General features: G+C 35.3%; 7 protein-coding genes across 7 annotated transcripts; 4 read left to right on the forward strand and 3 right to left on the reverse strand.

Annotated features, from left to right (window-relative positions):
• Positions 1–16,486: 16,486 nt before the first annotated feature.
• LOC142554768 (uncharacterized) lies at positions 16,487–20,362 on the reverse strand. The gene is made up of 4 exons (XM_075665447.1): positions 18,235–20,362; positions 17,944–18,147; positions 16,877–17,201; positions 16,487–16,766 (listed from the first exon to the last, which is right to left on the reverse strand). The coding sequence occupies exons 1-4, from the start codon at positions 20,360–20,362 to the stop codon at positions 16,487–16,489; spliced, it is 2,937 nt and encodes a 978-aa protein (XP_075521562.1).
• An 8,906-nt stretch (positions 20,363–29,268) lies between these two features.
• LOC142554093 (uncharacterized) lies at positions 29,269–31,660 on the reverse strand. Its single transcript, XM_075664724.1, is given in 2 exon segments — positions 29,269–31,149; positions 31,152–31,660. Coding segments are annotated over 2 exon segments (1,584 nt in total). The 5' UTR covers positions 31,426–31,660; the 3' UTR covers positions 29,269–29,839.
• Positions 31,661–33,077: 1,417 nt separating this feature from the next.
• Positions 33,078–33,820, forward strand: LOC142552536 (LYR motif-containing protein At3g19508). Its single transcript, XM_075662222.1, has 2 exons — positions 33,078–33,414; positions 33,554–33,820. Exons 1-2 carry the CDS (start codon positions 33,205–33,207, stop codon positions 33,611–33,613), a joined length of 270 nt encoding a protein of 89 aa, XP_075518337.1. The 5' UTR covers positions 33,078–33,204; the 3' UTR covers positions 33,614–33,820.
• A 270-nt stretch (positions 33,821–34,090) lies between these two features.
• LOC142552537 (mogroside I-E synthase-like) lies at positions 34,091–36,097 on the reverse strand. The gene is made up of 2 exons (XM_075662223.1): positions 35,343–36,097; positions 34,091–34,919 (listed from the first exon to the last, which is right to left on the reverse strand). Exons 1-2 carry the CDS (start codon positions 35,988–35,990, stop codon positions 34,203–34,205), a joined length of 1,365 nt encoding a protein of 454 aa, XP_075518338.1. The 5' UTR covers positions 35,991–36,097; the 3' UTR covers positions 34,091–34,202.
• Positions 36,098–39,225: 3,128 nt separating this feature from the next.
• Positions 39,226–45,887, forward strand: LOC142554094 (phosphatidylinositol 3,4,5-trisphosphate 3-phosphatase and protein-tyrosine-phosphatase PTEN2A-like). The gene is given in 16 exon segments (XM_075664725.1): positions 39,226–39,370; positions 41,035–41,079; positions 41,168–41,282; positions 41,401–41,664; positions 41,666–41,872; positions 42,237–42,338; positions 42,422–42,478; positions 42,660–42,725; positions 43,239–43,415; positions 43,536–43,622; positions 43,709–43,773; positions 43,949–44,025; positions 44,222–44,268; positions 44,570–44,700; positions 44,845–44,914; positions 45,180–45,887. Coding segments are annotated over 13 exon segments (1,851 nt in total). The 5' UTR covers positions 39,226–39,370; positions 41,035–41,079; positions 41,168–41,282; positions 41,401–41,442; the 3' UTR covers positions 45,723–45,887.
• An 870-nt stretch (positions 45,888–46,757) lies between these two features.
• LOC142554095 (uncharacterized) lies at positions 46,758–49,423 on the forward strand. Its single transcript, XM_075664726.1, has 8 exons — positions 46,758–46,875; positions 46,972–47,068; positions 47,145–47,249; positions 47,372–47,498; positions 47,576–47,647; positions 48,461–48,506; positions 48,585–48,996; positions 49,093–49,423. The coding sequence occupies exons 2-8, from the start codon at positions 47,026–47,028 to the stop codon at positions 49,131–49,133; spliced, it is 846 nt and encodes a 281-aa protein (XP_075520841.1). The 5' UTR covers positions 46,758–46,875; positions 46,972–47,025; the 3' UTR covers positions 49,134–49,423.
• Positions 49,424–51,365: 1,942 nt separating this feature from the next.
• On the forward strand, positions 51,366–53,152 carry LOC142552538 (cyclin-D3-3-like). Its single transcript, XM_075662224.1, has 4 exons — positions 51,366–52,037; positions 52,144–52,351; positions 52,425–52,558; positions 52,653–53,152. Exons 1-4 carry the CDS (start codon positions 51,543–51,545, stop codon positions 52,899–52,901), a joined length of 1,086 nt encoding a protein of 361 aa, XP_075518339.1. The 5' UTR covers positions 51,366–51,542; the 3' UTR covers positions 52,902–53,152.
• The last annotated feature ends 18,937 nt before the right edge of the window (positions 53,153–72,089 follow it).

Below are 72,089 nucleotides of genomic sequence, written 5' to 3' on the forward strand. Positions count from 1 at the left end.
AAATGTCTTAAATGGTTGTATTTGGGTTGTATAGGTTATTGTTAGATGTTAATAAGCTATGGTTCAAGTTTGGTTAAATTTTGAGTCGATTCGTGTTAAAACCAGGACGTAGGTTTAAGTTTTAAAAAACAAATTGCGAAATTAGTCGAGGAGCTTAAGTTTACGTCTAATAAATATTTATGAGTGTATTTTAAGGTTTTATGTTAAGTTTGGATGGCTTTGGGTAATCGTTTTAAGGTTTAAGGATAAATTGAGAAAGTTAAGGTTTCAGGGCAAAAACAGTCATTTTACACTTGAAAATGTTAGACGTCTTGGTAGTGTCCTTAATGCTATAATGAATGTTAAAATGTTTATTTCAAATATTATTGAATTTTATGATGAAAAGTTAATATTAGAAGACGTGTTGCGTGTTTGGTTTAAACGAAAAATGATTTATATATGCATGAATTGTTATAAGTGATGAAAATATGAAAGGTTGAAAGAGGTGAATTGATTGTGACTAATACAATGATAAGATGATATGATGATACAATGATATGTAATGTTAAGGCTCAGCTGACGGGTGAGAGTGTCGCTAATGTCCCCCTCCCCCCCGCCTGGTACCATGATTATACGTAGATGGATCCATCGACCTACAGCTAATACGAAAGCCACAATTAACGATCTTAATTCAATAAAAAGGAAAACATATATGTATATGATAAAAGAAAATGTTTATGATAAAAGGAAAAATATATGATGAAAGAAAATATTTAAGTTATGCATGTTCATGTTAAAGCTATTTTACTAAAAGTATTTTTCACGGTTGCATGTTGATGTATATGTATTATTTATTACGTATGATTAGAACGTGTTGAGTCATTAGACTCACTAGGTTTGGATGGTTGCAACGAGGATGATTTTGAGGGAGGCGCTGATGCTTGAGTGGATCGAGTCCGGTAGTACACTCCCAAGGGACATTTATTTTCCGCATTTACTTAGTATTTATAGTTTTAACGTAAAGATTTTGAGGATTATTTCATTAAAGATTTTATGTTTTATTTTGAAGTCTAGTTTTGGATTATTTTAAAAGTTGACGTATGATTTTGGTGGTTGGCGATTTATGGATTTTTATGCATTTATGATTTTTAAATGCTGTTAAATAAAAAAAAATAGTAGTATTTTAAAGTTAAAAAATAAGTAATATTTCAATATTATTCGTCATTTCATAAATATGTACTGAGTATTTAGTAGGTGTAAAATCTAGAATTATATTGCCGGTCCGTACTATATGTATTGACCCAAAAAAATATAATTTGATATTGATTATACTATATTATTAACCATATATCAACCTTTTAAATTAACTAATTTTGGTCTTCTTTCTTAGGAAAAAATTGTCGCAAAAATTTATTTAGGTAAATTTTTAATCCATCAATAGCTAACATATTTTATATTCTCTTTTCCAAATTCTCATATTATCTATAATTTTTGAATATATTATAAAATAGGATAAATTCACATAAATAAACTTGTGTGGCTATAGGAGATTTGTAATGATGGATTTGTGCAAATTTATGTTTAGAGCAGCCTATCCTTGCAAAATAAATTTGGGCGAAACTCATTTTTTAAAACTTACCCGTGTGGACATTTACCCAGTCAAATGTCACATAAATATGTATACAGTATACACAACCGAGACTTGGACAGAGAGATTGAAAGAATTAATTTTATTTGGGAAGACGTGATGAAGATGAAGAACAGAAACCGAGCAGATTATTCTCCTGTTGTTCATTCATCCACAGGAAACATGGTCGTCGGATTTGATGATGATCTGAATGCTGGAGTATCATTTTTTCGATTCAAATCCATAGGATATTTAGTATATTTTACTTTTGCGTTCTAAAACACTTTACACCAAACTTTTCCGGGATAAACGGAAATATCGACTACTAGAAGTAACTTTGTTCTTCAATTTTCTAATTATGTCCACGATTGAAGACTAGATTCATTTCTAATATGCATGAGAGAATATACAATAAATTTGCGTTAAGATCGGACACCAGAATACGACGACGGTGTGGTGGCTTGGCGTTGACGCATGGTGGTTGTGGTGGTGGTGATCATGACCGAGAGGTGTGTTGTCAAACAAGGAGGTGGTCGAAAACTTTGAGTGTTGAAAGAAGAGAGAAAAAATCTAGTATGCAAATATAACATGTATTGTCATATTTGTAGTTTTCATGGATTGATTTAGAATCCTACTAAGATTTTAAGTTGGAATCCTCTTAGTATTCTAAGTTGTGAGGTTTCACTTTGTCAAAAAATCTACTAGGTTTTATTGGCTAACTAGAACTCCTACTAGTTAGAGTTGTATTAAGATTCTTCAATCCAAATAATCTATATTGAGTCGTGATCTTATTTAGTATTTTCAACTTTAGACAATACATGACATAATTAAATAAATATTAATTAATTCTAGACTCGTCTACAATATTTCATTAGAATTTCACACGATAGTCAAAACTACTTAATTAATATTTAATTAGCATATTTGAAATATACTAATTAAATAACTGTGACTACATTATATTCCCGATCAGCGATCAGATAACGCCGATGCAGCGAGATTACAAATCTCATAATGAAAATTGAAAATTTATAAGATCAAAATTTTCCATTTACTCATTTTTTGCAGCTGTCTATTTTGAAACTCCTTCACTAAATCAAGCGATTGCACTTTTCGCCACCAAAATTAGGAGTCAATTTAATTTCCACAACTTTCAAATATGTAATACACTTACAAACTCTTTTATAAACTATTTGTTTAAACTTCTGTCGCTCTGCATACATTGTATAATTCTGGATCAATCGGAGAAATTCAGGAACACGGAAAATAATTGACCCAAAAAACATTCTTTTTGGGAAATCACATAGCAACTTCATGTTGGTGCACCATGAGAGCGTCGGAGCAAAATAAATTACCAACAACCATATCTTGAAAAGTTCAATCATGCAAGTATGTCAAATGGTGTAACTGTTTAGCAGAGTCTAATTTATCGATGTTTAATAACCATAAATTCAACTCATAAACCTCTAATTTTTGTAGGACTATATGGACATATTACTGTTACACAAAATGTATGCACAAACAGAAAGGTACACAAAAAACAGCGAGCTAGTATCACGAACTAAACAGGAGCACAATGCAAAAGTAAAGCAAACCGAGGCCTGTATGTAATACAGTGTCCTTAAAACAGATTCGTCCCCTCCGGCGTGCTTCGAGGATGAACTTGGACGTCTGTTTCCCAGGATACAATGGAACAACCAGCAGTACCTTAGCACGAGATACCACAAAGGCGAACTGAAATGTACCTAAACTTTATCACGAGACAGAACGAGAAAAGGAGCAGCAGCCGGTGGAAGGAGCAGCAACCGAGACAACAGAACAAGCAAAGCGTCGAAATAACAGAAAGTAGGAGAGTGTGTTGGTATTTCTGAAAGACTCGAGGCTGCCTCTATTTATAGGCACTCATATGGACAGTTACGGCTGGCCATCTGAAAGGCCAAAGGTCAACAGCTGGAGCACCAAAAGTCAGCAGCTGGAGCACCAAAGGTCATTTCAGTTACACCACCAAGGGTCAGCTGAAATACCAAAGGTCTTGGTCCATAATTCCAATTTTCGAAAATAAAAATAGCAAAAGCCAGGTGAACCTTGGAGGGAGATTTTGCCTTGATCGGTCCGACATTCGACGCATCCAGGTCGCGCTCGTACGCTTGCACACAAGTCAAGCCTTTTTCCACTGCAAATCGGGCCCATGATTTGCACCCCCATGCGCATGTGCGCGCGAGAGAGAGCCTCTTGACCAATCATTGTTACACCTCCATAAAGTGTAACACTATATAAACTCATCAATGCTATGTTCATTTTCCAATGTGGGACATTTCCCACTTGTCATCTACTAGGCCTTGTCCAATTTCTCATTCAAAGAACAAGCCCAATAAGCCTTTATAAGTCCAACAATCCCCCACATGAATGAAAATTGAAAGATATTCAACGATTTTCGTGATAAAGTTCAACAGTTGAATTTTGCATAGGATAGGTAGGTATTACCCTTTGAACCTTCCCTTGTGAAAGCATAATACTTCACTGGTTGACAGTAGACATGATGTCTTTGAACTGTACAGCCGTTTGTGTGAGTTAAGATATACTTCACACAAGACTCTTCCTAATACTATTCAGTTCTCATGATTGTGTTCGTTTTGGCCATGAACACATTCCTGGTTCTGCAAGAGGGTCTAGAATTGAGCCCTGCAATTCTTTCGAAGCGGCCCCACTTCTCTCTCACATAGGTGATTCTATATTGCTTCTCGTCAGAATCATTAAAAGCCGTAAGCTTATCCTCAAAATTCACTGTTTCATAGTAGGAATGGACTAGGGATAACCCCCACAGTGATTCTCCAAATTAGTGCGATTAGGTTGTCCCATTGAACCTAGTTCTTGGGATCTCCAGTCAGCGTAGGTTGGGTTTTCCTTCACACCAATTTATTCTATAGGCTTGAGCCCCATTCCCCTTGACATTTTCGCAACTAACTCTCTGTTTAACCCTTTGGTTAGCGGATCCGCTATATTATCCTTTGACTTTACATAGTCAACAGAGATAACTCCAGTTGAGAGTAGTTGTCTAATGGTATTATGTCTACGACGTATATGCCTAGACTTACCATTATACATATTATTTTGTGCCCTACCAATCGCAGATTGGTTGTCACGATGTATGCATATAGTCGGCACAGGTTTTTCCCATCCTGGAACATCTTCTAAAAAATGACGCAGCCATTCAGCCTCTTCACCACACTTGTCAAGGGCTATGAACTCAGATTCCATCGTGGATCTGGCTATTACAGTTTGTTTAGAAGACTTCCACGCAATTGCTGCACCTCCTAAAGTGAATATAAATCCACTTGTAGATTTTGAATATTTCATATCAGATATCCAATTCGCATCACTGTATCCTTCAATAACAGCAGGATATCTTGTATAGTACAGCCCATGATCACGAGTGTACCTTAAGTATCTTAGCAATCTGATAATTGCTTTCCAGTGTTCAACTCCTGGATTACTCGTGAATCTACTCAATTTGCTTACTGCATAGGCTATGCCTGGTCTTGTACAACTCATTAAGTACATCAGACTTCCAATGACTCGAGAGTATTCTAATTGAGACATACTTTCACCTCGATTCTTTGATAGATGCTGACTGATATCTATCGGGGTTCTAGCTAATGCAGAGTCATTGTTATTGAATTTCTCAAGTATTTTGTCAACATAATGTGACTGACTTAGGATTAGCCCTTCTGATGTTCTATGGATTTTAATTCCAAGGATTACATCGGCTAAGCCCAAATCTTTCATGTCAAATCTTGAGTTCAATAACTTCTTGGTGGATTTGATCATCTTATCATTACTTCCAATGATAAGTATGTCATCTACGTAAAGACATAAAATGACATATCCCATTTCAGTGTTCTTTATGTATACACATTTGTCACATTCACCGAATTTAAATCCACTTTCCATCATGGCCTTATCAAATTTTTCGTGCCATTGCTTTGGTGCTTGTTTTAAGCCATACAGAGACTTAACCAATTTACATACCTTATTTTCTTGCCCAGTCGCAGAAAATCCCTCAGGTTGTTCCATGTAAATTTCCTCTTCTAAATCTCCATTTAGAAAGGCTGTCTTTACGTCCATTTGGTGTACTTCAAGATTCCGCAATGCGGCAATCGCAAGTATCACACGAATAGAGGTTATTCTCGATACAGGAGAATATGTGTCAAAGTAATCAAGCCCTTCACGTTGATGGTAACCTTTAATTACCAATCTGGCTTTATACTTATCTATGGTTCCATTTGATTTCATTTTCCTTTTGAAAACCCATTTACAGCCTAGTGGTTTGCTTCCCGGAGGAAGATCTACTAATTCCCACGTATGGTTTTGTAAAATGGATTCCATTTCGGAATTGATAGCCTCTTTCCATAGAGGTCTTTCAGATGAACTAATTGCTTCCTTGAAGCTTTGAGGTTCACTTTCCATCATGAAAGTGATGAAATCCGGACCAAAGGATTTCTCAGTCCTAGCTCTCTTGCTACGTCTAGGTTCAATGTCTTGATCAAGCTCTTGTTCTTCATCCATTGTTTCATATAATCTTTTGGATGAACTTGGTTCTTCCTTAGATTTGCATGGAAACATGTGTTCAAAGAACGAAGCATTTCTTGATTCCATTATCGTATTCTTGGGAATATCAGGTATTTGAGATTCTTGTACAAGAAAACGATAAGCGCTACTGTTTTGAGTATATCCAATGAAAATGCAATCAACAGTTTTTTGTCCTATCTTTACCTTCTTTGGAATGGGTACTGCTACTTTGGCAAGACACGCCCACACTCGCAGATATTGGTAGGAAGGACTTCTACCTTTCCATAACTCATATGAACTTTTATCTAACTTCTTTCGGGGTACCTTATTTAAAAGGTAATTAGCTGTTAGAACAGCTTCCCCCCACAAGTTCTGTGGTAAACCAGAACTTAATAACAACGCATTCATCATTTCCTTCAATGTGCGATTCTTTCTCTCTGCAATGCCATTTTGCTGAGGAGAATAAGGTGCAGTTCTTTCGTATTTGATACCATGTTGAGCACAAAACTCAGCAAACGGTGATTCATATTCACCTCCACGATCACTTCTTAACACCTTAATTTTCTTGCTAAGTTGATTCTCAACTTCACTCTTATATTGGATAAATTTGTCAATAGCTTCATCCTTACTTTTGAGGAGATACACATAACAAAATTTTGTGCTATCGTCAACAAAAGTAATGAAGTATTTATTTCCACCACGAGTTTGTACACCTTTTAAATCACATACATCACTGTGAATTATATCAAGTGGTTCACTATTTCGTTCAATAGTTCGAAAAGATGATCTTGTTAGTTTTGCCTCAACACAAGTTTCACATTTGTGTTGTTTATCAATTTGGAATGCAGGAATGCTTTTCATGTTAATTAGTCTACGAATTGTATCGTAATTAACGTGTCCAAGTCTACCATGTCATAAACAAGAAGACTCAAGCAAATAAGCAAAAGTATTAACTTTATTCATCACGGGCTTAATAGCCATTACATTTAGTTTGAACAAACCATTACAAACATAACCTTTGCCAACAAACATTCCACTTTTAGACAAAACCACCTTATCTGACTCAAACACAATGCGGAAACCATGCTTGTTAAGAAGCGACCCGGACACCAAGTTCTTGCGGATGTCAGGTACATACAACACATTGTTCAAAGTCAGTTCTTTTCCCGATGTCATATTTAGGACAACTTTTCCTTGACCCTTGATTTCAGAAGTGGCGGAATTTCCCATGAACAGCTTTTCCCCATTCTCAGATTCCTCAAGAGTTGCAAACATCTCCTTATCCGAGCAAACATGGCGAGTGGCACCCGTGTCGATCCACCACTCCCTTGGATTCGAACCCACCAGATTAACCTCTGATATTACAGCACAGAGATTCATATTTGAAACCTCTTGAGATATGTTCTCTACCACATTCGCCTCTCGGTTTCTCTTCGGCTTCTTACAATCAGATGCCTTGTGACCCATGCCATCACAATTATAGCATTTTCCCGATAACTTCTTCTTTGACACGCCTCCTTTGGGTCCCATGTTCAACTTTCTATTGGAGGAGGAGAATGGTCTCTTTTTCGAGCTTTGACCATGCTCGACAACATTTGCCTTAGCAGCAACAGGAGAGAATAATCTTCTTTCCGAACTCTTGTTGTCTTCCTCAATACGAAGTCGAACAATGAGCTCTTCAACATTCATCTCCTTTCGTTTGTGCTTCAAGTAATTCTTGAAATCCTTCCAAGCTGGTGGTAGTTTCTCAACAATAGCAGCCACTTGGAATGATTCGCTCAAAGTCATCCCCTCACCGTGAATCTCGTGAAGAATCACTTGTAGTTCTTGAACTTGACTGATAACCGGCTTTGAATCCACCATTTTAAAGTCCAGAAAGCGACCAACAAGAAACTTCTTGGCCCCGGCATCCTCGGTTTTGTACTTTCTGTCTAGGGATTCCCACAGCTCTTTAGCCGTTTTCTTTTCGCAAAACACGTTGTAGAGCGAATCTGCCAATCCGTTTAGTACATATTTTCGGCATAAGAAATCAGAATGATTCCATGCCTCAACCGCACTAACAGATTCAACATCTCCCTCACCCTCGTTGAGTTTAGTAGCATCCTCAGTGAGGAATCTGGCCGAGTTCAGCATCGTCAAATAAAACAGCATCTTCTGCTGCCACCTTTTGAAGTCCACACCAGTAAACTTCTCGGGTTTTTCACCGTGACTTGCTGGAACAGCGACCGCAGCAGCACGTGGGGTACCATGAGGGACAACTTGAGGAGGGACAACATGAACAGTTTCCCTTTGCAAGTTAGTTTCAGTAGCCATATCTGAAACAAAACTCGTTATAAGTAATCTGTTTTAAGATTGTTACACAAAATGTATGCACAAACAGAAAGGTACACAAAAAACAGCGAGCTAGTATCACGAACTAAACAGGAGCACAATGCAAAAGTAAAGCGAACCGAGGCCTGTATGTAATACAGTGTCCTTAAAACAGATTCGTCCCCTCCGGCGTGCTTCGAGGATGAACTTGGACGTCTGTTTTCCAGGATACAACGGAACAACCAGCAGTACCTAAGCACGAGATACCACAAAGGCGAACTGAAGTGTACCTGAACTTTATCACGAGACAGAACGAGAAAAGGAGCAGCAGCCGAGACAATAGAACAAGCAAAGCGTCGAAATAACAGAAAGGAGGAGAGTGTGTTGGTATTTGTGAAAGACTCGAGGCTGCCTCTATTTATAGGCACTCGTATGGACAGTTACGGCTGGCCATCTGAAAGGCCAAAGGTCAGCAGCTGGAGCACCAAAAGTCAGCAGCTGGAGCACCAAAGGTCATTTCAGTTACACCACCAAGGGTCAGCTGAAATACCAAAGGTCTTGGTCCATAATTTCAATTTTCGAAAATAAAAATAGAAAAAGCCAGGTGAACCTTGGTGGGAAATTTTGCCTTGATCGGTCCGACATTCGACGCACCCAGGTCGCGCTCGTACGCTTGCACACAAGTCAAGCTTTTTTCCACTGCAAATCGGGCCCATGATTTGCACCCCCCCCTGCGCCTGTGCGCGCGAGAGAGAGCCTCTTGACCAATCATTGTTACACCTCCATAAAGTGTAACACTATATAAACTCACCAATGCTATGTTCATTTTCCAATGTGGGACATTTCTCACTTGCCATCTACTAGGCCTTGTCCAATTTCTCATTCAAAGAACAAGCCCAATAAGCCTTTATAAGTCCAACAATTATAACATCAGCAAGTGCTGAAAATTATCACATTGTACACAAAAACGAACAAGACTCTTTCTAACGTTCTGAAACCATATTATTATGGAGTAGGTCTCTTGTGAGACGGTCTCACGAATCTTTATTTGTGAGATGGGTCAACCCTACCGATATTCACATAAAAAGAAATATTTTTTCATGGATGACCTAAATAAGAGACCAGTATCACAAAATACGACCCGTGAGACCGGCTCACACAAATTTTTGTCATTATTATGGTAGCATTTGAAAGAGTGAATTTTATGAATTTTTATTTAATTTGTTTGGATAGAAAATTATTGCACCACGATAAACTAGAAGATGAAATTTTCACGCCCCGAGCTCGGGCCCGTGCCTGCACAATGGGCCCCTATAGCAACTACTTTTTATTCGTCATCGCTTTTTACCAAAATGATTAACCTAAGTTGCTATAGAAGTCCATTGTAAGCCCATTATAAACTCATTTTAAATCTTTAATTTTTATGATGTGGGACAAGGGGTATCACAATCACCCCTCATTCAGAATGCGACATCCTCATCGCAGCCCGACCTCTCGATCCACCAGCGCCGAGAATCTAGAGGTGACTCATACAGGTTCAAGAGGTGGCTCCCGTCATGTAGCAATTTGTCCCGCAGGTTCAAGAGGTGGCTCCCATGCAACATAGCACTTTGCCCTGCATAGCACTTATTTTTCAGTGTTCCTTGCTGGTGACCGGCTCTAATACCATTCTGTCACGCCTCGAGCTCTAGCCCGCGCCTACGTGACTACACAATGGGGCCTTATAGCAACTATTTCATATTCTTCCTCTCTTTTTACGAAAATGATTAACCTAAGTTGTTATAGAAGTCCATTGTAAACTCATTATAAATTTATTTTAAATCTTTAATTTTTAAGATGTGGGACAAAGGGTATCACAGAAATTATGTATCTTAGAACTTTTTGAATTTCTTGGAATCAAATTCGTCCGTTATGATTTATGTATTTTTATAATCGAAATCGAACCAATGGCGCATTTAAACTTTGATCAGATCAAGTCGAAAGTTGTTATTCGGGTTCGGTTTAAAATGCAAAATTTTGCTTGTTTGCCTTTTTTTAAAAAAAACGGAAATATCAATTTTAAAGTTTACAATAACATAGTAATTCTCGCTCTCCAATAGTATAACACAACAAAAGGAAAGATTTTGTATTAATGTAAAATTCATATATAGTTATGAGGCTGGACTTGTAGCTCATTTGATCTCACCCTCTGCTAACCTGACATTAGACTGGAGTTCGAGTCTCAACTCCCCGTATGTGATTAAAAAAAAAAATCTTATATAGATATGAATAGAAGCGATATATATGTTTAATTTAGAGAAAAGGCATCTGACTTGATTTGCATGTATTTAAATCACGAGTTAAAATTTTAGATCGTAAATGAAACCACTTGTAGCATTTTATGTTTTGCAATTTTGAATTTTCCCTTGGTTTCGTGTTGAATTTGGAGGTCACATGTATGCATATCCCAACTGTATAAACTATATTCGTGTTTTATCATTTATGTATTTTATGATATATTCCAAGTTTCTACAAAATTATTGTATTTCTTGTGGAATTTATTACCTTACATCATGTATCATTGTTATAGAAAATGAATTTTGAGATTTGGTGTCAATTTGAAAGAACTACATTATTTCTCCAATAAAACATTTGATTGAGGCTAATTTTTGTCTTGAATAAATCACTAAAAACATAAAATTCTTGTTGGGACACTGTTTCCTTGCACTCAATACGCAGTGGAAGTTTTAACTTTTTGTTTCTGAAAGTTCCGTTTCCACAGGGTGAATGTGACGAGGGTGAGTGTTGTGTGTATCAGAATGTAGGTGTTGTGCGTAGGTGTTGTAACACCCACGACAACATGCAGCGAAAATTATAGTTTAACACATTAACACACAACTGGAATGACAATAATACGAGATACGAGAGATAAATTATGCACAAGTATAAAATACTTGTGCGGTGCCTCAGGGCAAAATAATTCACTAGAAAAACTTGTAAGTTTATAAAAACCAATACTAGTGAAAGAATAAAACAACTCCCTTATTAAGGCGAGTAACAAATTTCATCCTAAACCTCTAACAACCGTATAACCAAAATACATAGGATGCATCAACTGAGAAGTGAAAAAGTCTTCAAAAATCAGCGCACTAATCAAAACAGTGATTAGGTGTTGTCTTCAGATGTAGTCAGCACTTCACAGCAACACTTTATCAACGACGCGAGATTGCTTCAATCAGAAAATATTTTCTTCGTACAAATGCATCTCTGTCTCTCCGAAAGTTTTATGCTCTATATCGTCCCCCTCTTTTTGTTTCTTCTCCTTTGAGTCCTATTTAACATAGAAAAACCAATTTCATTAGGAAACAAACTCTTTTTAAAACAAGGATAATGTCTTAAAGATATTGTGATATCATACCTTAAAGATATTAAGAGTCATATCAAATATAGTCTTATATCACATATTGAATTTATACGAGATCATATCATCAATTTCGAGATTATCCTCGTGTCTAGAAAGACAAAATATTAAAGATAAAAAAGAAAAATATATCAAGGAATAAAATTCCTTTCAATCTCCTCCTTTTTGCCTTTCTGGACAAAACAACCCAAAAATGGTTGTACATCTCAGCTCCCCCTGAGTTAGCAAATCAGTGACTCAGCCAACTTTAGTTGACTCCCCCTGAATTCTACCGTTAAGCCTTCCCCTGATGAAAAATACAGTTCACTCAGGTGTTGTATGTTAGATGTTGTAACATTCAGATCATAACACCGAAATAGTTCATTAATCAGGAGGGACAAAGATCAGAGAGAATAAAAGGACAACTAAAATACTAAAACCATCAAGAGAGAAAAAAAAAACTCAAAATCTCATTATCCTTCATTACTGCCATCATCATCAGCCATTTTTGCTCCACTGGTTCCAGCTATCTCTGTATCTACTCCCCCTTTTTGTCCAGAATGGACACTTTCACCCAGCAGAAGCTCATAGTCAGCCACTTGATTTTCATAATGTTCAATGGTTTTCTTGGCATTTTCAATCTGTTGTCGACCATAGGCAATCTGAGCTTGAATGTAGGAGATAGACAGTGTGACATAACCAGTAGGAGGAACATCTGTAGGTGGCTGTTCAGCTGTCTCAGGCACATGTTCAGATGTTGTATCATCAGTGTTGCCAACATCCGGAGCAACATTTGAATGCAGCCAAGGCAGATCGATCTTTCTGTTGCCTTTGAAATAAGCAGGAGAAATCTTCAGAGGATCTTTGACAGGACAATGATCTTCATCAATATCCTTAATGAAACCTTGAGATTCCAAGATTCCATAAATCAGTGAAGGGTAGGGCAGCTTTGTTTCATTGAAGTCTCCTTCAGCATATTGCAATGCTGTCCTGAACACCAGATTTCCAAAGTTAAAGGCCCTTTCAGTACCAATAGCAAACAACACCAGGGCCTGAGATCTAGTCACAGTAGTAGAATTGGTTGACGGTGTCCAATTCCAGATTGATGTCTTGTGCAGCACGGAGAAAAAAGAAGTGAGATTAGCAGCACTCAACTTCTTGGGATAATCAGGGAATACTTTGATCAGGCCTCCAGTGAGCACATAGGTTACAACATTTATGTCCAGATCCTCTTCAACTTCCTCAATATCCTGAGTGTTGTAGAATGCATTGATCACAGAAGGTGAGAACTTGTAGATACGATCACGAACAAACACTCTCCCATACTTCACCGATTCCTCATCTCCAACACTGCCCAGGAGATTGCAGTAGAATTCTAACACTACACGGCGACAGTAGGGCATAACAGTAGTGACTGTGGATAGCAACCTTCGGTTCTTGAGAAACTCAATCAAATTGTATTTCCCATATGCATTAACATCAATATTTTTCTCCTCAATCAGCTCTCTCTGAACAAACAGCGGCCATAATGCCAAGGCATCCTCAGAATAAAATTTGGGGGAAAAAGACTTACTTAAATCATAGTCAGTCGAGTCAATGTGGCGCTCGGTGTTGTCAACATCCACCTCAACATCGGCAGCAGTAGCAGCAACATCATCAGAAGACTCACTAGCTTCAGAGCCAATATCCTCAGAATCAGCATCACCCTGTTCCTAAGATTCAAAGTCAGATACAGACGATGAAGAGGAAGAAGCTCCAGGTCGGTTTTGCTCAAACTCCTTCATCATTTCTGAATCAGGTTCATCATCCTTAGAAATTTGTTTCTTGGCAGCCTTTTCTTCCTTAAGGTGAGCGAGAAACTCGGCCAGAGATTGTTCATCTTCTAAAGGCTCATCAGGAACTCTTTCTTCTGCAACATTTTGAGTATCTGTGATGGGGTTTTGTTTTTGAATACCAGAAGTAGAACCAGGTTCCTTTGCAGCAACAGTTGGTTTGGGGCGAGCCACCAACTCAAAATCATCATCATTGGAGTCGTCCCCAGATGAGAAATCAGGGTCCAGAAGATTTGAGGAGGTAGATGCCCGTGGTTTCTTGGTTGGAACAAAGTCAGGATCGAACCCTGCTTGTCTCTTTGACCTTCGGCGCATAAGAGCAGTGGGAAAAGGACAAAAGAAGTAGATCGGTTCGACATTGATCTCTTTGACCCGTGGATTCTCGACATTGATCTCGTTCCCAGGTTCACCAGGAGCGATCATTTCCAGCGGAGTTGGTTCTTCTGACACGCCCACAATTTCCATCCCCTCAACATTGGTTTCGGCTGTGGGTGTTGTGTCAGGTGATTTTCCACCCATGCTCGCAGCCATTTCACTCCTAATGTCGTGAGGATCGAAGCCAGCCATCTGCGAAATCAAGAACAAAAGAAGTAGATCGGTTCGAATGACACAGAAAATCGCGAAGAACAGAGATATTTTAAGCAAAAACAATGAATAGTGAGGGCAGGAGAAATTTTAGAATGTGAGGGAAAATACTAAACAGTAAAGTTATTCTTCGTCCATTCCTAATTATTTAACCACAACTCTCCAACGGTAACATTCTGTTGAGCCGCAACTTCAGCACCTTTTCAACTCAATTTTTACTCTCACCCAACGGTAACTTTCTGAAACAGTGCCATCATTATTTCAAGAAATCAGGCAGGATAAAACACCACGTCGAATTAACCCCACAAACAGTTAGAAATCAAGAAATTTCAAAATTAAGTCGGTTAGGGTTTTCTTCGTATTTCATGAATTAAAAACTGATAGCCCACTGGTCATGATGAATTCACATAACAGCAGTATGAATGACTTAAATTTATGCCTAAAGTATGATCAAAAATGAAATGCACACGCATGTGATCAAACTGTGATCAGTCTGTACTTAGGTGTTGGCAACACCTCTTGGCAACACTCACAAGTTGGACTCAAACTTTCTTGAACATTTTTAATTCAGACATGGTAGCTCCCACTCTAGAAGAACGGTCTTCATAGGACTCCTCTAGGTAGCTTTTTCCATCTGTATTTTGAATTAGAAGTGGTAGCTCCCACACTAGAAGAACGGTCTTCATTTGACTCCTCTAGGTAGCTTTTTCCATTTTCTTCTAAACAACAATTTTTTTTTTATATTTTTCACCTTATTGCTCAAGAATTTTCTAAGTCATTTTCTACATTGGACAAGATCATGTGGTACACGAACATCCTCACAGCTTAATGACTTAGATTCAGCACACTCCATACTTTAGAAAATTTTGATAGAAAGTTTGATTCACAACTGAGAGCACACCATTCAGTATCCTTCACTTGTACAGGCTTCACACAAAACAGGATGTATGCAATATGTCTAGCATCCTAAAAGTAAAATGCACATGCATGCTGAGTGTTGTCCACATGTGTTGTAACACCGAGGACAACATCCGTGAGTGATCATTGTGCACACAAGCTGAGAGACTTCCTAAGATTGGAAAATCTCTCAAAATCCAATGGTTTTGTAAAAATATCAGCCTAGTTGGTTCTCAATTCTAACAAATTCCATTCGAATTGTACCCTTATCAACCAAATCTCGAATAAAATGATGTCTAATGTCTATGTGTTTCGTTCGAGAGTGTTGTACTGGATTTTTTGAAATATCAATTGCACTTGAATTGTCACAGTATACAATTAAGGTGTCACTGTTGAAACCATAGTCTTTAATCATTTGATTCATCCACAAAAGTTGTGAACAACAGCTAGCAGCTGCAACATATTCAGATTCAGCAGTGGACAGAGATACACAATTTTGCTTTTTACTATACCATGACACCAAATTGTTACCTAGATAAAAACATCCTCCAGTGGTACTCTTCCTATCATCTAGATTTCCAGCCCAGTCAGCATCACTAAACCCCACTAGATTTGTGTTTGTTTCTTTGGTGTACCACAAACCTAAGTTAACTGTCCCGGCTATATATCTCAAAATTCTTTTGACAGCTTTTAAATGAGTGACTTTAGGATCAGCCTGGTACCTGGCGCACAAACATACACTAAACATGATGTCGGGACGACTTGCACTTAAGTAAAGAAAACTGCCTATGATTCTGCGATACTGGGTGTTGTCAACACCTGCAGCAACATCGTCTTTGGACAATTTTTCAGTCGACCCCATTGGTGTTTTCATGTGTTTAGTGTTCTCGGTAGAAAATTTCTTCACCAAATTCTTGGCATACTTGGATTGACACAGAAAGATACCATCATGCATTTGTTTAATTTGCAATCCAAGAAAGAAACTTAATTCTCCTACCATGCTCATTTCAAATGTGGTAGACATGCATTTAACAAATTCATCAACATGCTTTTGAGAAGAAGCACCAAAAATGATGTCATCCACATAAATTTGACACACAAGAATATCATGCTTCGATTTTTGAATAAAAAGGGTTTTATCAACCTCACCTCGTTTGAAGCCTAAGTCAAGCAGATATTCAGTAAGCCTACCATACCATGCTCGTGGAGCTTGTTTAAGTCCATAAAGTGCCTTCTTCAACTTGTAGACATGGTTCGGGTGGTTTGGATCTTCGAACCCTTTAGGTTGGCTTACATAAGCTTCTTCATTCAAATATCGTTCAAAAAGACACTTTTCACATCCATTTGATATAGTTTTATGTCCATGTGACAAGCGATAGCAAGTAAAAGTCGGACTGACTCAATCCGGGCAACAGGGGCAAATGTCTCATCAAAATCAATTCCTTCAATTTGAGTATACCCTTGAGCAACTAACCTAGCTTTATTTCTCACAACAATCCCAGATTCATCAGTTTTGTTTTTAAAAATCCATTTGGTTCCAATAACATTCACATTATCAGGTCTGGGAACCAAATCCCACACATCATTCCTAACAAATTGTTCAAGTTCCTCATGCATCGCATCAACCCAAAATTCATCTTTTAAGGCTTCATTTATATTTTTGGGTTCAATGAGCGAAACAAAACAAGAATGGCTTACTTGAGAGTATACGAAGTCATGCATACTAGACCCATCATTTTCCGATAATCTACCTTCTCCTTTCTTCTAGTTTGCATTCCTCCAAATGCTTCTCCAATGATCTGAGATGATGGATGATTTTTCTGAATCTTACTGGGAATATCAATCCATTCATTGGTTACAACATCATCATTTTCAGTATATTCTCCTGGTTCATCATTTGATTCTGCCAGTGCAGGTGTTGTCTCAGGTGTTACAACACCAGGTGCAACATCTGTGTTAGGCAGTGTCTCACTTATGTTCAATAGCCCATCAATATCGTCCTCGATTGTTTTTCCCGTTAGATCTGCAAGATCGTCAAAAACAACGTTAATAGATTCCATAGTCGTTCTTGTTCTGAGATTATACACGCGATATGCACGACTATTGGATGAATAACCAAGAAATAAACACTTGTCACTTTTAGAGTCAAACTTTGCAAGATGGTCTCGGTCATTCAAAACATAACATACACACCCAAAAACATGAAAGTACTTCAGGTTTGGCCTCTTTCCCATGATGATTTCATAGGATGTCATAGTAGAACCACTCCTTAAGTACACACGGTTTGAAATATGACATGATGTGTTTAAGGCCTCGGCCCAAAATCGTTTTGAAATATTCTTTGAACTCAACATGACCCTAGCCATTTCTTGCAGTGTCCTATTCTTCCTTTCGGCTATTCCATTTTGTGGAGGAGTCTTAGGGGCCGAAAATTCATGAGTTATCCCTCTCTTTTCACAGAATGATATAAAGTGTGAGTTTTCAAATTCTTTACCATGATCGGTCCTTATCTTACCAACCCTCAAATCATGTAGATTAGTAATCTTAGCGTGTAATTTCTTAAAAACAGCAAATGTGTCGGATTTTTTTCTAAGAAAACTTACCCATGTAAAGCGAGAGAAATCATCCACACAAACACATGAATACTTCTTACCTGCAAGGCTTTCCACTTCCATTGGACCCATAAGATCCATGTGCAAGAGTTCAAGACACCGTGTTGTTCCAAAGTGTTGCAACACTTGATGGGGAACACTGTGTTTACTTACCCTTTTGACATGCACCACAAACATAAGGAATTCCAGAGGATAAATTAGGCATACCTCTCACAGCATCGTACTTACCAAGGTTCTTTAATGTCTTGAAGTTTGCATGATCCAATTTTTGATGCCACAAGTTTAGTTCACTTACTTTTGAATGATTGCACACAGGGTCCTCTCCAAGTTGATAACAATTGTCAGCCGACCTTGTACCTATCAAAATACATGTATCAGTATTATCAAAAACTTCACAATTGTCTTTATCAAACTTAACATGTAAACCATCATCACAAAGTTGACTTATGCTTATTAAATTTGAGTTAAGTCCTTCGACATAAAGCACATTGTGTAGACTAGGCAGTCCATCAACATTCAAGGTCCCTTTGCCAGCTATTCTTCCTTTAGCACCTCCACCATATGTCACATGACCATTCCTTAGTTCAACATAGTCAGTCAAATAGTCTTTAGAACCTGTCATGTGGCGTGAACAGCCACTGTCAAAGTACCATATTCCTGCAATGTTAGTTTTTAACGAAGTATAAATAACAGAACATTGAATATTAGCCTTTGGCACCCAAACCCTTTTTACCGATGGTTTCCTATTGGCAGTGTTACACCGGATGTTGTACAATACCTGTGGCAACACCTGTTCAGATTCCCATCTTTTGTAGTCATCTCTCAGTTTAAAACAGTAGGGTTTGATATGACCAGGTCTAAAGCAATAGTGGCTGATAAAGTGACGTTTTCTGGACTTGGACTTCTTTGTAGCTATTTGCCTCTTTGATGAAACACCTTTTTCAGTGTATGTAGCATTCGAGATTTCAGCACTTCCTTTGACAAAGACAGTTGGTTTTCTTTCGGTGTTGGAAGACTCTCCTATTTCAAATTGGTGATTCGTATAACCAAGTCCAGCTTTGTCATTCTTTCCAATCATCAAGAGTGAATCAAGTTTGGATGAACTTGAATTAAGCTTCGCAAGAATTTGAGTTGCTTCTCCAAGCTCTTCCTTGACTTTGCATAATTCCAGATCTTTCTTACTTAAGATTACTTCAAGTCGTGATACTTGTGACTTCAGCTCAGTGTTCTCTTTGGAGAGAATTGCATTCACTTTATTTCTTTTGATCCAGCCTTCATACAATTCTTCATACATTTTCTGCACACTTTCCAGAGTGACTTCATCATCATCTACTTCTTGGTTTTCAGACTGACTTGATTCACCAAGGGTTGTAGAATTAAGACACACTGAATTTGAAGAGATGTTGCGACCAGGTATTGTAACACCTGTGGCAATACCCAAAGGATTGATTTGCATTGAACGCTTCTCCTTGATCACAGCAGACAACGATGTGTGATTTTCAGATTCATTTGATCCTTGATCATCATCAGACTCTTCATCACTCAAAGTGACAGCCATGCCTTTGTTTCTCCGAAGTCGATTGGCACACTCATTGGCATAGTGTCCAAATCCAGAACACTCTCTGCATTGTACTGAGTCCAAATTTCTGACATTTGATTGGATTTGCAATTCAGTTTTTGGTCGAAATTGTCCTTTCATAGGAGTAAACTTTTGAGCTTTTGCAGAAGTGGTGATATTGGGCAACACAGATTTTTGTCCAATTTTCTTCTTCTCTCTCATTTTCTTCAAGTAATCACCGAATTTTTTAGTAATTAGAGAGATAGAATCTTCACCTAAATCAGATTCATTCACTTCTTTAGATATTTGAAGGATTTCATCATAAGAGTCAGTTGAAACTTCAAGGGCTATTGTCTTCCCTTTATCCTTCTTTTGTAAATCAAGATTCATCTCAAAAGTTCTGAGGGAACTCATTAATTCATCCATGTTGATTGTTGAAGTATCTTTAGATTCTTCAATTGCACAAACTTTGACATTAAATTTCTCAGGTAGAGATCTTAAAACTTTGTTCACCAATCTTTCATTGGACATGGGATCTCCAAGACTGTGAGCTTCATTAGAAAGTTGTCTCAACCGGCTATCATACTCAAGAATAGACTCCCTGTCCTCCATTCTCAGGCTTTCAAATTTTGATGCCACCATCCTTAGCCTAGTTTTACGCACACTTTCGGATCCTTCACAATGTTTATGAAGTATATCCCAAGCTTCTTTGGCACAAACACAATTGGTGATTAAATTAAACATCCTTGTGTCAACAGACGAGAATATAGCATTGAGAGCCTTGGAATTAAAATTTGACGTTTGCACTTCATCAATTGTCCATGTACTTTCAGGTTTGAGCCGAGTGTCTCCATCAGCATCCTCAATCTTTGGTGGACTCCAACCATCAAGTACACGCTGCCAAGCTCTTTCTTCAATTGATTTAATAAAAACCCTCATCTTTACTTTCCATAATGCATAGTTTGATCCATCCAATATGGGAGGTCTAAAAACAGTGTTTGTTGATGCTTCCATGATCCTTTTCCACCTGGAAAACAAAACAAAACAGTATCTCACTTAGTAGCGTCAAGTGGAGGCTCTGATACCAAATGAAAGTTCCGTTTCCACAGGGTGAATGTGACGAGGGTGAGTGTTGTGTGTATCAGAATGTAGGTGTTGTGCGTAGGTGTTGTAACACCCACGACAACATGCAGCGAAAATTATAGTTTAACACATTAACACACAACTGAAATGACAATAATACGAGATACGAGAGATAAATTATGCACAAGTATAAAATACTTGTGCGGTGCCTCAGGGCAAAATAATTCACTAGAAAAACTTGTAAGTTTACAAAAACCAATACTAGTGAAAGAATAAAACAACTCCCTTATTAAGGCGAGTAACAAATTTCATCCTAAACCTCTAACAAACCGTATAACCAAAATACATAGGATGCATCAACTGAGAAGTGAAAAAGTCTTCAAAAATTAGCGCACTAATCAAAACAGTGATTAGGTGTTGTCTTCAGATGTAGTCAGCACTTCACAGCAACACTTTATCAACGACGCGAGATTGCTTCAATCAGAAAATATTTTCTTCGTACAAATGCATCTCTGTCTCTCCGAAAGTTTTATGCTCTATATCGTCCCCCTCTTTTTGTTTCTTCTCCTTTGAGTCCTATTTAACATAGAAAAACCAATTTCATTAGGAAACAAACTCTTTTTAAAACAAGGATAATATCTTAAAGATATTGTGATATCATATCTTAAAGATATTAAGAGTCATATCAAATATAGCCTTATATCACATATTGAATTTATACGAGATCATATCATCAATTTCGAGATTATCCTCAGTGTCTAGAAAGGCAAAATATTAAAGATAAAAAAGGAAAATATATCAAGAATAAAATTCCTTTCAGTTTCGATGTTCGAAACAGTCCTTGGGTGTCTTATGTTTATAAATCATTCAAAAGGTGTTTAGATTGTTACCTTTGCGTATAAAACATTGGCTCCAAAATATTCCTGATTTTAAGCGGATATAGTCCTTCTTGTAAATCTCTACGAATGAATCTTCCTCCGGTTGATCGTCAAAGTCGACCCACGAGCAGAGACTGTGTTCCTCGCTTGGATGCACTAGAGAAACCAAATGATTTGTGCATTGAGATTGAATCATCTGAATTTCCAAAATCCGGAGTCGGTGCAACGGCAGAGGGCGTCGGCGGAGGACAAGTGATGGCCAAAATTTTGTTTACCAAAACTTGCGATGTGGCCTAGACTTGTGTAGGAAGTGGGAAGGTTTTCTTGTGAATTTTGTGTGCAAAAATTCTGTTATTTATTATGAGCCCTTATGATATATTTATAGAGTGCGATTCTTGATCCATCAAAAGTATTTCTCCCACGCGGATTCCTAATCCTCGCCCCACCAGTACTCTATTATTTCATTATAATAAAATTCTCATATTATTATCATTACATCGTGTATTTATTAATTTTTGATAATGCATGATATATTAATATTATATATACATATAAAGGGTATATATATAAACATTAATACATTTATACATGCACAATTAATACATGCATAGACATATTAATTAAATTAAATAATTATTATTTAATTTATATAATTAACTTATTAGTTAATTAATTATAGACTCCTCTGAAATATTTTATAAATTTTTTTTACATATTAATAGTCATCACTACTAGTACCACCATTTAATCAGTAGATTTTAAATCCACTAAATAAATGATTCTGAACTCATTTTAAGTCGGATCGACGATCTGACATCACCGATGTATCAAATATACAAGTCTTGTTCATATAATGAAAATCGAAAAATATCGAATATTAAAATTTTCATTTACCATATTGAGCAGCTGCCAGTTTAGTGAACTCCTTCACCAAAATTGGCAGTTTTACTCTCCTTCCTTAATTAGTAATTAAGTTAACTTTCATTTCTTTCATCATGTGAATTCAGCTTATAAACTCTTTCATAAGCATCATGTTTGATCTCCATCAAACTATAGTTGCCAAATTAAACTCCTTTAACTTTGACTTTCTCAACGGGAACACATAATCTGATACTTGTGTGACCCTCTGGTTCAGGGATAGAACTAGCAGTGGATTCACATTTCCATGTTATTCAGAATAACATTTATTCTTATTCGGGCTAATCCTAATTAACCTCATTCTTTTTATCAGCTCTTTGATCAATAATGTCATAAATCATTTCTGATTACACCCATCGGTTCATGGTAAGAACGTCTAGTAGCATCGCCCCATTATCCCCTAAGTATCGCTAATAGTACCTGCAGGAACCTTAAGTCATGGTTAGCGTAAAATACGGTCCCTTCAACACATATATCTCGATCGAATCTGCAATCATTGGTATATCGAGAGTTGCATATGAATCCGATAACGGTGTGATTTATTGTTTAGTATTAATAGTGGCATGATATGTGCAACTAGGAAAAAACATTTCCCTAAGGAACATTTATTGCTCTGACCAAAAAATCCCTGCACTATTAATTCATCGTATCACATAGGATATCTTCACCCGTAGAAAAACGGTGAATCCCGGACTACAATGAATTTGCTCTTATGTATTTCGAAACTACACCCAACCTCGTCACTTGATGACCTTCAATTGAGTCGGTAAACGGATCAAAGTGCATGCTACACTACAAGAAAAATGATTTTCCGCAGCACATCATCAACAGCGTGCATTAAAAGCACGCTGCGAATACTACTTTTAACGGTGTGCACCCATATGTGCGTTGTTAATATTGTTGCACTTGACTAGAAATCGGCGTGCATTAAAAGCACACTGCGGATAGTAATATCCGCAGCATGCATTTATGTGTGCTGTTAATAAATTATATAAACGACAGCGTGCAGTTATATGTGAGCTGTTAATAACCTATGCAATTTTCGCAGCGCACAATAAAGACACGCCGTTAATATTATTATTAACAGTGTGCATGTTTATGTGTGTTGTTAAAAATAAATCATTTTTAAAAAAATCATGTTTAGACATTAACGGCGTACATTAATCGCACGCCGTCAATAGTATTATTCACGACATGCATATTATTAGGACGCTGCGGAAAATGGGTGCGAATTTTTAAATTAGTGACTGGTTTCATCAATTTACAAAACCGTCGCTAATTTAATGGTTGCAATGGTTTAATAAACCGTTGCTATATTTCGCGACGGTTTCTTTAGAAACCGATCGGCGACGATTTAATAAAAACACTGTCGCTTTTAGCGACGGTTATTATTCAACCGTTGCTAATAGCCGTAAATAACCGACAGTTTAATAAAAAACCGTCGCTAATAACGACGGTTCTATTTCAGATTAGCGATGGTTTAATGGACAACCGTCGCTATTAGCGACAGTTCTATTTCAGATTAGCGACGGTTCTATTTCAGATTAGCGACGGTTTAATGGACAACCGTCGCTAATAGTCACAAATTACCTATAAATATCCGATATTCGTTCCATTTTTTCTCCACACCACTTCACAAAACTTAAAATTTTTCTCTTTTATACGATTTTAGTTTCGATTTATATACCTTTTTTGTTTAAAATTTTTGTTAATTTTTTAAGTGTTGGTTAAGATCATGTGTATTGTTAGCGGCGGGTTTTAAACCGTCACTACATTTAAAGACCATCGCTAAAGTAGCGACGGATTGTTAACCGTCGCTAAATTTCGCGACGGCGTCTTCGATTTCGAACCATCGCCGATTAGCGACGGGTTTGTCAAAAATCGTCGCTAATGTTAGATGTTCTATGAATTTTAACGGCATACATTGCACGCTGCGGATAGTTTTATCAACGTTGTGCATATGTACGGCATGGATAATAGTATTAACATCGTGCACATGTACGCCGCGGATAATCTTCAACTTTCAACAGCTTGCAAATTTGTAGCGTGCAATGTGCGATGCGGAAAGAGAATTTGCGCGCTGCGAAAAGCCATTTTTGTTGTAGTGCTAGTATGTATACCCTTACATTGTCCCGGGTCAAAGAACTGATGATTCACCCATCTGTATAAATGGACATCTACATACCCTTGCTAATGAAACATGACGTTTACATCATTGATGCAAATCTCGAGCCCAAGCAACCTTTATCCTCATTTTAGTCGGTTGATTCAACTAGGAACTCGTTTAGAATATACGATACACTTCCTAATGAGTTTCATAATCTTACGTTGTGAGGCAGACTTCGTGGTACATATTGTATATTCAATAACTTTATCTATGCAGTTTGCATAAGTATACAGATAAAGCATAATGTCATAATTGAATAAAATCGTAAAAAATTATTAAAATAAAGATCGTTTACATTAGAGTCACTAAAATCTCAAGCCACAAGTTGACTTGTTGGACATCTACTCTAACAATTCTCACAAAGTTTCAAACTGGGTATAGGTAAATTGAGTAGAAAATACTTCTCAAATAGAAAACAAAACTCTTTTCCAATTAATATTAATTTGCTTGACCAAAAGCTTGGTACTTGCATCTGTAAACTAGAATCTCAAGCATCATGAGCTTGAGTTTATATATTTTCTCTAAATTCGTGAGCAAGTTAATTCTATTAAGAGTGAGAAAAAATATCGAATTTTCAGTATACCTGAAGTTATCATACGAAAAATATCGAATTTATCAAAATTTTCAGTACGGTAAATGTATGTAATTTGAAAATTTTTGATATATACCGAATGAAAAAATAGTACGTATAAATTTAAACATATATTTTAAAATAATAAAGTTAAATTTTTTTTAAAAATATAATATTTTTTTCGGTATAAAACGGTATATAACGATATTGTATCGAAATATCGATATACTGTTACATTTCGGTATAGTCGATATGCTAATTATAGGTATCGAAAATTTCGGTATACCATGTCTCGGTGGTATAACGAAAATTTCGACTCGTTATAACGAAATTTTCGGTACGGTAGCTGTATAAATATTTTTAATACTGTAATTTTCGATACAAAATAAGATATGTATTTTTTCGGTACGATATAATATATCACCCCTAAATTCTATCATGGGAACATTTCAAAATTGGTCTTATTGCACCAAACCAAGTTTTTATTACTTAAATGGCGGAAAATGAAGTAAGTTAGCTGACATGACCAATTTTGTATATTTTTTTTCCTCCTGTAATAATCCGTCTTTGTATAAAAATGTAGCGAAATCAAATAACAAACTTCATCTGAACAACATTAGTATCAAATTAAACAGCCAAAATTAATTTCTTCCTAGCACATTGTTAATTAATTTCATTAAAAAATTTCCCATTTTCCTTAATTATACAATGTGTAATGTTATTAGTTGAGTTCAAGTCGATTTTTCCTATTGGGATACAAAGTTTTATTTTTATTAATAAAAAAATTTATTGGAAAATTTTATACAAGGGAGAAATTATAAAATAATCCAGTAAATTGGTATATTTTTGTTATTGAAAATGTAAATCGTTAAAGTTTGATTTTTATTCAATAAGTTGAATTGTTTGACATTCAGTTCTTTTCACCGATGCGATGATATAGTTATTTCAGTTCAACTACTAAAATAACCTTTAATTGAAATTTGTATAAATATAAAATTGTTACAAATTTTGCAGTTTACATCTCTAAAGGAATTTTGGCAAAAACTTATGTGAGACGGTCTCATGGGTCGTATTTTATGATATGAATATCTTATTTGGGTCATCCATGAAAAAATATTATTTTTTATATTAAGAGTATTACTTTTTATTGTGAATATCGGTAGGGTTGACCCGTCTCACAGATAAAGATTCATGAGACCGTTTCACAAGAGACCTACTCTAGAATTTTTCTTTTTCGAGAGAGAAACTCTAATTGAAATTTTTATGAGTAGAGAATTGTTTGGGAAACTAGCATTATATGTTATTTTATCTAATTTTGTTAGATAAAGAAAGTAAAAAAAATTGCCATACATAGCGTGAGAAGACGGAAGTGGGCACACTGATATTCAAATGTGAGAAATTATCCACAACTTTCATCTTATTATAAATCAACCATATATATACAAATGGTCTCACACTTGTTTCAATATTTTAATTCATAAATTAAATATCAATATATAATTCAGTGTAAATCTGTCTATACGTTTATTTATCAAAATCTAAACCTTATGAAAATTACATGCAATATGTAAGAGTGAATTTTTTTCAAAAAAAATATTGCTCACATTGAACAATGGGAAAAATTGGCAAAATTATTATATAATAAGGTTTGTTTCAATTTTTTTCTATAATTCAGTAAATTTTATTTTTAGTGTAATATTGGTGGTTTTTTTTAAATAATATTTCTTTTTATCTTTACTCATTTTTTAAAAGTCTTAACGTGATATTAAATATTACTGACGTGACATCAAATGTGATTTGACATGAGATATTACCGGGCTTAAGCCAGATTTGTGTGTATATTGTAGGTTTAACGCAAGAAATAGATCTAATGCAACGAACATATCTCTCATTTCAATCCATATTCATTGTCTTCTATGGCAGCAGCTTATGCTGCGCTTCTCTCGCTTACTCGAACAATACACCAGATTTTGAATCTTGAGTGGTGTATCGATCCTGTTCACAAGGAAAATATAGTTTCCCTTCAAGAAAAGGTTAATTTCATTGTCACTTTCCTGGAAGATTATTCAGAGAAGCATTGCGAAACACTTGATGGTGTGCGAAGTGCTGAATTCAGAAATTATGAAGCGCAAAATTTCATGGAGATCTTCCAAGGCTACTTGTGGTGAGATGAAGTTGTAAGAATTTATTCATGTTTAAACTTAATAACATGATACTGAATGCGGAAAAAATAGATCTATGTTTGGTATCGACAACCTGCTATCATTGGGGATATTCCAAGGCTAATTGTGGTGAGATGAACTTGTAAGAATTTATTCATTTTAAACTTAATAACATGATATTGAATGTGGAAAAAGTAGATCGGATGTTACGGCCTCCGGCCATTGAATATGAAGAACGCCTTAAACATCTCTTTGAATTTTTGCTAATTGTTTGATAAAAGAAGAAGAGATTTGACGAATTTTAATGATATCTATTCATAATATGATAAATAAATCTCAGTATATTTATCATATTAGTATACATAATATTCTTGATTTTCACTCCTTTAGATATGAAACGTATCTCATATTTATTATATAAAATATGTTGATCATAATTAAATTGTTTTATAGTCTTAAATAAAATAATTATAAATAACTTGGATCAAGACTTGGACAGAACGTTTGAAAGATGTAATTTTATTTGGAGGTAATGAAAATGAAAAAGAGAGACGAGGAAGAAGTCTCCAAATCATCCCGATTGTTGGGATGCACTACAAGAAAAAAGGCGAAAGACAACGGTTTTTAACCGTTGTCGTAGATAAAAAAAAAACTGTTGTTAAAGCCACTGTTGTTAAATGGTGCGCTCAAAGACAACGGTTTTTAAACCGTTGTCGTAGGTAAAAAAAACTGTTGTTAAAGCCACTGTTGTTAAATGGTGCGCTCAAAGACAACGGTGAAAAACCGTTGTCGTAGACATCAAAGACGACGGTGAAAAACTGTTATCGTAGGTATTGAAAAACCGTTATTAAAGGCACTGTGGTTAAAAGGGTGCGCTCGAAAGACAACGGTGAAAAACCGTTGTCGTAGACGTCTAAAGACGACGGTGAAAAACCGTTGTCGAAGCATTGAAAAATCGTTGTAAAACAAAAATTTTGCGACGGATTTTTCTAAACAATTCCTTCGCTAATAGCGACGGTTTTCTTGGTCCGTCACTCATTAGTGACGGTTTTTATTATGATCACCGTAATTAGCGACGGTTTGTTTATGTTTTCTGTCGCTATTTTTTCCGTAAAAAAAAAATTACGGTTATAATTTTATAAACCTAACAAAATAAACTAATAATCTTACTAAATTAATATATTTAAAATCTTTAACTTAAAATTTAAGTTTAAGGAAAATCGTGGACAAAACGTGGAAGAAAAAAAAATTTGAGAAGTTACACTAACTAAGAAATGACTTAGGGGTGTGAAGGAAATGACTAAGGAGAGGGATATTTATAGACACTTGTGCGACGGTTTTTGAAAAACACCGTCGCTAGTAGCGACGGATTTTGCATAAACGGTAACAACCGTCGCTAAATTTAGTGACGAATAGACGGGAAAAACCGTCGCTAAATTAAATCTGCGACGGTATAATAAACACCGTCGCGAAATTTAGCGACGAACTGGCTGTAACTGTCGCTAAATTTCGCGACGGGTTTTTAAAACCGTCGCTAAGTTTAAATTTTGCTACCTTCGCTAAATATTAACCGATTTTTTTAAAAAAATTAGAAACTACGACAACGTTTTTTCAAAAACCGTTGTCTTTAACCAAATAAAACACTAAGAAACGCCAACGTTTTAAAAAACCGTTGTCGTAGTTAAAAAACGATCCGAAAGACAATGGTTTTCACAAACCGTTGTCTTTGACCCTTGACAGAATCTTATATAGACAACGATTTTTGAAAAAACGTTGTTGTAGCCCAAAAAAACCATCCAAAAGAGAACGGTTTTTAAAAACCGTTGTTGTAGTCTAAAAAAACCGCTCATAGACAACGGTTGTTAAAACCGTTGTTGTAGCCAAAAAAAAAAAGCTCTTAGACAACAGTTTTTAAAAACCGTTGTAAAAAAAAAAAAACACATTAAAGACAAAAAAAAAAAACACATTAAAGACAACGGTTTTTTAAAAACCGTTGTCGTAGACACATATAAGACAACGGTTTTAAAAAAACCGTTGTTATAAGCGGGGTTTTTTAGGCTACGACAACGGTTTTTGTTAAAACCGTTGTTTAATAAAAACCGTTGTCGTATTAATGTTGTTGATTGAAGCTTTTCTTGCAGTGATGGGAGGAATCGGGAAGACTACTCTAGCTAGAAGAGCTTACGAGCATTCATTCCTCGCTCAGTATTTTGACATTTGTGCATGGACCACAATATCTCAAGAGTATTAAAAGAGAGAGATTCTTCTCGAGCTTCTTCAATCCCTCGAGAAACAAGAGAATTAACAATCTGGTGCGAGCGATGCCCAATTGGCAAAGCTATTCTACCAAAATCTCATTGGTAGACGATATCTCCTTGTGATGGATGATATATGGAGTACCAAGGCTTGGGATGACTTGAAGATGATATTTCCAGAGGATGGTAGTGGAAGTCCGATCTTGTTGACTACTAGACTATCAGATGTGGCAGTTCAAGCAGGATCTTCTAGTTCTCTGCCTCATCAAATGAATTTTTTTAATGGAGATCAAAGTTGGAAACTGTCGGGCAAAAATTAGCAGACAATGCATTGATGGTGGTTGTGGATGTCATCTTTATGTAGTGAAATGATTCGGTAGCTTTATGTAACAAAATTGACGAAAAAACACACGATTTCAACCTCATAGGCTAGGTATTATAGACAATTCTTGGACTCCTAATTCTGGCTAGGTATTATAGGCAAATCAACCTCATCACACCACTCAATACATCTTGTCTCATAATATGAAGTCCTCACGTTATTAGCCAAATATGTCACCCAAATCTTCCCACCTATCCTCCACTTCAACACACTCCCTTCCATCTCTTTGCTCATCCTCCACCCCACACTTCCACCGCAATCCGCCCCGGAAACTACCAGACCGCCAGACTTCGAAAATCCCCGGCCATCTCCTGTGTACCGATTCTTAAAATCTACCCTAATTTCTCCACCAACAATAGGCTTCCACATGGCAACCTCAACCCCAGTGGTAGTATCACACAAACTTGCATCAAATAATGCAACATTTCCCTCCACATCTTGGTCCCATCTCCAATTCTTGATTTTGGCTCTAGTTGCCTTCTTCTCCATTGCTTTCACCTTAGGGGACTTTGAATTTTCAAAGCTACCCTTTAAGATCTTTTCGATTTCCATCTCCCTCTCCACGTTATCCGTGGACCGGCCCAAACTCAACCCGCCCACATAACCGGCCCCAGCTTCCGGCCCAACCCACATCCGAATCCTTGATGGGAAATACTTCTCCTCAAGTAAAATTTCATCCTTGTCTTTCTTGAACCCTAGTTTAACCACATGCAGACGTAAATTATCCACACGTGCGTTTACTTGAACATAGTTTTCATGAAACCCAACTGTATATTCCAACTGAATCACAGCCTCAAGCTGCTGATGGGCTAAAGCGTACTTCAGCAGAGATTCTGTTGCCTGCATGACAGAAGGGAAATTACCGTTTTGACCCTGAAATGACTGCACGCAGTTCATGGATTTCACCGGAGCATAACCCTTCAAAATCCATAACCCGTGAGCTTCCATGGCATAAGAGAATCCAAGATTCTTTGAGGGTAAATGGGTCAAATTCGGTATTCCAGCTTCGACATCTCTTAAAATAAGCCATTTAGCTAAGATGTACCCGAAGGTGCGCATGAAACAGTGCTCTACATCTGCTCCGATTGCGATGAAGAAGCTCCGCATCACCGGCGCGTGTTTGCACGTAAATGCGTCGATGTTCGGTGCCAGCAATGAATGGAAATAGAAGGAGCCAACTTCCGACGGCGAGTCCCACGCGCAGAGCCAGAAAAGGTGCATGAGGAAGACGAGGTTGAAGAAGCTGGAGAAAGATTCCTGTGAGTAAGAGTCAAGAATCCACGACACCGGCTGCAGGTTGGGCTTCCCGAGCTGCCAACGGCGGAGGGTGCTGTTATCATGCGCGGTGGGTGAACGCGACACGATTTCTTGAAGGAGTCGAAGACGAGCGGCAAGAAGGGCTTGCCCCAATCCAAGGGACACATGTCAGAAGCCCAGATGGTCGTCTCCTTTTCTTCTAAACAGGGAAACCCAACGAAGCAAATTGAGAACGTAAGGGAAACTTCCGAATCCAACCCACGAACTCTCTCAGCTCTGAGTTCAATCGATCGAGTTTCCGAGTTTTTATTTTTGGAACACGGGAGTGACAAAATCTGCTGTGAATTCGACACATTCCACTCGTCCGAGTCAGGAAGTTCACATATCCATGACCAAATATCCATAACTAAAAAATTTCCTTGTTTCTTGTTGCCTAGTTGCAGATTCTTAGGATTTACGAGTTCTTGGAAAGAACAAGTGCGGAGTGAATTAAATATATTGATGAAGTTAATAAAAAAATTCTTTGAATTTGATGGATATTATTTAAAGAACCAAAAATTTGATTTGAGTGGCGGAGAGGATGCCAAGTTCATTGAAGACAGTAGTGGTTACGAGTGAAATGTGGTTCTATCAAGTTCTAAGTTTTGGATGGAATAATTGTGTATTCATGGCATTTATTTCTTTTGTTTTCACTTTCATTCTACCTCATATTCCTTGAAGTTTTAAGGACCAGAATTATAATATATTATATATAACATAATAGTAGGTAGACAGGTCTAACGACTTTTTATCTTTTAGACGTGTCAACCCTACAGATATTCACAATAAAAAGTAATATTTTTCATGAATGACCCAAATAAGATATCGGTCTCCTAAAATACGACTCGTAAGATCGTCTCACACAAATTTTTACCATAATATAATACTTGAGCGCTTTAAATAACCACTTGATATCATGTCATTCTATCTCAAATTTAACAATGATCTTTGTAATTGTCTCCAAAACACAAAAGCATATATATATATATATATGTGTGTGTCGAAATATTTTATAAATATAAAAATATTATGTATATATATAATATTCGTGTATTATGTTACACATGTAATACGACTTTCTCGACTGCTTGCATATATAATATTACATGCAGTTTATATAATGGTATGAAGTCCTCCTAGTAAAACTTGGTCCGGATCACATACCTTGCACGTGGTGTGGTTATGAAATTATTGTTTTTATTTTTTAAATTTATAAATTTTAAACTATATGAAATTAAAATTAAATAAGAGAAAATATAAATGGAAACGTTAATAACTATAAACAAATATGTGTTTAAAAGGGTTTCAAAACTTATATATGCTAGTAACCAAATGCAAAGGCAAAAACTTGTACGAGACGATCTCACGGGTCGTATTTTGTGAAACGGATATCTTATTTGGGTCATCCACGAAAAGTATTACTTTTTATTGTGAATATCGATAGAGTTAACTCGTCTCACAGATAAAGATTCGTTAGATCGTCTCACAAGAGATCAACTTAAATGCAAATGTCTTGCATGTAAGATAAATAATTTATAAACTAAAAAAGGATTTTTTTTTCTTTTTTTGAAAAACAAAAAGGAGTAAAGAAAATTAAAAGACATTGGTGTATATATATATAAGAAAATTACCATTGTTGCCCACTGCTTTTTCCACCTCCATAGATGAGATTGAAGAATCTCTTTGTGGTTTCTTCCAAAGGAATTTTTTTTTCAAATGATCAGTTTTTCTTTTATAAATTAAGATAAAAAATTTCCTCCCACGATTTGAGAATCACAATATAAAAAAATCATTTTCTTAAATAAATAATTATGATTTGAACTATTGATTTACGTATTTGAAAATAACCGATTAGGTTTACCACGAAATCTAAAAATCGATCCGTGATCTAATTTGAGTGCATGATAGACCTCAGCAGCAAACTGAAGAGATCAGCATTATTTTACAATTTTTTTCGATAAAACTTGGAAATCAACTCAACCCATAAGTTGTAGAAGCTCAGTTGGCCCACACAATCGCCCAAAGAACTCCATTTCGTCAGTTCTTCTATTTTCTCAGAACTTTATATATATAAATAATTAACAATCATCGAGGAATCACGCAGCCGAAGTACTAGTCACGCACTGAAAATTCTCGATCTTTTAATGGTTATCAGCGAAATGTCGAAAGCTTTAAGAGCCTACAGTGAAGTGCTGAGGCTCGTTCGACGCCTCCCACAAGATACTAGGGGTTATTACGCTAAGTACGCTCGCGAGAACTTCGTCAACTACAGAGAAGTCGACCCAAAAGACGAGGCTTTCCTTCACGAACTCCTCAACAGAACTTATACACATTCTTTATGGGTTCTCAACAAGGTAAGTTAATCGCGCGCACGCGTGTGTTAATGAATAGATTTGAACCTTGTTTATGGATCTTTAGCACAAATTCCACATACCAGATTCGTTGATTTGATCCTAATCGTGAACATGTTGTTTGGGTTTTCACGTGATGCAGTACTCGGTGAATGAATCTGCTGCGAATAAGCTGAAGGAGATCTGCTCAGCGGGTGCCTGAGTGTATTAGATCTCCTTAGTGCTCACCAAATGTTTGTTTTTATTCCCCTGTGGAATTTGTTTGTTGTCTGATTTATATAATAATAGTTATATAATACAATTTTTGGGCTTGGATATTTTGCAGTATTTTGTTATTGCCTTTTGATCCAGTCAAATATAATAAAATCAAATTCTTTTTTTTTTTGGAAAGAAGGATTTGTTTTTTAGATTTTATAAATAATTATTCACAATTCTTGTGAATCAATATGAGATTGTTGTATCCTAATATGGTTTTTATTCAAGTATCATTATTTCAACATTGTTACTTACAATATTTTTATTTTAAATATGTTTTATTAGGTTGTCGGTGTATAACAACCTTTATTGTTAGGAGAACAATCGACACGTAACATCTTTTGTTAGAAGAACAATCGAAATGTAACATCATTCGTTAATTACTATATAGATTAAATAAGTGAAGCTGTTATCATCACGGTTACAAAATTTAAATAAATTTAAAATTTCAAAGTCCTTGTATCAAGTTATAGATTAAAAGATTATTTAAGAAATCAAAATCCTACTTAATTTAACAAAAACAACAAACTAGTTGGTTAGCCACCCAAAATCAGTGAAACAAAGTCATCAACATTCTTAGCAGAACTCCCACCTTTCCCCACGGCTTCTTCAACCAATTCCTTCCACTTACAAGCGTTTCTTTTAAGCTCCTTCCTCTTATCTCCATGCACAACTTCTGCCACAAACTTGGCAAGCTCTTCTCTCTTAATGTCCCCTGGGATCCGAACGCCTACGTTCCAAACATCCTCAATAAACTTCGCATTCGTCTTCTGATCACCCCACTGTGCCATTCCCATCATCGGCACACCGCAACTCAATGCCTCGAGAAAAGAATTCCACCCACAGTGTGTCATAAAACACGAGACAGCGGGATGAGCCAGGATCCGAGGCTGTGGGCACCATTTTACAATCAAACCTCGATCCCGGACATTAGAAATGAAATCGGGAGGGAGCTTATTCTCTTCTGACGATCTTACTACCCACAAGAAATCACAATTGCTCATTATTAGGCCAAATGCAAGCTCCTCCATTTGTTCTTTTGGAAGCGCAGCAACACTTCCAAACGACACATAAAGGACTGAGTTTGCTTCTTTCAAGTCTAGCCATTCTATGCAGGCTTCTTCATCAGTTGGCTCAAAGATACTAATCATATGATCATTCTTCTGGTCGGAGATCACCTCGTTTGTCTGTGATAACGAGATCGTAGGGCCAATCGTCTTTATTGGCCATCTTTTAGACATCCACTCGATTACCTATATGTAAATCAAAAGAATTAAGGCATGAACAGTTCCAAGATATGGAACCAAACTTGTTTTCTCTTCTCTCAAAATCCCATTTCATGTCAAACTTGAAAATGAAATTTTACGTAACTTGTGTAAATTTTAATTTGATGAGAGAGAGAAATATTTTCAAAGTTTTTTTTATCATTGTTTAACACTACTTCCAGCATAAACTAAGTAATTTTGATTTTTCACAGCAAAGTAACTCAAAAGCCTCTGCATTAAAATTTCAACAACTACTACTATTAAGGTAAGTTCATGTGTATCCGAAAAATTAATGAACTAGTTTAATTCATATATATAGCATAATCAAATGCCTATAAAGAATTCTAATATTAATCACAACAATGATGAACAAATTAAAGACTTCTGCATGTCCTAAAATGTGAAACTAACCTGATATTCAAGCTTGTCAAATGTGTTGAAAAAGATCCAATCCACTTCCTCAAGATTAGAGAACTGACCAGTAATAAAATTCATTATAGTGTTATTAGGATCCATAACCTTCGGGAACACGGGCAACTCTCCGGTCTCGAGGCGTGGCAATGCAGGCATGGACACGACGCGATCTGCATCAGAAAACTTCAACAACCCATTTTTCAAATGATAGTACACGGCACAAACGGAGCAAGATTGAGTGAAAAACGACGCTGCTAGCAAGCCTCGTCCTCGAGCGATGTCCAGAACCCATGGCAAACAAGAATCATAAATGATGGCTCTAGCGACAGAACCAGATTCGATCATTTCGTCAAGAAAATTAGCCAAATTCTGCGAGACACATCGCTTGAAACGAGCGAGCATCTCTTCCGGGGTCTCCTTTCGATCCTTATCCTCCTCGGAGCCGTCGGATATAGCTTGAATGTTGATTGAGCTGCTGCATAAGGAACCTTTGGCTGATTTGGTTAAATGTGAGGTGGTTAGAATGGTGATATTCAGACCCTTCGAGGCTAGGAATTTGGAGAAAGCGAGGGAGGGACTTATGTGACCCTGCGCAGGGAAAGGGAGGACTAGAAGATTAAGGTTTCTTCTTCCATCTGCTGCCATTTTTTATGTCTGTCGCTTGATCTTGTCTCTTTGTTGCCTCAGTACGTCTACTTCATCAAGAAACACGGGAAGCAACAAGAAGTATTTTTTTTCCACATTATCGTAATTTATTAACTTCATTTCCTGAATCTCGGGCCATTCAATGCTTAATATGAAACAGCCAAAAATGGTTGACTTTCTTTTTCTTTTTTATTTCAGGAAATTCAATGCCGTGGGTTTTCTTTTTTCTTTTAAATTGTTACTGCAAAACATGTAGGTTTTGTTTGTCGTGAGATGTTATACTTAGTATATTATATAGATTAGAGGTGTAAAAATTATGGATTCGAGCTTATTCGAAAAATATTTGGCCGGGATTTGAGGTTTTTAGGTTTAGGTTAGATCGAGTCAGACCTCAAAATAATTTTTCTTCTAGGATTGACCTGGGTTGACTTGATTAAGAATCAGGTCATCCATCGACCCGAACCAACCATACCTGTTTTTTATTCAAGATTTTAGGGCTAAAAGGTATCAGATGTTATCTATTTATTTTCATTTTACGGTTATTTGTTTTATTAGTAATTTTTTTAGAAATTAACGAGGTGATGTCAGGTGATTTGGCTGAAAATATTATGAATTTGTTTATAAATGAGGATGGATATATCAAGAAATAATGCAATAAATTATTTATGTTTCTAATGTTACTAGCTTGGCATTGATACCTGATATTGAAAAGTAAATTAAATTTTGTAAATTAAGAATTTAATTAAAACTTTCACATTTTATTTTTTCTCATTAGTTTTTTCAAAGTTTGATTCATATAATAAAGCGCAAAAAGATGAAAATTTGGAGTTTGAAACTTGAAAGTTACTTTGCGATGTTTGAAAACTTTTTTTATTTTCATCATGATGTTTTAAGATTTTCTAAAAAATTGTTTCTTTCGTTGATTAATTAAGGTTTTATCCAATCTTACCCGTGCATGCAAATAGACACATGTCAAGATCCTATTCTAGCTCAAAATCCAATATACAACACATGTCAAGATCCTAATCCGTGTAGATATAGTGTCTGAACCGATATGATGAAACAAATAATTAATATTTTAGACAATTATTATTAGATTCTAATAATTAGTTATTTAAATCCATGAAATATAATTATCGTATTTAGGCTAAGCTTTGTTATCACGTGTTTAAATTAAAATATTGTTATTGTTATGTGTTTTGAATTTGTTTATTTTTATTCAATTATTTTGTTAAAAAAATGTATTAATGTTTTATTAAAAAATCAAATAGGGTTGTTTGGCTTTGGTCGGGTTCGGGTTTAAATTTTTCCAGATGTTTCGAAGTTTGAGTTACGATTTTTTTTATAATACTCTTTTCAATCCGACTTATCCAAACTGACACTTGTGTTCTCTTGGAAAACCGCAAAAATAGTAAGTGTGCACCGCATAATCAATCATTCAATAAATGATAACGAAAGGAGACAACCCCACCGAAAGCTGGACCACTAATTTTCCTAGACCAACAGTCATGACATAGTTGTCGCCCTTCATTTTTTAAACTTACAAGTTACAATAATAACTGTGTAATGTATATTTAACTTACAAGTATTGTCAAATGAGTAGGTCTTTTGTGAGACGAACTCACAAATTTTTATCTGTGTGACGGGTCAATCCAACAGATATTCACAATAAAAAATTATAATATTCATAGCATAAAAAGTAATAATTTTTCATAGATGACCCAAATAAGATATATGTCTAACAAAATATGACCCGTGAGACCGTCTCACATAAGTTTTTGCCGAAACCCTAAAATGATCATCTTTCGTGGACTCAAAATGTTTCATCAAATTCCGACCTTGACATTGCAATTTTTACACTATAGATATGCAAGTACGAAGAAATATTTTATGTAACACATACTTGTTTGTCCCCATTAGAAATGATTAAGAGCAGTATCATGGTCATAATTATTAGACAAAAAATTGTGTGAGACGGTTTCATGAGTCGTATTTTATGATACAGATATATCTTATTTGGGTCATCCATGCAAAAATATTACTTTTTATACTAAGAGTATTACTTTTTATTGTGAATATCGATAGTGTTGACTCGTCTCACAGATAAAGATTCGTGAGATCGTTTTACAAAATTACTACTCTTAAGTTTTCTCGGAGACGAAGTTCAGGCAGAGCCATCATGCCTTCAGAAGAAAGAACTTCCTTGGAATGATAAATTTTTTAGATTTCAGTGACCTAGTTCATGTCTTGAATGTGCACAGTTTGTCTGTTTGTTTGCTTCATTGAAGTTAATTTAATGTTATAAATTTTAACTGTTAATTAGTTTTGCCCCTTGGCATAAGTACTTCAAATTGGTAGATACAACACTTGCTCATTGAAATATTTTATCACATTGGGAAGTCTAATGTTTGGCAAAATGTTATTCTAAGAATGGTTTAGGGTTGAAATTGTTTATCAGTTCTCTAATTGGAATTGTTAACATTACTGACTTGCTAACAGTCGTTTAATGTAGGATCGAGCGCTTGGTGAATGTAAAATTGTTTATCTCTCTTCATATAGACAATAATAAATTAAGCTTCTATTTTTGTCGTAGCCAAGCTGTAAATGTTCTGAACATCTGTTTGTCACAATAATCAATGAAGGAAGAGGGTAACTTGTACAAGTGACGTTACTACTAATTAATATTATATTGCTTCCTAAAATTGCTTTAAAATCTTTAGAAGAATTAAAATTTTGGAAGGAATGTGATATATAAAATACAAAGAGGAGAATAGTTAAAAAGAGGAGACAAATGAAGATAAAAAGAGAAGTGACCGAAATAAACTAAAATTTGGACACGTTATATAATAAAATCCATGAGTTTTATAAATTTTAAGGCAAAATTTTGTCTGATACGGTCTCACGAGTCGTATTTTGTGAGACGGATCTCTTATTTGGGTCATCCATGAAAAAATATTACTTTTTATGCTAAGAGTATTACTTTTATTGTGAATATCGATGTGATTGACTCATCTCACAGTATAAAGATTCGTGAGACTCACGAGTCGTATTTTGTGAGATGGATCTCTTGTTTGGATCATCCATGAAAAAATATTAATTATTATGCTAAAAATATTATTTTTTATTGTGAATATCGATAGGATTGATCGTCTCACACTGTAAATATCTCGAGAAAGCACTACTCATATTTCAATTGAACATGAATTGTATACTATATTTTTTGACTTGAAAATAATCAGAAGGGTCTTGGGATCTTTATTGTCCTTGTGTAGGTCCGAATTTTGGATAATTGAAGGCTTTTGTTTTCCTGTGTGCGAAACTCCAGCAGTGAGCAGCCACCGCTACTCGAAGCCTCTCGCCGCCGTTGACTTTACTTTCAGGTACCCATCTATGTCTCTGCTCGCATCATAGTCTGTATGTTCGTAAATTAGGAGTGTTTTGGGTTCGTATTTTAATGTTTCGAGACTCTAGAGCTGTAATTGATTTCTGTTACGAATGGGTGATTAATTTTGGATCGGTGGGGGAATCAATCAACAGTTTCGGAAATTGGGGATGTAATTAACTCCCTTTTCAGTTATACGGTATGATTAATATTATTTCATCTCATGCATGGGTTGCGGTATTGGCTTGATATTCAGTTTTTGCTTAGGATGATAATATCTATTGGTAAAATTTTCGGTGAAGAATCATGGGGATGATTGGCACTTTGGTCACATGTTTCTAGCTGATTTGTTAGATTGCAATGGCATTTGTATAAATGCTAGTTGGGATATGATGAGTGTTTATTCTACAATTTAGAGCCAAATTTACCCGTTGACAGGTTTCTATCTATCTATTTAGATGTTTATTTAGGGGATGCCAGTTAAGTGCATGGTTCGCCGGAACGGCCGTTATGGGGCCGGAACGGAACGGGAACGGTGACAACCGTTCCAAAGTTCCAGGGCAAATCGGTGATTGTGTTGTAGCGCTGTTCTTCGACGTTTTATCGGCGATTTAACGGGAAAACGGAACGGAACGGTTTTGGTGTTTAAAAAATATGGTTATGAGATATTCCTGGTTCATTACGGTGTATGGTAATAGAATGGTTGTATTATTGGTATTATATTTCATAGTTGTTGATGATTATGAAAATGAATGTGTAGAATAGAAAGTTGATCTTGAGCCAAATAGGAAATGGAAGTGCATAAATGGTATGAAAAATGTGGCAGTAGTTGTGGTTTATAGTATAATGTCTTGTATATTGATCCAATTGCTGTGAGGCCACTTCCATTAGAAAGATAAGATATAAGGCTATAACTTTCATGTTTTGAGTTTTGTTCAAATCATTAGGGAAGACGAGCCAAAAGTGGCCCGAAGTGTGTCGTGTGTATCGTTGTTCTTGCACTGACACATGTTAGGAAAATGAGCATAACTTTTTACTCAGACCTTTAAATGACATGAGGTCAATTGGAGATGAAAGAAAACACATAGGGCTACAACTTTCATGTTGACCACTTTTGCTAATTCGGAAGTTAAAAATGAGTTTTTCGGCAGAATGTGGCGCGCATATGGACAATCACGTCAATATCCAAATGTTCGAAATCAATTTAATCTTCGAGATAGTGATGAAGAATATAACAATGATCTCGCTCCTCCGCGTCACTCTTCATGATATTAGCTTTGGTATGTTATAATTTTTAGTGTGTATTTCTTATTGTGCTATTATTGTAAAATAGTTTTGTATTGATAGATTAATTTGTAATAACTTTATATATTTTTTATTTTTTAGTATGATGTAATTTATATTTTAATTTTTTTACCAATTTTTTGAATTTATTAATTTTTTTATACAACCGTTCCGCAACATAACATTGGAACTGGAACGGTAGTTGCCGTTCCAAGCACCGCAACCGTTCCGGCGGACCATGGTTAAGTGGGTGGGGGGATGTTGTAAACTTGTTCATGAGATTGTTTGTCAAGGTTTGGAGAGATGGAGAGGAACTTAGTTATTTGCATTTATATTGTCTTATATGATAAACCGTGAATCCTTTCTATCAAACTGTAGGGTATCTATGTTCTATTGCTGTTTGCCCGTACCAAAACAAAACAGGTTTGGGGGTTTTTGGAGTTTTCATACAGCAATGATTGAGGTTACATTTTTAAAGTTTCCAGTGATTGGTTCTTCTCTTGTTGATCAGCTTGGAGGAAGTTACTTGAGTTTGCTTCAGGGTTGCGATAATGTTTTCCAACCTTATACTTAGTTGCCTTGTCTCATATGTGGAAGCTATTGGCACTGTGCTGTATATTCTACATGTATATGACATCACTTGAGTTTTCTATCTCTTCATGTTTTCAGTGTGAAACGTGCTTTGGCAATAGTCAATGCACCCTCCCTTCTTTTTAAGGAGCATAATTTCGTTTTTGCTGCCAGATTCCTGTGCTTCTCTGAGTGTTAAACATCTCAGCTGTTGGAATGAGTTCGGAATCTTCTGATTCGTCAAATCCTCCGCATGTTAAAACTGAAAAGGTGCCGATGTCTAATCCTGGGGAATCTGCTCCTGATAATTCTCAACGCGGCTCACCTTCAAAGTTTTCTGCTTCTGGAATCTCCACTTGGGCAAAGAATCTAAAAATACCCCAGCCATTTGTGGGTTCCAAGGATGAATCACCCTCTGGTAATTCAGGGCAGTCAAGTCTTTTCGCGTTTTACTAGTGGGTTTGGATTGCCCATGTCTCCGAAATCTCCTCAATCGGATGAAAGTTCTGATAAAGCTTCACCAACTAACCAGTCCAGCTTTATTGGCACCATTACGAAAGGTTTTGTCGACTCATCTAAGAGTGCAGTGAAAGCCGTGCAGGTCAAAGCTCGCCATGTTGTATCCCAAAATAAAAGAAGATACCAGGTGGCTTACACATTTACGAAATAATCATAAATTTAGTCAGTTCAATTATTTCCTTGTTTTGGCAGAATGCTTTTTTAGACTTTAATTGTTCTCTAGTGGATCAAAGTCCATTTTTGGTTGTTTCAAAAAATTATGAAACATAAAAATTATCTTTATTTATGCTTCTGTTGCTGCCACTGATGTGTTATTTGGTATGATTATTTTCTTTGTCGGTGGGGATTAATTTTTGTTTGCTTTATAAGAATATGAAACCTGTCAAAGTTGTCGTTATGTATTTCTTGTTTTCATTACTCCTGTAAATTGGTTTTTTCTCTGACAACAATCATTATTATTTCTAATCGGTTCTGACAATTATTTTTTATAGGAAGGAGGATTTGATTTAGATATGACTTACATCACAGAGAACATTATTGCCATGGGCTTTCCCGCTGGTGATATGAGCTCTGGATTTTTTGGTTATGTTGAGGTACCAAATCATATTTCTCAATCCTGGCACACGAATTCACTGCTAATTCATTCTAATTTGAACTGAATAAGGATCGTGTTTAGGGATTATACAGGAACCACATGGAGGAAGTAATCAGGTTCTTTGAAACTTATCACAAGGTGATGAAATTTTTACTGTTGTCTTTTAATGTCAGTATAATCATGATCAATATATGGCAGGCATCTAGTTGTCACCACCCAACGCTTGAATAATTATAGTGGATTGGTCTTTGCCCACAAGTTTATGTCATTTCATTTCACGGCCACTATTATTACTTGATTACTAATTCAAATTGTGCAGGGGAAATACAAAGTATACAACCTTTGTTCTGAAAGATTGTATGATGCATCATTGTTTGAGGGAAAGGTTTGTTATTGTTTGTCATATCTTATTCTATCGATTAGCCAATCTAATAATAAAATCATGAATCATTTTAAGTTTACCTACTTGTTAGCAGCAGCTGCTATACTCACCTTTAGTATCCTGGCCCCTGGGGCCACTTAAATTTGTTACTATCGTTGATGTCTTGTTCTTTGAAGCTATGAGATGTCCTCTCTTTCAAATGTTCAATTTCCCCCTTTTAACAACCTTTCACGCTTTTTATCTTTCTTTCCCCCCCTCTTTTTCTCAAGTTTACTGTTGTGTAGCCTGTATTTAGGTTCCACAGTGTTAATACAGCACCAAGATAAATCTTGTTACAACTTCCATTTCTCATTGAATGGAGGCATGGCTAATAATTTTCAGCTCTAGAAGTATAGTAGAAAGTATTGTCTTGTTTAATTTAGTATTTTGATGTGTCCTTGTTTTGGAAAGAAGAAAAGTTTGCATATAGTGAGGCTCGAAGTCGGTTTTACTCTGTTCTTTTGACGATTTCTACAGGTGGCTAGCTTTCCGTTTGATGATCACAATTGCCCTCCTATCCAGCTCATTCTGTTATTTTGTCAAAGCGCATATTCATGGTTGAAAGAAGATATTGAAAATGTTGTCGTTGTGCATTGTAAAGCAGGAATGGCAAGGACGGGATTGATGATTTCTAGTCTTCTTCTGTACCTGAAGGTTAGTTTATCATGGTTCTTCTTTGAATGCTTCATAAGCTGTTCTCAGATTAATAGCAATGACTTGTTGTGGTTGTACTGTTTTATGACCATATTTGTATTATCATTTGCTATTTTTCAGTTCTTTCCCACAGCAGAGGAATCAATTGATTACTACAACCAGAAAAGATGTATTGACGGGAAAGGGCTTGTTCTGCCTAGTCAGATTGTGAGCTGTCTCAATTATTTTTAATCTTCTTTCGTATCTTTTTGTTTAAGATTCTTAACGCCTTTTGACAATCTGTCTTCTTATAGAGATATGTCAAGTATTTTGAACGAATCTCAGTTTACTTCAATGGAGAAAATCAGCCCTGTCGTAGGTATGGTACCATTTAGGAATCAATGAACTTAGTATTCATGTCGATATTAGCGCACTCGTGATCGATGGTGCATCATCATGGATGCTGTAATAGAATGATATAATGAAAAACAAGGATGTGTATGGCTTCTGTGACTAGATGGTTGAAATCATCGTGAATTGCATTGATGGTGCAGGTGCATTCTCAGAGGATTCCGGCTGCATAGATGCCCATACTGGATCAGGCCTTCAATTACAGTTTCGGATCATAATGGTAACCTCTATCTCGTTATCATGTATGATCTTGTGTGTGCTAGTTATGCTGTAAATCAACCCCTTCTCTTAGTTTTTGAATGTTGGTACAGCATATATCTTTTACCACTTTATTTTGTGTAGCCTCATGAGTCATCACACCATTTTTTGCCATGTTTCAATTGTTTGTCTCTAACCTGATGCCCTCCACTCTGCAGGTGTGCTATTCACAACAAAAAAGCATCCTAGAACCAAGGATTTATTGGTTAGTCGTCCTTCTTGCAATCGTCTCAGATTTTGGCATGTTTTCATGGCTTCAGCATTGAATTCTTTCACAGATAGCACATTAACAATTCCTTATGCTTGCTATGGCTATGAATTATTTTATGGGGATGGATTTCATTGATCCATTAATTAGCTTTCAGTTCTCATCAATCAGAAATTTTGAATAAATTTAAGAACTAGTTATATTGAACCATAAGAAAATCAGCGCAATGACTTGTTACAATGTGGTTGAATCTTTGATATCCTGAACTTGTGTATTTGTCTTGTGCTGTTTTTTGCAGCCTGAAGATTATTGGTTTAGTGCACCCAAGAAAGGGATAATGGTGTTTGCCCTTCCTGGGGAGCCTGGTCTGACTGAGTTGGCTGGCGATTTCAAGATCCATTTTCATGATCGCCAAGGAGACTTCTATTGGTATAATAAATTGATGTCATCTGATTTTCTCTTGTTGTGCTGATATTTCCCCTCCTTTTTTCCTTACAGAACCTGGTGGTTAAAAAAGGAGAGGTGATATTATTGCCTTCGTTTTGTAATATTTATAGTTTTCCTGATTATCAGCTGGTTAAACACCACAATGATTGAGAACCGGAAAGTTCTGAACACAAGTGATCTTGATGGTTTTGACAAGGTAAAATTCATGATTTGCTTCTAGATTATTTCAACTTTGTGGGCTCACGCTAGAGTTTACTGGCTTGTCAAGCACGTGTAGATCTTTTTCTTCCCAACTCGACTCTTGCGCGTTCCTTCATGTTCAAGTTTCTGGGGTTCCAGAGATGATGAGAATTGTTACTGGTTGTCTTGACTGTGAATGGCAACAGTGGCATTTTGTTGCAGACAACTCACTGCTCAGTCTGTGGCATATGATAATATTACTTTTACATATTTGTGTGCAGAGAAAACTTCCATCCCCGGGCTTCCAAGTCGAAGTTGTCGTTGTAGATTATGACGCTGCTGCTGTTTCAACAAAAAACCCAGCAAAAACCACTACCGAAGAATCTACCCAAACTTCCGGTGCAACTACAAACTCAAAACCTAGTACCATACCAGTTGAGGAGCCTGCAGCTGTTAATAACTCGAATGAAGACAAGGACGATGTGTTCTCTGACAATGAAGATGAAGTATCCGCATCTTCAAAATCCAATCAGTCTGGTAAGTCTCCCCAAGTTAATTCAACTTTGACTGCCAAAGATGCTTCACCGAACAGCAAAGATGGCTCAAATCAAATAGCAAATTTGACGCGCAAAACAGAATACGTCTCGTTAGCAACTTCAGGTTCAACTCGATCTGAGCCTAGCAAAGAGGCTGTTGGAGTAAATTCATCGACAAGCAAAGCGTCAAAGCCGGTGGAGGAGGTGAGTGAGTTCAAAGCAATGGCTGCGGATGCTTCGATATTTTCATTTGGAGATGACGATGATTCTGAAAGTGAATGCTCATAAATGTCCACAGCCCTGTGGTGTGCGTTTTATTTAATTCCTTTTATTTAAAGGTTTGTTTGGGAATGCTTTTGCGGTTGAATCATTCTGAATTTGTCGTAAGTACATACTATTTTGATATACTTTAAAATATTTAATTATAAAAACTTTCTGTGAAATTTTATAATACGATCAATTGCTTTAGAAAAGATAATGTGATTTGGTGTATTTTTACATAATTAAATTTAATAATAATATATTATTATTATCATCTATACTTTTAATTAAGAATATGGTTTTTAGTAACTATGATTGTTGATCATCAAATCTAGATTCATCAGCAGTAACTAGGATTTTTTTTTTAAAAGTAGATTGGCTATTATTATGACAATAACTTGTGTGAGACGGACTCACGGGTCGTATTTGCGAGACGGATATCTTATTTGGGTCATCCACGAAAAAATATTATTTTTTATGTAGGGTTGATCCGTCTCACAGATAAAGATTCGTCTCACCGTCTCATAAGATTCGTGAGATCGTCTCACTAGAGTGAGACCGTCAGTGTCTTGTGAGATGGTTTCACGAATCTTTATCTGTGAGACGGATCAACCTTACCGTGAGACGGTCTCACGAATCTTTATCTGTGAGATGGGTCAATCTTACCGATATTCACAATAAAAAGTAATAATCTTAGCATAAAAAGTAATATTTTTTCGTGGATAGCTCAAATACGAGATCCGTCTCATAAAATATGATCCGTGAGATCGTCTTACACAAGTTTTTGTCATAATAATATTATATTTTTTAACAAATTCTAAACCTAAAATATGAGCCTAGTGTTTTAATTATCGTAAAATATATATATTCTATATATTTGTTTAACAAAAAAAACAGAATTTTAGCCGAGAGTGGGTCTTAGTCTTACGAATCTTTAACTGTGAATGAAACGGTTCATCAATTTATTTGAGAGCTGATTTGTACTGAATCAGATAATGGAATAGACAACCAAAAAGAACTTATATTAATTTATTTTATTTTAAAAATGTTTAATTTGGGGTTTACATATTTTCTGGAACATCGATGCTTACACGTTAATTGCCCAACGCGTTTCATCAAAAATGGGGCATTTTCAGAGTTTAATGGCGGTAATCATGCTCAGACGTGGCGCCGTTATTGTGTGTAATCCTCTTCGATCCCAGCCGAATTTTCTTCGTCAACTCTAATTTAATCCAATTCGTTTCGAGTTTTTTTATTGCAAGTTGCATCACTACAGCGGGGAAGAAATTGAATAACAGCTAAAGCTCGCTTCCCCTTAATCGGTTGCTCAATGTCGACTTTCGGCATCCAAGGTCAATCGCTAGAGATTACAGGTGCGAATAACTTCTCGATTTTGCTTTTTATGTATATATTTCATGTTTAATTTGTTCATTTTGGATTGGATGTCAGTTGTTGGTTGTAACAAATTGAAAAATACTGAATGGATCACCAGGCAAGATCCCTACGTTTGTATTGAATATGGCAACTCCAAGTTTCGAACACGTACTTGTAAAGGTTTGTCTCATATATTCACATTAAATTTTGTTGTGTAATTTGAGTTTTTGAGTGTTATCTCGGTTCTATTCAAAAGTTTTGTTATCTTTTTCTGATTTGTTTTTTGAGTGTAATTTGTGTAGATGGGGGGAGGAATCCCACTTTTCAAGAGAAATTCGTGCTTAGCTTGATAGAAGGGTTGAGGGAATTCAGTGTTAACGTGTGGAACAGCAATACTCTGACTTACGATGATTTCATAGGCAGCGGAAAGTAATGATTTTTATCTCTTGTATCTCTTTTTCAAATGTTTCTTCATTATTTTTTATCTTTGAATTTGGTGTATCCAGGATTCAATTACAGAGAGTTTTATCCAATGGTTACGACAATAGCGCATGGACTCTTCAGGACAAAAGGGGCAGGTAAACTCTGCGGATTAATCGAAACTAAGTTGCGAATGTTAGCTTCATCGTACTTTTTGAAACTTTTTCTAGAATGTTGATTGTTATCATCAGTGGATATTGAATTGTGTTGAGGGGCATCCAATAGTTTAGCGGGGGGATTCAATTAATTTGGGAGGACGAGAAACTAGTATTTTTGAAAAAATTATAAATAATTTTTTTTTGTCTGAGGAGCCCCCTTTACCCTTTTCATTGGTTTGCCCCCGAATGTCAATATGTGCGTAGAGAGCTTGTATGCTAGTGATTACGTTAGAATCATTGTGAGTGAGCTCACATGCACGTAGTTGTTTGCTTGTGCTTTCCGAAAGTTTTGCTTTCCAAAAGTTTTTCTAGAATGTTGTAATCAGCAGTGAAACACTGAATGTGTTGAGGGGCGTGATGAGTTTAGTTGGGCTACTCCATTCATTTGGAACATGGGAGGAGGCAAAAACTGTGAAGTGATTTACATTTTTAATGCATGAAACCAAAGATTCGTGTAGATTGGATGTTAGTGTACTTTCTACTGATCATTTATCTATTTTGCGAGCACTAAGTAGATCCCTTGATGACTATATCTTTTCTAGGAAATACTGCATGTGTTTGTTTAAATGCGGTATGCTTTTTGCTTTGTTAAGAAAGCTTTTCTTTTTTCAATTAGATGAATGCCTTTGCTATGGCACTTGCTGCTCAATTTTGTTTGAATGAGCTTAAAGTGTGCTGCATTTATCCACATATTCACCCGCGATCCAAATACATATTTATTGACAGCTTATATATGTGTTTTTTCATCTATAGGCATGCTGGAGAAGTTCGATTGATACTCCACTTTGCTAATGCCTATGTAAGTCAATAACCGTCCTTTTCTTTCATTGAGTCCCGTTGATCATTGTATGCTAATGAACACTTCTTCTTTTTTCAGAAGCCAGTTACAAGTCATCTTCCACAATATTCGGTGACGCCAGCTTCTCAAGTCCCTCTTTTCTCGGCATCTCCAGTCTCTTCATATCCTCCAACAAGTGTCCCAGCTCCACCTCCTTCTCTGGCATACCCTCCTAATCCAGCGGTATATCCCCGACCTCCTCCTCCTTCTCTGGCATACCCTCCTAATCCAGCGGTATATCCCCCACCTCCTTCTCCTTCTCCATCATACCCTCCTAATTCAGCAGTATATCCCCCACCTCCTGCTCCTTCTCAGTCATACCCTCCTATTCCAGCAGTATATCCCCCACCCTCATATCATCAACCACCTACATATCCTTCAACGTATCCACCAGGGCCATCGCCATCAGTGTATCCCCCACCATCCAACGAGCCACACTACTATCCTCCAGGTAAAAGTTACCTATTTTATAGCTTTTATCGAGCCAAATGGCTAACTTAATAACTATATATATTACGAATTTAATCCAATCTATCCTTTGTGACAGGTTTATATCCGCCGTCTCCTTATCATCCACAGCAATACTAAGACAACAAGCTTTGCTCCATACCCGTTGCAACGGGCATCGATCTCTCTCCGCCGGTATTTGAATTTTTTTTTTTCCGCCTCATGGCGTGTGGTGGATGTTGAGGATTATATATTTTTGTGTGTTTCTTTGATTGTTAAAGTCAAGCAGATTGTAAATAGATGTAGAAAATGAGTCGTTTTAGTTTCTTTACCAAGTATTTCAAAAGTATTCTTTTGTAATTATATAATACTAAATTCTAACACTTGGTGTTTTATTATGTTGGCCGTGGTCGCCTTGAAATTGGGCTTTTGACCATTAATCCAATCCGAGTAATAAGATAAGATGTTATTGATTTGAGTGAGATATCTATTGTATTGATCTACACAGTCGTTGACTACTCATCAGACACATGATTTTGATATGTTATTTTTGTCAAACTCGTGTCCAACCATTCGATATATATCAGAAAAAATGCAACCGATCTCCCTCCTCTCGCAAACATGGTAGGGTATTCATGTTGTGGAATAATTCGTGTTCGCGTTCAAGTTAATGGCAAAAACTTGTGTGAGACGGTCTCACGGGTTGTATTTTGTGATACGGATCTCTTATTTGGGTCATCAATGAAAAAATATTATTTTTTATGCTAAGAATATTACTTTTTATCGTGAATATCGGTAGGGTTGATCCATCTCACAGATAAAGATTCGTGAGACCGTTTCACAAGAGACATACTCCAAGATAATTGTGTCGGGATTGATGCACGCCTTGAAAACAAACTTTTGTTGTCATTTTTCTTACTACAATCTGAGATTTTTCGCTTTTGCGCGAAATCAAATTCACGTTTTTCATGGTTTATACCACTTCACCCGAATGGTGACGACCCTTTCGAAATTCTATTATGTTAAAAGAGGCAGATAATGATGGACGATTTTGAAAAGTTGAGGGGTTACCTCGGGTTTTGATTACTGAGTTGTGGGCAGCTTTTGACTAACGAGAATCATGCAACAACTTTTTATAGTTTTTAGTTAACTAATTATTAAAGCGGATATCGACTTTAGTTTAGTCATTACCTAATCTAATCATTTTTCCCAAACAATATAGATCTATGATCCATAATAATACAACGTGAAATTCTTAACTTTAATGTTTACGACTTTTTCGTTGCGAGTAAAATTACAATTTTTCCAATATTAAAAAAAAAAACGCTCAATTTTTTTTCGTCTCTTTTTTTAATATCACGTAATCAAAATAAGATCTCGTGCCGATAGTTGTGAAGTGTAGTTAAAAAAAACACTTAATTTTGTTTTGCAGAGTATAAATATTAAATTGTGCTCGACACATGTTCTTGAAAATTTTTAATCATGTGTCTAAATTAATATAATGATTTGTATATGGTTGGATTCAAAATTTAATTCAAGTATTCACTATGCATTATGTTATTGTCAAAAAAAAAAATAAAAATTGGATAGCATTGTTAATAATGGAGCATTTTTACTTGGAAAGATAACGATTTACAGTTCTTAAAATTTGAACTCATATGGATTGAAACTTATTAATTTCAACTTTAATGATTAGGGAAAAATTAACGGTATCACTTGTTAGATAATCAAACTAATTATAATTAATTACTTTATAATTATATTTTTATTTTTATAAAAGTAAAAAACAAGGATTAATAAAATTTATAAAAATTAAATAGTTTAATCATGTAATTTTAGGATCGAAATAAATAGTAAGTCATCGATTTATATATATATATATATAATTGAGACAAGACCTCCTGTCAACAAAGGAAGGCTCATGCCAGACCTATACAAAAAATTTTGTAGACGGTCTCACGAGTCAATTTTGTGAGACGATCTCCTATTTTGGTCAATTATGAAAAATATTACTTATTATCGTAAATATGAGTAGGATTAATCCGTCCTATAAGTGACGTAAGTCACAGTATTGAATAGAAATTGAAACGAGGCAATTCTTGTTTTGATTCACGGTTTGGAGGGATATTAGTTGGTGGTTTTCTTCCTGCCAGTAAACACAGAAGAAAAAATAGCAACACTCTGAAAATCGTCAAAAGGCTTTTGATCTACTGGCTCCATATGAGACCCGTTGAAAATCTCTTCCCAAATATAAAAAGAAAAACTAAAAATAGTATAAATATAATGAAAAATAAACATTGCCATTTATCCAATATTTAAAAAAAAAACAAATATTTTTATTGTCATCTATCCATATGCATAAAGAAAAGACAAGCGTGACACCCACTCTGATAAATAAAATCTCACACCCTTTTATCTCTGTTTTTGAGAACCGAGTCCTTCGGTCACCGCTCAGATTGAGAGAGAGAGAGTGAATGGTTTTACCTTTAATTTTCTCCACTTTTCGAGTATAATGAACGCAGGAGAAAGAGCACATCTTCTCAGAAGAAGATGAATATACAACAAAATGCACCATTTTCCTGCTTCGATTCCCTTTATTGCGAAGAAGAAAAATGGTTAGAATTTGAAGAAGAACAAGAAAGCGAAGTTACCTTAAACAAGAACTGTCCCGATCCCAAAAATCCATCCTTTTTCCCCTTGTTTCATGCATTGGAACGAGATTCGTTCTGGGGAGATGAAGAACTTGAATCCCTTTTCTGCAAAGAGAAAGAATCTTGTCCTAAATCCGACAACATTGTTGATACAATTTGTTCCCTTTCACTAGCAAGAAAAGAATCTGTGGAGTGGATACTGAGAGTCAATGCTTGTTATGGATTCTCAGCCACGACTGCTGTTCTTGCTGTTAATTATTTTGACAGGTTTCTTTGGAGCTCAACTTTACAAAAGGATAATAAGGCATGGATGATGCAGCTTGCTTCTGTTACTTGTCTCTCCTTGGCTACTAAAGTTGAAGAAACCGATGCCCCCCTTCTCTTAGATCTTCAGGTATTATTTGAAACTAAACATTTTTTCAGTTGGATCTTAATAATCTTTGTTGGTTTTAGTTTGTTGTCTTTAATCTGCTGCTAATTCTCTCTTTGATCAACTTTAGGTGGAGTGTTCAAAATATGTGTTTGATGCCAAAACCATTCAAAAAATGGAGCTTCTGGTTCTTTCAACACTCAAATGGAGGATGAATCCAGTGACCCCACTTTCATTTCTTGATCACGTTGTGAGGAGGCTTGGGGTGAAGGACTATAACTATATCCGCTGGGAATTTCTCTGGAGCTGTGAAAGTCTTCTGCTCTCAGTTATATCTGGTAAGTTTTAGCATATAATGGACAAAATGATTGGCTTTTAGCAGTTTAATGACCAAAGATTTGGATTCAACAGATTCAAGAATCGTACAGTATCTGCCATCTGTGTTAGCTACTGCCACCATGCTTCAAGTGATTCATCAGTTCCAGCCTTGTAATGATTCCATTGACTATGAAAACCAGCTTCTTCTTGTCCTGAAAACCAGAAAGGTTTGTACAAGTTACCATTTTTCATGCTAATCCTGCCATAAAATCACATGTCCGATCGAAACTAAGACATTTTAAATCTTATCCTTTTTGACAGGAACAAGTGGATGATTGTTACAATCTTATCTCACACATATTACACAACAAATACAGCTCCCCAAAGCGCAAATCCAGCCAAGTTTCAAGCATCCCAAATGGTTCAAATGATCAATTGGAAACTTCATCATGCATTTCTTCGTCACCCAACCAGCCAGTTCAAAAGAAGATTAGGGTTCAAGAACAGCACATGAAGTTGGGATCATTGACCAGAGTTTTTGTAGATCCCATATGCAGCAACCCTCGTTAAAGAACTTGCTCTATTTTTCCTCTTCCAAGAAACATGATTTACATCTCTATATATATTCCTTTATTATAGTTATTTACTTACAATTATTCTGCAATATTCCGAATGGTTGAGTAAAGTTAAATCTGCTTTCATTAAAACTCAGCCTATTTGTTGCACCAGAAGAGAAGGAAAAAAACAAACAGAGTTGGTAGTGGCAGGAAGAGCTGGCAATTAGTTTACGGGGAAAATTAAAGTAAAAAAAAGAAGAGAAATATTGAAGAATATCTGCACCTCTGTTGCTCTCTAGTTGCTCTCTATTTATGGTGTTTTAGAATATTTTGTGTGTGTATATATATTTTATTCATACAGTGATTATTCTAACTAACAATGGTTTGCAAAATAATTTTTATACTGTGAACCAAAAAAAATAATTTCTATACTACATATATTACACAAAATATATTGGAAAATTCAATTTTTGTAGAGAAAAATTATTGTTTTGGTCGTTTATATTTTTTTAAAAAAAAAATTATGTTATCAAATTTCAGTCGTAGTCCGATATTTTTTTATGAGATGCTAGATACTAATGACCCATTCTCATGGGTCTAATGTCAGTTAATTAGAATTCCAATGAAAAAATTTGAAATTTGTAAAACAAAGTGAAAATGAGACGTGGATGATTAATGTCTAATATGGACATCATGAAAGATTAAAATTACCATCATATAAACATTAATGATGAAATAAACAAATTTCTATAATACATTTTAAATTTTATTATTAAGATCATATTAGAATTTAGAGAGAGTCGAATACAATTTTTTAAAATCTATTCTTAAAATCGAGTTGTTCTAATAGTTTTTAGCCTGTTAAGACAAATATTCTTGAATGATTAGTTTCATCGGACCACTAAAAATAATTAAAAGCCAAAACAGTCTGGTTTAACCAGTGATAAGATATATATTCAAAGCAAACAATAATTAACAAGTAACGGCTAGATAAAATATATTCAATAATGTGAAGTGTGTAAATTAAGTTAGACAAATATTTATGGATGTTTGGAGATAAACACTCTTACATTACTCATTCTCCATTTAGGTAGGAATCTATTAAAAGACTTTGTTTTTTTACAATTTTTGTAACAATCCACTTCAACTAGTATTTGTCACTGCCTAAATTGAAGCTCTTAATTATCACTTTACAATAAGTATTTAAGAACCATCGCTTTCACCAGAAGAAAAAAACACAATAAATAACTAACGTTTAGCTTGAAAGGCTTGAGTCTGTATGGTAGCACGAGGAGATCTATATGATATGTTCCGATATGTGTGTTAAGTGAGGAGATTGAAGTATTATCTATAGTTTAATGGGTTAAACATGCATGAATGATAGTGGTAATGGGATGGGTGGTCTCCTGAAAAGTTCTCTTACGTCAAGTTGTTGATATTGTTCCACTTGATCTGATTGACTGGGTGGGCTATAAAAGAATGAAATAGGATCTTAACATGTAATGTTGTCTCTACTAGGGACATGACCGACGGTAGATAAATGTTAAGACTAATCTCTAATGGATAGAGACAGTACCAGCAGATAGACATGTACATCCTCATACTTATGGGCCTAACAGCCCGATTTATTACCACCCAAATAGATACGTTAGGCGATGTCATGAATATAAAAAAAATAAAGATGTGCATTAGCTGATAAGTATAAATTTTGGCATAGTGGTAAGTATGAAAGACAACGAGTCGGGTTCGGCCAAACCTGATATCCGACGCACCTACCATTGGAACCATCATGTATCGCCCTGTAAACCCGATGAGTCCAATCTAGGTTAGACCACCCATCAAATTTGTTTTCATACATTATTGTAACGACCATGGGCTATCCCGATCTTAGGCTCCCTCGGGGGCCTTGTCCCGTCTTGGGTTCCCTCTGGGGCCTTTTCCCTCACGGGCTTTCTCATGCGTCATTACTCATAGGACTCTCCACACCAGATTGGTGGAGTGGTACCTCCCCAAGTCTCGAACCCATGACTTCCTGGCATAAGTACATAGTTCAAAGAGATTTGGTACCAATTGAGCTACTAGCCCAACTGGTACCAAATCTCTTTGAACTATGTACTTATGCCAGGAGGTCATGGGTTCGAGACTTGGGGAGGTACCACTCCACCAACCTGGTGTGGAGAGTCCTATGAGTAATGACGAAAGCATCCTTATGGTTTATTATTGTTATGATCATGTTTTATGCTTTACTGGTTGAGATTATGTTGAATGGTTACTGATTATGGATATCTTTATTGAAATGGTTATTGTTGTGGTATTATATTCATAGTTGGTGATGATTATGGAAATGAATGGGTAGAATAGAAAGTTGATCTTGAGCCAAATAAGAAATGAAAGTGCAGAAACGGTATGAAAAAGTGACAATAGTTGTGGTTTTTAGTATAATGTTTTGTATATTGATCCAATTGATGTGAGGCACTTCCATTAAAAAGATAAGATATAATACTATAACTTTCATGTTTTGAGTTTTGTTCAAATCATTAGGGAAGACGAGCCAAAAGTGGCCCGAAGTGTGTCGTGTCTATCGCCGTTCCTGCACTGACACATTTTGGTAGAATTGGCATAAATTTTTACTCGGACCTCCAAATGACCTGAAACTAGTGGGAGATTCAAGAAACGACATAGGGCTACAACTTTCATGTTAACCACTTTTGCTAATTCGGAATTTAAAAACGAGTTTTCGGCAGAATATGGCGCGCATATGCGCCAGAACTCGCGCATATGCGCCGGGTGGACAGTACAGGTCGCGCATGTGCGCCCAGAAAGTCGCGCATATGCGCCCAGCACTCTGTATAAAAAATAAAAACAAGTTTTTAGGCTCTAAAAGGTTTATATATTGCATTGGATAGGGCTTATTCTTATTTCCAATTTCCTTTCTCTTCTCCTTGATCGATCAAACCCTTCCTCCCTCAAGTTTTCTTCCCTTCAATTCTTCACTCCAAATTTAAGGATTATAGTATATTTCTTAGTTGTTCCTACCTAAATCTTCAAACTTCAAGGTAAGAACTTACTATTCTTGGAGTTTATAAGGGTTTGGAGTATTGAGGGTTAAGTTGGGTTCATGATTCATTGGATTATTGGAGATGATTTATGATTGTGATTGTGATTATTGTTGTAGGATTCATTCAAGCTCATCATATCCATCATAGTGATTGTGGGGAGTAAGTAGAAGCTTTCCTTTGTGCTCACATGATATATATATGTATAAAAGCCATGTTTATTGATGCCTAGCTCCTTTCATTACTATGTTCTTGATATATTTGTTGTTATGTATTCATTGATCAAGAGTTTCCATTGAATTCATTGATAAATGAGCTAGTAATTCATTGTGCCTACCAAGTATTTGTTCAATTGCCCCAATGAAGTCCCTATGATTTAAAGCCAAGGATTGATAGTAATTCATGCATGTCATTGGCCAATCACATGATTATGTGTATCTCTGTTGCGTGTTTTCTTGATTGCTCGCAAGCGCACGACGTCAAGTTATAGTAAAATGTTATTTTGAGTGCAAGTGTCGATCCCACGAGGAGTGTGCATAAAAATGTATAACAGTTCTTGTAATTAAAATAGTCAAGACTTTATTTAGAAAAATCAAAAGAGATTTTGTTTGTTTAATCAAAGTAATTGAAAACAAAGAATTAATCTAATCACCGAGTTGAGAAATAATAATGAGAGAAGAGATCTAGAGAAATGATTTCACCAAGTTTCCACGATAATTATTCCCAGTAACTTTATATTCACGAGTTCCAATTATTTAATGACCAAGAACACTTAATTATTTTATTCCCCCTTTCCCAAGTGACGAATAAATTGTATCAATCAAACTTCAATTCAATTATTCCTAATAAAATCTACGTTTAATTGGTAAAGGCAAACAATGTTCTTACCTAAGCCTCGCTAAAGTTATACGCCTTCCGAACGATATAAACATTCAGCGATGTGTCTCTAATGATCTATAATCCTAGTCCCTCTCCCGAGTTATAGAATTAATCAAACAACGAACAATTTATGACCAGTAAATTGCAGAGAAATAAACACAGAGAAACACAATTAAATATGCAATGGAATTCAATCATATAAAATAACCACGTCAAATCATCGTGTCCACAAAGCTACATCATTCTCTAGAATGGGAAATTAGTTCATCACTAAATCCAAGCGAAGACAAGACATATTTTCAGCTCTAGACATCGCCACACAGTAGAATATATAAAAAAAACGAAGGAAAAGATAACAAATGCGAAGTGTCGTCTCCGTCCCCGGATCCGTTGTTCTTCGTATTTGTGGCTGTTCTTTGAACTATGAATCATCGTCTTGTGTATGCGCTCTGATTTCTCGTGATTTTCTCCAAGACGGCTAGCTTCTCTCGTTTCTTTCTTCCCCAAGAGGGCTTCCCCCATTTCTGACCTAGCTCGCGCATTATATAAGGCTTTCTGGAACGCCGTGCGCGCGGTGGCGCGAGTTCTGGCGCTGCTGCGCGGCTGCTTCCGTGCGCTCGGGTGCGCGAGATGTCGCGCGATCGCACGCAAGCTTCTATTCTCCCGCCCATGTACATGTGCTCGCGGTCACGCGTAAAGTAGCGTGGCCGCGCGCATCTTTCTGTCGATCTCCTTGCACATCATCGCGCGCGACTGCGCGAGATCCATTCCTGAAATGACAACAGAAACAAACCAAAAAACGCATCATTCTGTTCGAAACAAGCATAATTCAAAATTGATTCTAATATAAATTAAGTGCAAATATTGCACTTATCAAACCCCCCAAACTTGAACTTTTGCTAGTCCCGAGCAAAATAGAATAAAAGCTAATAACTAAGGAAAATGTTAACGCCACTACTAAAGTCATGGATATGCGAAAAGTGATATTGACCTCCGACTCATCTAATTTCATGTAATTCACGATTTCCCAAGAGTCACGTGTGTGTGTGATATGTCAATGTTCGTTTACCCCATCGAATGCTCAAATAGAGTTGTAATGCCCATTCGCCTTACAGAATCAAGAAATCCTCAGTTCAGTTCAACTCACACTTCATCAAAATATAAATTTACATTCACAGATCACATAGGACTTTGTCGGTGATTATTTGGCTCGAAAGATGGTCAATCACAAGTATGCCAAAGATGAAATCACAAAATGACATGCTTGCAAGCAAGTGATTAAAGTCTATACTCGTTGACAATGTTTTTCAGTTATCCATAGGCTTGATTTGAACAACTTTTCTCCACTAGTATATTGGATAAATATGACAAGGTTAATAGGTCTTGTAAGCTTGTAACGTCAGGCCACGGCTCACGGCTACAATAAAGGGTATGGACATCAAAATTTGAGAGAAATAATCCAATCTTCATCATTTTCACTATCATTTCATTCACCATCACTTTATTGATTTCTTCTCATTCATATCCTTCATCTCCCATATATTTTTTTTGACCACTTTTGATTCACATTTTTTTTTCAACTCCTTTAGCACATTTAACTTTTTATTTTCTTTTCAAGGAGTATTTGAATCATTACAACACCCATGAACTTATTTCTCTCAAAATTAGGTAAGACAGTAAGTGTATAAGCTTCATTAGGTAGTCGTTGTGGGAAGTAGAATAAACACAAGTTGGGGCTAATTGTATGTCATTGACATACACCACTTGATTTTTTTTTGTAGGCTCAAAATGGGACACTAGGGATATTTCATTTTCGTTTGGTAGGCTCGAAGGTTCAAAACGGCTCCAAAGATCGCCTAAATCATTCATATGTCACATATTATCCGTATTTCGCCTCGAAAAGTGTTCAAACAAGTTCTAGACTTCCGTCAATCCATTAGTCAACTCATACAAACCAGTCACATGCAATTTTTAATAAAAATGATAGATGAAATAGGTGCACGAAGAAAATTTAAGCATCTCAATTAACTTGAAGCTCAAAGGGCTACAATTGACAGTAAGCAAAGAATATAGGCCCAAGGATATTGTGAAAATTGCCTAGCTCATTCCTATGATTGCAAAAGTGTCAATCAATGTCATGCAAGAATTACCAAGAATCAGATCTCCCTCATCTATTTAGCATCACAGGCATGCAACTTGTCTCTAAGCAACGATAGTATCAACAAACACGACAGTGCAAAATAATTGTGACTCCTAAGTTATCATGAACACATATATATTTCAGGATCGCAATTCAGTTTTCATCATCGGTCACACATTTTACTTATCCATGACCCTACCTAACAGATCTAGCATGCAATAAATAAAAGATCAAACTAACTACTGAGCAATAATAAAAAAAAAATTGCAGAAAAATTCTAACAAGCAATTTTACCCTCCCCCCAAACTTAAAGTATGCATTGTCCTCAATGTATAAAAGTAAAGAACATGACAACACATACCTCGCTCCCAAGTGTCAGAACTCAGGGCTCGAGTCATCGTTCCCGGTATCTTCAGCATCATCGTCCATGGGCTGTGGTGGTGATAGATTTGGTGGTGGGTACTGTGGTGGCCACGCTGGATATGGTGGAAAGGGAGCATCCTCGGGTCCAGTAGGTGGAAAACGCTGGGCGAGCACCGATGTGAAGTCCATCATATAAGACATGAAAGTATTAGTAGTGTGTCGGTGCTCGGCCAGCTCGTGACGCTGAGCTCGCATCTCATGTTCCATTCGGAACATCCTGTCTCGCAAACTGGATCAAGGGATCGATGGTGGTGGCGGCGGCTGGCGTTCCTTGGCCCTCTGATTATAAGCTACCCTAGCCTCTTGTCTTTCCAATTCGCTTTTGAAGCGCAGGCGGTGTGGAGTATATACCGTGATTGGGCCCTTTGCTTTCAAAACATGTTTATTTGCGCCCCATTGCACACCGGCATGAAGACATAGGGCAGTGACAGTATGTGCACACGGGAGGCTGACGGTCATGAGTTCTGTACCAGCACGCATGATAAAGCTGTGAATGAGCCTCCCAAGATCCACGGTCTTCCCAGTCATTATGGCGTAAATCAACGCCACTTTGTCCTTTGTAATTTTTGTCTGATGTGAGGAGGGCATGATCCGTGAGAGAATAAAAGATGCCCAACTGCGTGGGTCACGGCTTAAGTCAGATTTCTTCAAGCGAAGACAAGACATATTTTCAGTTCTAGACATCGCCACACAGTAGAATATATAAAAAAACGAAGGAAAAGATAACAAATCCGAAGTGACATCTCCGTCCCCGGATCCGTTGTTCTTCGTATTTGTGGCTGTTCTTCGCACTCTGAATCCTCGTCTTGTGTATGCGCTCTGATTTCTCGTGATTTTCTCCAAGACGGCTAGCTTCTCTCGTTTCTTTCTTCCCCAAGACGGCCTCCCCCATTTCTGACCTAGCTCGCGTATTATATAAGGCTTTCTGGAACGCCGTGCGCGCGGTGGCGTGAGTTCTGGCGCTGCTGCGCGGCTGCTTCCATGCGCTCGGGTGCGCGAGATGTCGCGCGATTGCGCGCAAGCTTCTGTTCTCCCGCCCATGTACATGTGCGCGCGGTCGCGCGTAAAGTAGCGCGGCCGCGCGCACCTTTCTGTCGATCTCCTTGCACATCATCGCGCGCGGCTGCGCATGATCTCGCGCGGTCGCGCGCGAGGTTCTGTCTGGGGGCTTCTTGGCACTATGTTTTCCTGACTCTACTCGGCTTCGTGTCCGCTATTTTCTCCATTCCTGAAATGACAACAGAAACAAACCAAAAAACGCATAATTCTGTTCGAAACAAGTATAATTCAAAATGGATTCTAATATAAATTAAGTGCAAATCTTGCACTTATCAATCTCTCACAGTTTTGATATATTTATATATCAAAGAGATACTATCCACAGGTCACAGGTCACAGAACTATCATTTTTTTTTCTTTAATTCATGCCATGAAATATCATCTATATTAATTTGCTACCTATTGTTCCTTGAAGATGGTATTATTCATTGTTCATTGCCATTGATTCTTTGTTTAAATGCCATTGATATAGCCATGTTTCAATCCAAGCCAATGTATATGTACTTGTTATGTATAGCTTTCTGCTTACTGAGTTTTATCTCATTCCAGTTAATGTCATGTGACGTAGGTGATAAAAATGAATGAAATGGATTGTCCGAGGCGGAAGAAGTCACATGGCTCATGGAAAGGGAAACTTTTGAACTTTTGTCATGAAACTTTTATTTTGGGGAGTTGAACATCGGAAGTGTTAATAATTTTTTATTTTGCAAACGAATGATGGGAAAAATTTGTGTTGGCTTTTGGACTTATTTTGGATGATATTTTGTTAATGGTTAGGTATAGTAGTTTTGGAAAATGTTTATGATACATATGGTATATTGTTCTTTCGCTTTTCAATGTTAAGGCTTCCGCGTATGTCATTTCTTTTAAATGTTATTGTCATGGGAGTGGGGTGTTTCAAATATTTTCAATGATCATTTGCACTATAACTTGACAAAATGGTCGTGTCGCTTTCAATCACCGTACATAACATTAAATGTTCATTTAATATTTTTTGTTTTTTCAAAATTTAGCTCATAGCTTCTGAAAAAGCTGATAGACTAGAGACGGTTTAGGAAATTTTTTGTCATTTGAGAGTTGTTAGAATACTGTGTAATCATACTTGAACTGGTAGTCATTGAACGGTTTGAGTTGCAGAACACATTTTGAATTTCTCATATCTGACTGGTTGGAGTTTAAAGTTTTAACACATGTACTGCATTTAAAATTTGATTCAGTCATGTGACAAATGATATCTTGCAGCTAGAGATTTGATTAATAACGGCTTGAACTATTGATATTTTGATTGAGCGGCTTGGCTTGATCATCTAGCAGTCGGAAATAATGAATTGCAAATAGTAAGCAGTTGGATCCTGAAAAAAATCGATTTTGTTATTTGTTAATCACCAAAATTTTGGGTCATAAAAATATTATAACAGTTTTTAATGTAAAATAGTTTTATTTATACTTCCAATTTTGATTTTATAACTGCAAATCATTTTAATCTATTATTTTATTTACCATTTTTTTATTTTTAACACTTTTTATGATTTCTTATTTTATTAACTTTTCTACTTTAATTTTTCCACCTTTCAGCATAAGAGTATTTTCCAAGTTTATTTATATTAATTAAATTAAAAAGTAATAGAAAAACATGAATATCAACAATATTAAAAAATTAGAATTTATACACAATTTGACTTGTTGAACTTCATTTTCGTATTTTCCTTTCTACACGATATATAGTATTGGACTTAAATTAGGTGTGTAAATGATACGAGTCGGTTCGAGATTTTTTCGTTCGAAAGCTCGAAATACTCTCGAACCGACTCAAATAATTTGCACCCCTAATTTAAATCCAAGACTATATATCATGTAAAAGGGATGGCAGGATCGATTAGGGGATCATCGTTGAGCTACAATAGCTCGGTTCTTGAAATATTGAGCACCGATGAATTAAATCGAGTTTGATTTTCCAACCAAACGGAAGACTCTCGAAATAATCCTTCGTAGAAACCAATTAAATATTTTGTAAATCATTTAAAATATATGCAAGTTGAATGAGAAAAAATATTTTGGTTGAAGTATTTTATAAACCACTTGGTATGCAATATATTGGTATTTGAAGAACACATAAAATACTTCAACGATGCTTCTTTAAAAACAGTGAAAATGAACAGTAATGCAATAAACAAATAGACACGAATTTATTTATGGATGTTCGGAGACTTCAAATTCTCCTACGTCACCCCTTATTCCCCTCGGGAAGGATTCACTAGAAGACTTTGATTTATACATCACCTTGTACAAATCCATTTCAACTTAGGACTTATCTCTTGCCTAATTGAAACTCCTAGCACTCAATATTGCAGGCAACACCTCACAATCAGTATATTGTTTAATGTCTCATATGCAAAGACTACATACACAAGTTTATTGTCTTTGTGCAAGACTCACTCAACTAATATTTGAAGTTCAACTCTCTTGTATATGTGTTAGTGATTGTGTGTGAAGAATTTATCCTTTACAGTGTACATCTCAAATGTATCTTCACACAAGGGTTTGTGCTCTCAACTAGCTGATTTCTTCATGCTAACTGCCCATGCTTTGAATCCTCTTCAAAAGCTCTTGTTTGATCTTCTAGATGTTGTATTTATAAGCCCCAACAATGATATATATGTTAGACACAAGAATATGCCCGTTTGGAAAGTTTCTGCATTGTTTCTGATATTGCAACAGTCAAATTCGTCTTGCTGGACTTTAACTGGTCAACTGGTCAACTCTGGCCAAATCAGCTGGTCGTTCAGTTCAGCTGGTCGTTCGGTTTAGTTGGTCAGCAACTGGTTCAGTTCAGTTCAGTTGGTCAGCTGTTGGTTCGGTTCAGTTCAGTTGGTCAGCTGCTAGTTTAATTCAGTTAGTCTGGTTCAGTTCAACTGGTTCAATTCAGTTTCAGCTGGTCTGGTTCAGTTTCAGTTGGTCAGCCGCAGCTGGTTCTGTTCAGTTGGTCAGCTACTGGTTCAGTTCAGTTTCAGCTGGTGTGCTGAAATCATCCTGATTTCAGTTTGTGCAGAACCAATAACTTCATCGTCATTTATCAGCATCTTAAGCTTCGATTCAGACTTTGACTTCTGAATATGATTTGTAGATCATCGTCTTATCTTTCCAATGCATACTTAATCACTTCATTTTGATAACCAAGCTGAGAGATATGATCAAAATACCGCAGCTACTCAAACCCAACTGATTGATGTCTTTGTGCGATCAGTTTGACCTAAATAACATCCGATTTTGCCTAACTGATGTGAAATACGACTTGTTTCAAATTGAGTTTTCTGATCACTCAAGTTGGCGGATTGTCATTTGGATCATCCACTTGAGAGATATCATCAAACTATCAAAACTTGTCATAAATTCAGTTTGTGCAGAATTCAATTTTAGCATGCTTCTTGTTTTAATAACTTCACACTTGAGTAAATATGTTAGAAACACAATAAAAAGTTTTGTTAACATCAAAATAAAGATTGTGAACATGAAATGTTCTAACAAGGGAGAATATGATAATGAAGTTCAACAAGTCAAATTGTGTATAAATTCTAACGGCTCGAAAAATATTTGATTCATATTCGAGTTTATCAAATTCGAGTCGAACTCGAAAAGTTCAAACTTTTTTCGACTCGTATTCGAGCCCAGATTATTTTGATTGATAGTTCGCGAACTATATTATTTTATTAATATGATATAATTATATATTAATTAAATAATTTTGAGCCATTCTATTAAATATTTTCGAGCAATAATTCAAATATTTTGCGAACATGTGTGAATCTTTGGAGCTAAACTCGAACTCGAGTTTTAATTCGAATCGAAGTCGAGTAAATTTTTTTAAAATTTTCAAATTTTGAATCGAGCTCTAATAGAACTAATCTAGCCGAATTCGAGCCTTCAAACTTTCTTCATATTTGGCTCGATTTGGTTTTTTTATACTCCTAATTTGAATGTTGGATCGTATTTTTTTAAAATAATTTTACCAATACATTAAATGTAAATTAAGATTAAAATTACAATAATAACACGGACATGTTTCTATATAAGTTCAACATTAATATAAGACATATTTTTGGTCCAAAATTACTATGTGTTAAATCCATTTAGAAAGTGGAGCATATGCATGCTAAATTGAGTACAATTAACAATTTTCTATTATTCTGTTTTGATATCCAATCTATAAATCAGGGGTAGTGTTGGGATTTTAAATTTAATTTGAGTAATATTCACGTCAGTTGTTTTTATATATTTACATTAAAAGATAAAAGTATAAAGATAAATTTATTCAGGAAACTTTAATCTATAATTACACAAACAATAATTACGAACTATACAAGTATTTATATATTTTTTTATAATTCATTAAATTAAATAAATAAATATTACAAATAAAAATAAAATATATTATTTGAAAGAAATAAACTTATCTTAAAATTTGTTACGATATATTTTTGAAGAAAAAAATTTTAAAAACATTAATATTTCATTATAATGTGTAACGATACTTAAAATTTGTTATTGTAAATTTTTGATATATTGAATATCAATACATCGATATTATTATTATTATTATTATTATTAGAATTTTAGTATAAATATTTTTTAAAAAATGTTCAAAAAATTGTTAAAATTTATAATCAAAATTTTAATCTAGTAAATGATTTTTTATTTTTTGAGAAATATTTATTTATTTTTTAAAATTTGATAGACAAATAATATATGATTTTTAATATTTTTTCTATCTTTTTAATCGTAACAATTCTACTTAATCAATATATGATTATATATCGAATGCAATTATGAATATTTCGATTTGATGACATGATTTTTTTATTATTTGAATATAATATCAATTGGTATAAAAAATTTATATAGTAATTAAATATATTCATTATAATTACTAATTTTAAATAATTATTTAAATACTTATACTTACTAATCTTAATACTCTGTACATCGTGCCAGTAAGATACTAACACTAAGAGTTAGATACTAATTATAATAATAACTTGGATGCCAATTGAATATATATAACACATAATGATGAAGTATTCTAAAAAATAAGTTTCCCCCATTAATAACTTTTTTGGAGTTCGCAACTACTCGATTAATTTGACGGCTAATAATAAAAATCTGCATTGGTCTCATATTTATAATTCCAATTTATATTACACAAAATCTATTTTAAACATAAATTAATAAAAAAAATTAATTTCTTTTTTTAAAGGGGAAGTTGGTGAAAAATTCTCGATCAAAACATTTATTTGGATTCACTCGCTACCCACAAAATTGTGTTACTATGTCATACAAAATGTGGTACACTTCATGTGGAAATGTGGTACTAAAAAAGTATCCAGGGACTTAACACAAAAAAATCGACGGTTGGAGACTGAAGGCCAATTTCCCGTTTTTTAAATTGTTTCACAGCATGCAGAGGTGGGTCGAGATCCCGCATCGTGAGAGATTTTAAACAAGACCCGCAAAACTAAGGCCGGCATATTTGTTTACGAAGTTCGATTGACGTAAGTTTTGTTGTAATGTTTGTGTAATTTTGGATGTTATCAGAGTCGATGATGCCTCGCAGCCCTCCTCATCTTCTCTCGTACATGTGCCTCAGAGACGCCTGCATCTGATATATACGCAGATGCCATCGCACCGTGTCCGTGGGGGGTTTGCCAGTACGGGGACTTTCTCCAAGGCCACCACCTTATGTGCCCGGAGGACGATGATGATACTCGTCACTGACGTTTTTTTGTTATTGTCAGTGATAAAAACTTCAAAATCGCCGGTAAAAATTTATAAACGCCGGTTTTGATCGTAGTTGACGTTAACGTTTTCTTGTAGTGAGAAATGACCAAAATGGTAAAAAAAAAAATCCAAATAAGAGGGATAAAAATAAGCATAATCTCGTAAATTGTTTATGGCAAAAACTTGTGTGAGACGATCTCACGGGTCGTATTTTGTTAGACGAATCTCTTATTTGGGTCATTCATGAAAAAATATTATTTTTTTATGCTAAGAGTATTACTTTTCATTGTGAACATCGATAGGGTTGATCCGTCTCACAGCTAAAAATTAGTGAGACCGATTCACAAGAGGCCTACTCATTGTTTATATAAAATATTCTTAAAACAAGTATTATTAACCTAGAAAGGATGCATATCTTTAGTTTTAGTATCACCCAATATAAGAAATATATGCTTTTTTGATCGCTTTAGTTAGTTAATAAATGCACAAATGGGAGACAAAATTATCACAATAGTGATTTGCTTGCATAAAGAGAGCAGGCAAGCAGGATGTAGACCGCTCTACAACTGTTTCTTGAAATGCTAGTTAATATTTTTTTATTTAAATTATTTATTAAGCTTGAGGCTCTCATATTTTATCATTTTTTTTTTCAATATTACTTTAATCTAACTATGTCAGGATTGAGATAGAAAATTTAGAAAGGGTGAATGAATTTTCTTTGAATAGTTTTGATTGTATTAACAATGTTGAAACTTTCTTCTTGTCGATGAAGTTTTCAGCAAGTCAATTAATGAGAACTATGCGGAAGTAGGCTTACTGAAACTGATTTGAACAAATGACTATTCAGTTGAGCGGTTAAGAGAAGATAGACTAAATGATAAATGAACTCGTGAATGTTTATAGATGTTCGGATACTTCAATACTCCTATATCACCTCTTCTTCCTCAAAGAATATTTGCAATAAAAGACTTTGGTAATTACAAGTGATTTGAAATTGTCTACTTCATCCAATTTAAATTATTGAAAAAAACTAAGTGGAGGTGTTGATCTTACTGATCTATTTTTGTGGAACATTTCAACTCGATCCATATTTTTAAAATAAAAATTATTTTTTAACGTAAAATGTTATATTTTTCATCGAGTAGGGTCAGAGACTCGTCTCGTAAAATTAAACAGCGAGATGGTCTCACATGAGTTTTCTAAAAATCGAAATATTCTATCTACTTTTTATCTTTGAAGTAAATAATACATTTAGGAGGGTGTATTCAATTTTGGAAATCTAATTACTTTTATTGACTTTCGTAGAGTTTAAAAGTCTAGATGTATTGAACATAGACTTTTATAAACTCTATAAAAGTTTTGTGGTATCCAAATTAGATTTTTATAGAGTCTTAAAAAGTATAGTGGTATTCAAACTTGAATTTTTAAAAATCTATAAAAATCTATAGGTATCCAATATTTCCATAGATTTACAATGATTCTAATATAATTATCTATGTACAAACCTTAAGACTTATGTACAACTATAAAAACTCAAAAATTGTCTTCTACTCAACTTAGAGATTTTGGTAGAATTTTAATCAAATAAAATATCTTTCACTCATATATCTCTCTTGCTCATTAAAATTAAGGTTATATCATTTTCCTTACGTGTTCGAACCGATTTAAACCAAATTTTATTCTTTTAAATTTTAAGACCAAGAAAAAATAGTGGTACAACTCGTGCGATAATCAAACCAATTAAACTTAGTTATTTAACAGATATTACAACATAGTATTTGAATTTAAACTTAAAAAGAAATAAAATTGGGGTTCAATTTAATCAATTCAAATTAAGTATTTTAATAAAATAGATGAAGTCGTGTAGCTAAATTCCAAGATTTTAAACTTTAAAATTAAGAGAGGGTCGATTAAATTTATAGAACGTTAAAAAGTGAGGAAAAAAAAATCAGAAGTGTGTGCTTGAACGTACAAATTAGAAGTTACAATTTTTTTAAGGTAAGATATTTGGTAAATAAGTGATTTTAATATTATTATTTTTAAATTAAATACCCTTAATGGAGTGTTTGCAAAAATATTTCTCGATGTTGTATTGTGAACCGCAAATGAATGTAAAGGGGGTAGTTTTTGGATTATACAAAAAAAAAGTATCCAGAAAAAATTTCATTTATCTATCAAAATACCAAAATCATTTATGAAGAACCATAATTAGACTAACTTTTGGATCGGAATTAAGAGTAGGTCTCTTGTGAGACGTTCTCACAAGACTTTATCTGTGAGACGAGTCAACCCTATCGATATTCACACTAAAAAGTAATACTCTTAGCGTAAAAATAATATTTTTTTCATGAATGGCTCAAATAAGAGATATGTCTCACAAAATACGACTTGTGAAACTGTCTCATATAAGTTTTTGCCTTGAATTAAACTGAGCAGAAAATAAAACAAATTTATTGGGATTAAGAAAAACAAAAAATTGATTTTTTTAAGAACTAGAACGAAATCATATGAGTTCTAGATCTGTGGAACCGAAACTAAGAGATGATTTCGATTTTATTTTTTGAGAATTGACTCTAATTCCAAAAGAAATGTGATTTCGATATCAGAATATTTCTCTTTTTTCCCTTTTAAGATAAGTTGTTTAACAAGAAAATTGGTTAAATAACCCTAGTCAATTTTTTTAAAAAAAAAATAACCTCATCAAGTGTATTTCAAATACACTTGATCAAGATGTCATTTTTTAAAAACAGAGTTGGACCAATGTTAAAAACAAAATACCCCGTTGTTTAACTCTCTCATTTTCAATTATCAGGGGAAAGAAATTAAATTTGAAACATGGAAATTTTATTTAGTCCTCCACATACATGAAAAAGGGAAAAGGGTGACAAAATCTTTGATTTTTTGGAACATGTCTTGTTGACCTAATCTTTTTATCATAGAATTTCTATACCATCCATGATCTTAATAATCAATACATAAGACCAAAGTAAAAACCAAATACCAAGAAAATATAATATATTTGAGGAGAAATATCAGACCAACCCCTTGAATTCTTGTATCTTAAATAATTAAGACAAAAACTTATGTGAGACGGTCTCACGTGTCGTAATTTGTGAGACGGATATCTTATTTTAGTCATCCATGAAAAAGTATTACTTTTTATACTAAAAGTATCACTTTTTATTTTGAATATCGACAGGTTGACCGTCTCACAGATAAAGATTCGCGAAAGCGTCTCATAAGAGACCTGCTCAATAATCAATTATCAATCGATCCCTGAAGGCTAAAAAGTCTTAGCAGTGAAAATTTCCACACGATACTTTTTGCTTACCGAGTTCACCTTATTCTTTATTTCTTCCTTTCTTTTTCTTTCTTTCTAAATTCTTCCCTTTTTGCTTATTATTATAATTAATAAAGCACAATAATTTATTTAAGATGGAAACAAAAATGTAAAAGTAAAAGTAAAACCCCTTGCATGGAATTTTTACCTTTTCTTTTTCAACTTCTTTTATTTTTTGTTTTTTTGGGCAATGCCCACAGCTGTAAAGCTGCATGGGACAGAAAAAATATGTCTCTCCCTTTGAAAAATATAATCTAAGTTTTGGTCCCTCGATGTATTTTTATTGATTTTACAATTTGTACAGACCAAAAATTGTTTGGAAGTACTTCATAAGTCAATACCTTTCATGGCCTTCATCGAGTAAGGACATATATTATTGATTCTTTTGACTTTCCAATGGAAGAACAATCTTTTTGCTTTTATTCATACAAGAATATTTTTTTCCTATTTTAATTAAGTCTTTCAAAAATTTTTCAAAAAATAAAATAAAATTTCTTATCACATGGTGTGAAAGAAGTTTGATTTTCAATTATATTATCGTTTTTTCTAACGATTATTTTGAGATGGTTGAAATATGAAACTTGAAAGTTCAACTAATAGAAATATGGACATGATTCGTCTGCAAAATGGGTCGATAATGAAATGAGCATTTTACGCTTTCTAAAACAATAATGTAATTATTTCCGGTTGTTGTGAAATTCTAGACGCACACCATTCATTCAAGATTCAATATGTTAGAAGACAAGTAAATATGGTAGCTCATTCTCGCTCGAGCGACCATATCATAAGTTAATATTTTTATTGTGTTTCATCTTCTAGATATCATTTGTAATTTCATTTTTCATGATTGTGATGATCACATTTGATAAATGACATTCTCATTTCAAAAAAAAAAAAAAAAAAGCAATAACGTAATTGGCATATAATGGTAGTTGAAACGTTTATTCTTATGGGAATGGTTACTCCCAAATTCATGGGATTAGTAATCCCCCTCTCTCCAATTTTTTAAAATAAAATTTAGACTAAGTTAAAAAAACTTCGTGAAAATAGTTGCCATTTTCTCATTGTTTATTACGTTGTGGTCATTGAAAATAAATTTGATATATCGTGTGTTCGCACGTCAATCATATGAATTTATAAATTTATAATATTATCTTTGTATCCTTGTTATTTAATATCTTTATATCGATCGGATTAGAGTTTAGAAAGAGATGAATGCACACTTTAAATATTCTTGATTTCAAACCATTCTCAACAGTTTTTTTTTTTAATGTTTTTACGAACTATTCTTGAACGACTAGTTTTAATGGACCACTTTAAAATAGAATAAGTGCGGTAACGGTCTGCTTGACTAGTGATAAAGAAATGGTTGGTAGTTTAATGAGAAACGGTCAGAAAACATGAATATGCGAAAATGTAAAGCGTAAGTAAATGACACAGTTTTATGGATATTCGGAGATAAAACATCAACCTCACGCTTTTTTTACTTTTAGGAAGGTTTCCACTAAAAGACTTTGGTTTTACAACGTCTTATAACATCCTGCCTTAGTTAGGACTTATCACATTGCCTAGAATGAAACTCTTAGAGATTAATATACAAGGTTATAATGTTTAAGAACCATCGGTTTATCAGACAACACAACAATTAACAAAGACTCAACAGTCAGCTTTGAAACAACTTGACTTGGTTAAGTAGTACAAATTGATCCTTGAGATCTGAAGTGATCTGATAAGTATGTGTTTTTTTAGCAGTCGAAATGTAGATGGTTAAGTGTTCTCAATCGATCTGAAAATATACTGACTGTAAAATTTTCAATTTAGCCGCCAATGCTCATCTTATTTTTGTTTTAGCGACTTTTAGTCCATGCTTTTTATAAAGCTGATACACAATGTCGAAATATGTGACTTTCTATCATTCATAAGTTAATAAGATGTTGTGTAATTTTTTCTTTTGCATCATTCGTCTGAATGGTTTGGACTTGCAATATCCTCCTTAAATGCTCAAAATTGTCTGTTTTTAGTGGAATGTGACGTTTGAAGCTTTGCACTACATTGAATTTTCAGACCGATCAATTTTGTCAAATGATCTCTTGCCGTTGGAGTTCAATAAATAGCAACTATATAACTTTTGGAAGTAATGACTTGAACTCATGAATTGTTTTATCCAACTGTCTGAAAAAATTGTTATAAAAAAGAAAAAAAAAATCATAAAACAACTTAATACTTTTTTATATTGTATATCCTCAAAACTTAAGAAAACTAAAAAATATTCTAACAATTTTTTTTTGCATTTAAAAACTAAAAATATCCTTATCTTATTTCATTTACGCGTATTTTTCATGAATCATATCCTTTCATGAATCATGGTATGATGGTTTTATTTAGGACACTAAAGTCAACATAAATTTATGATTTTTTTTTTTTTTTTTGCTTGAAATGGATCGATCCTTCATACGACCGAAGCAGTAGGCAGCCATTTAGGTCAAAAAGCTAATGGCACTTTTGCTATCAAGTTCAACTTACCTTTTTGGA

The sequence above is a fragment of the Primulina tabacum genome, chromosome 8 (genome assembly GCF_025594145.1).
Source record: "Primulina tabacum isolate GXHZ01 chromosome 8, ASM2559414v2, whole genome shotgun sequence".
Taxonomy (NCBI): Eukaryota; Viridiplantae; Streptophyta; class Magnoliopsida; order Lamiales; family Gesneriaceae; genus Primulina; species Primulina tabacum.

Coding starts and splice junctions, on each gene's coding strand:
- LOC142554095 (XM_075664726.1), top strand. CDS start 47,026: ATGTCGACTTTCGGCATCCAAGGTCAATCGCTAGAGATTACAG. Junction 47,250..47,371: donor TCGAACACGTACTTGTAAAG/GTTTGTCTCATA, acceptor TAATTTGTGTAG/ATGGGGGGAGGAATCCCACT. Junction 48,507..48,584: donor TCCACTTTGCTAATGCCTAT/GTAAGTCAATAA, acceptor TTCTTTTTTCAG/AAGCCAGTTACAAGTCATCT.
- LOC142552538 (XM_075662224.1), top strand. CDS start 51,543: ATGAATATACAACAAAATGCACCATTTTCCTGCTTCGATTCCCTTTAT. Junction 52,038..52,143: donor CCCTTCTCTTAGATCTTCAG/GTATTATTTGAA, acceptor GATCAACTTTAG/GTGGAGTGTTCAAAATATGT. Junction 52,352..52,424: donor TCTGCTCTCAGTTATATCTG/GTAAGTTTTAGC, acceptor TGGATTCAACAG/ATTCAAGAATCGTACAGTAT.
- LOC142552536 (XM_075662222.1), top strand. CDS start 33,205: ATGGTTATCAGCGAAATGTCGAAAGCTTTAAGAGCCTACAGTGAAGTG. Junction 33,415..33,553: donor CTTTATGGGTTCTCAACAAG/GTAAGTTAATCG, acceptor CACGTGATGCAG/TACTCGGTGAATGAATCTGC.
- LOC142554768 (XM_075665447.1), bottom strand. CDS start 20,362: ATGGAAGCATCAACAAACACTGTTTTTAGACCTCCCATATTGGATGGA. Junction 18,148..18,234: donor CTCAAATTTAATAAGCATAA/GTCAACTTTGTG, acceptor GTATTTTGATAG/GTACAAGGTCGGCTGACAAT. Junction 16,767..16,876: donor ATGACTTCGTATACTCTCAA/GTAAGCCATTCT, acceptor ACAATTTGTTAG/GAATGATGTGTGGGATTTGG.
- LOC142552537 (XM_075662223.1), bottom strand. CDS start 35,990: ATGGCAGCAGATGGAAGAAGAAACCTTAATCTTCTAGTCCTCCCTTTC. Junction 34,920..35,342: donor TTGACAAGCTTGAATATCAG/GTTAGTTTCACA, acceptor ATTTACATATAG/GTAATCGAGTGGATGTCTAA.